The 57169-nt window shown below is 42.1% G+C and overlaps 2 protein-coding genes across 6 annotated transcripts; both read left to right on the forward strand.

Moving 5' to 3' along the window:
- Window positions 1-1016: 1016 nt before the first annotated feature.
- Window positions 1017-11768, forward strand: Cdc16 (cell division cycle 16; the record flags this gene model as incomplete). 2 transcript variants are annotated; one of them, XM_017797111.1, is given in 7 exon segments in its annotated part: window positions 1017-1169; window positions 2694-2757; window positions 5059-5120; window positions 6673-6808; window positions 8243-8333; window positions 11274-11574; window positions 11657-11768. In XM_017797111.1, coding segments are annotated over 6 exon segments (766 nt in total), but the record flags the coding sequence as incomplete, so codon positions are not given.
- A 7425-nt stretch (window positions 11769-19193) lies between these two features.
- Window positions 19194-49170, forward strand: Upf3a (UPF3A regulator of nonsense mediated mRNA decay). Of its 4 annotated transcripts, none has more exons than XM_029561509.1 (9): window positions 19194-19482; window positions 19711-19817; window positions 21670-21776; window positions 26102-26200; window positions 26340-26450; window positions 30601-30656; window positions 30742-30885; window positions 37353-37504; window positions 39064-39621. In XM_029561509.1, the coding sequence occupies exons 1-9, from the start codon at window positions 19285-19287 to the stop codon at window positions 39362-39364; spliced, it is 1275 nt and encodes a 424-aa protein (XP_029417369.1). In that variant the 5' UTR covers window positions 19194-19284; the 3' UTR covers window positions 39365-39621. The 4 variants fall into 4 exon arrangements, with proteins under 4 accessions (XP_029417369.1, XP_008827115.1, XP_008827114.1 ...); XM_008828893.3 differs by lacking the exon at window positions 39064-39621 and adding an exon at window positions 48264-49169 and having other exon boundaries at window positions 19198-19482; window positions 30742-30897; XM_008828892.3 differs by having other exon boundaries at window positions 19198-19482; window positions 30742-30897.
- Window positions 49171-57169: the final 7999 nt, after the last annotated feature.

Here is a 57169-nt window from a genome sequence, read left to right on the forward strand (position 1 = left end):
AGTCATTTTCTTGGTGATTATCTTGTGGTTGATAATTAACATCTTAAAACAATCTAGTTTGGACTAATTCTTCATGTTAATTCTCTCTGCCTACCTCCTTTGTGTTATGTCTCATATACAAGCCCATCACCACAGTTTGTAATTGATGTTTTATTCAGTTGTCTTTTAATCAGATAAGAGAAGTGCTGCAAAAAAAAAAAAAAAAAAAAAAAAAAAAAATTGGGGTATACCAAGCTTGGTGGTGCATGCTGTGAGCTAGCTGGAGCTACAGGGAGACCCTGTCTCCGAAAGAAGAAAAATGTATGATGCCTTCCTTATATTTACCACTGTAGTTATCTTTACAAGACTCATTTATTTTTCTGTGTAGATGTGAGTTACTATGAGTCCTTCAATTTCAACCTAAAAAGCTTGCTTTTGTTTTCCTTGGTAGATCTGCTTGTGACGGACTCTCTTTTGTTATGCTGCTCATTCTTCTGCATATTTAAATGCTTGTAAACTCTTCCAGTGAAGGATTCTTTTATTTCATTTATTGTTCCTTTCAATTTCAATTCCAGAGTTGCTATGGTTCTCCAGTTTGTTTTTGCTTTTGTTTTATTGCTATTCTGTGGTAAGGCATCGTTCTTATACTTTCCAATAACTTTGTAAACATGATTTCCTTTGGTTCTTGAATGTTAAAATAGCTTGTCTAAAGCCAGGCATGGTAGCACACGCCTTTAGTCCCAGCACTTGGGAGGCAGAGGCAAGCAGATCTCTGAGATTGAGGCCAGCGGCTATAGGGAGACCCTGTCTCAAAAAGACAAAAAAAAAAATACCTTATTTAAGGCATTGTCTTTTAAGTCCAACAGCTCATCCTCTACTGGGTTGGTTTCTATTGATGCTTTTTCCCTGTGTTTGGACTGTACTTTGGAGTTAGAAAAAAAAGTAAATGTTGTATATGAGGCATATTTAAATTATCTTACACATAGGATATGAAGCTGGCATATTTCTGTTTAGGTACTTTCAAATGTCTTCTTCAGGTGTCACTTGCCAATGCTGTATATTGGATTGGAATATGGTCTGACCAATAACTCCAAATTGGCTGAACGTTTCTTTGGCCAAGCTCTGAGCATCGCACCAGAAGACCCCTTCGTCATCCATGAGGTTGGAGTCGTTGCATTTCAGAATGGAGAGTAAGTACTGGAGGGTGGGCTTGGCCCTTGCATGGGCTTTTTGTAAGTGGGGCCTTAGTCCCAAGAATTCAGCTGACCTGAGTGGCTCTTCAGTGGATTTTTATTTTCAGATGTCCTATTTTAGGAGACAAGGTGGACAGTTTGAAAGTAGAAACTCTCATCTTGGATTCCCTTAAAACTAAACCATGCATGCTCTGTTCCTCTGTAAATATGGGCAACCACAAATTCCAGCTCCCATGGTGTGGTCTATAGACTCTACAGAGTCCTTAATCTTCTCTGTCAATTAGATAGTGGAGTCACACATTAGAGAAAGTGTTTACATAATTTTTGAAACAAATGTCTTCTGTTTAATTACTGGTAAGATAGAAAATTAAGCTACTTAGAATGACCTGATCTTTAGTTTCCTGATCAGTGAGGCTTTTTTGTAGCCTTGGATATTTGTAGAATAAACAATTTGGAGTCATACTCAAAGAAAAAACTATAGTCCTTTATATTAAAGTAAACATAAATTTAAGCACAGAACTTCAGTGTTCTTTGTATTCTAAAAGGTAGGTTATGTAGATTTGGAGCTTTTGAGTAGATAGTAATAACAATGTAGTTCCTCAGAATTCGCAAGGACTATGCGATGAAGTGGCCTACTGCTGAAATTTACTTGTAACCCCAAACTAATACTCAAAGTGCTTTTAGTCTTAACACATGTAGACTCCCCTGAAGCTTAGTTCCTGGTTGATCTTACACAAGACTGCTTAGTCCTGTTTCTAATGGTCTGTTTAGTGCCAGGGTTTTCACATTTTTTTGTATGTTTTTTGTTGGTGATGTCGCTGTCTAAAATAATTTCCAAACAGTGTTTTTTGAAGCATGAGAAGCCATCATGTGCCTCACAAGGGACTGTGTGCACTAGGTGAGCGTTAGGTGAGTGAAGACGCTGTTGGCTGTTAGTGAACTGACAATATATGTTAAACAGTGTTAGTCTTTAGTTGACAAAATGTGGGCAGAGGTTTACAGGACCCTAAATACCACTAATCATGAGAATTGACTGTCTCTCTCAAATCCTGAATCTGCAGAACGGTAATGTCATAAGATCATTTGTCTGTCTCAAACATTTTTCTTTTAATTTTTTTAAGTTAGCATACAAAGGGATACGTTTCATTATGGCATTTTCATGTATATGCATTATTATACCTTATTGTAATCTAAATCAGTTATTTTCAGCAACTTCCATTTCATTTTAGTACTATTGAAGAGATGAATTTTTAAAAACCTATTTCTTTTTATTTTATGTGTATGAGTGTTTTGTCTGCATGTAAGTGCACCACATGGGTGCAGTGCCTGCAGAGGCCAGAGGAAGGCATTGGATTACCTGGAACTGGAGTTATGGATGGTTGTGAGCTGCCATGAGGGTGCTAGGAACTGAATCCACCCTGGAATTGCTAAGTCATCTCTCTACCCCTTCACATTTTTCTTAAGATGTTTATCCTTGCAAATTTTGAATAACCTCTGACCCTTTTTTCCCCTCTATTTTAGATGGAAAACAGCAGAAAAATGGTTTCTTGATGCTTTGGAAAAAATTAAAGCAATTGGGAATGAGGTATTCTATGTAATATCTATACATGTACACACATGCACATCCCTAAGCATATTTACTGTTGGATGTGGAAAATGCAGGCACAGTCTCTCACCTAAAAGAGAATAATATTTGTCATAACAAATAACTTGATCAGGTTACGATGGTCACACAGTTGACTTTTATCCCATAGAAAATCTGAGTTTATTTCTGATCAAAGAACAGGTATTGGATGTGACATGGGGCAGCAGTGAGAACACATAGGTGGTGGTTTGAAGCAGGGTTTCTGATGATTGAAGATATCTCAGTGTTTAATGCAACATTGCTTCCCTAGAGCTTCAAGAGCCTAGTCTTTGGCTCAAGAGTATGTGTAGCTTGGCAGCAGATACACTTCTGCAAGGCTGGGTGTCATTCAAATTCAGACCTTTTGTTGTTCCTGTGTCTATCTAGGTCATTGGACATTTGAAACATTTTCATGAATTTGTGTTAATGAATTTATCCTCCAACTAGCAAGACTGTATATGCACTGGTATTATGTATAAATAGCAATTTTCTATATAAACAAGTATAAGTAAGGGATCTGCATGCGGCCACTCTTGATTTCCATTTCCTTCAGTTGGTACTTATTTAGTCTTACTCTGTTCTGAGTTTCACACCCTGGTTTTTGTACATTCGTGCTCACAGCTCCCTTTCTTTGTATTTGCTTCTATCTCTGTGACAGACACAGCTCCATAGAGCTCCTACATTAACAGTCACTGTAGATTGACCTTTGCTTGCTTTGGTCTTTTGTTGTTTGTCATCTGAACTTACAAATATGTTTCTGTTGTTGCACTTGTGTATCTGTAAAGCGTGTTTTTTTCCTCAGCTGGGTCTTGGGGAATTTTGGATAATATTAATGTTTTTGTGAAAATAGAGTTGCCACTCACCACTTTCCAGCTTTGAGAGAACTGAATGTCTCACTACTCAGACTGGCCCAATAGCATTAGCTTCACCTGGAGGCTGGTTACAAATGCACATCCTCAGATCTGTTGAGTCAAAATTGTGTCTGTCACAGAGATAGAGGCACTTTGTATCTTACTGAAACTTAAAATAATTATATTAAATATGATAACATAACTATTGAAGTCCCAGAATGCCAACTAAGTTATATGAAGGGAATGTGCTGCATGGCTTTAGTAAGAAACCATAGCAGATGTCAAGATAGTCAAAGAGAAGTGCTCATGCCTAAGAATCTGTGAAGAATTTTTATTTGCATAGGCTGGTCTCTTAAAGTCCAGTCCTCCTAGCATTGGGAAAGGTGGCCAAAATTCCTTTTTGTTTATTTAGCTGACATGTGTTTAATGCGCACTGCCATGACCTAGGCTCTGAGCCAAGCATCAAATACAAGAACTATTTCCATATTTCTTGCCCTCAGATCCACTAGGAAATATGAATCATTTGTTAGCAGTGATGCAGTATGATCAAGGAAATGAAGGTACCACATACAAGAGTTGTTCACCTAGATGTGAGAGTGGCCAGAAAGACTTCTGGGTATATTACACCCCATCCTGAGTACTCAGACATTAACCAGACAGAAATAAGGGAGGAGGGTATTTCAGGTACAGAAGATGGCATGTATGGGAGCCAATTCACTATAGTTTGGATTTTGACATCTCAGAGAATGTCAGGAAAGGTTAAGTGTATGTGATAAAGGCCTTGAAAATGATGTTAGAGAGTGTGCACATTATTCTGAAATAGGAACAATGAGGTGTTTCAGAGAACAGCATAGCCAGGCTTGTAGGATGGGAGTGTGGGCCAGAGTTTTGGTAATGGAAGCTAAGGTTTACAGGGTTGGCCCTTTACCTGCCACATAAAGTGAACAAGCTCTGGAGATTCTTAGGTCATTTTGGTTCTATCCATTAACAACTGGTAGGACATTTGGGATGAGGTTAGAGAGCTAGAATGACTAGAGAGAGATGCCTTGATGTGACATACTGAATTGAAAGTTCTTATGACAAGTCTACATAGAAATATTTAGTAGGCAGATGGATAAAAGATCCAGTGTTTCAAAGAGAACTCTAGGCTAGAAGTACATGATTAAAATTTGGGGGGCATGGATGGACTCTTGGACAAAGTTGTGCTAATTACAGTGGTATGCTCAGGAAGTCTCATCTAGTGGAGAAGAAAATTGGTTAAACCAGTAGATATCTTTCCTCTACTGTGGAGGAACCTATCAGGAGAGAGAGCCCAGCTTGCAACTTATAGGACATGAAATGATTCAGTACAAATAAATCAGGCTGAACAGTGACATGTATAACTCGTGGGCTTGATGTTGCTATGTTTTAGGTAACAGTTGACAAGTGGGAACCTTTGTTGAACAACTTGGGACATGTCTGCAGAAAACTTAAGTAAGTGAAGTAGAGTATTTTCAGAAATATACTTTGTGACTAAAAGTTTACTTAATTTTGAATGGCCTTTTTGTTTATTTCATGATACTCTCCAGTCCACATACGTGGCTACTCAGATACAACAAGCATCAAAATCCGTCTTTATTATCTTAGTTGGTGTAGTTTTATTTTAGAAACATTGAGAAGTGTATCAGCTTTTTTTCTTACGTTAAAAACTTTAGTGTTCAAAGTGAATATAGGAGCACTAGGACAATAAGGTCTGGTTATGACCATGACCATATTCAGGCTTTGTGCACCCAGAAATTTCATGGTATAATAAACTGATGATGGTTCAAAATGAGTTCTTTGTCTAGGGATGTACTTCAATTGGTAGAGTGCTTACGTGGCATGGAGGAAAAGGGTTCACTTCCCAGGACTGCATAAAACCTGGCATGATGGCGTATGTCTATAATCCCAGCACTCGGTAGTAGAGACAGGAGGATCAAAAATTCAAGATCATTATGGCTACTTTGTGAGTTTGAGGCCAATCTAGGTTACATGACCCTTTCTCAAAAAGGAGGGCAGGGCTTCTCTGTTTAAAATAAACCATTGGAACTCTAGGTTAGTTAAAATTTAGTAAGTTTGGTAGGCATGGTAGCACACACCTCTACACCTGTAATCCCAGGACTGGGGAGGCTAAGGCAGGAGGATTGCTGCAAGTTTGAGGTCAGCCTCTGGGCTATAGAGTGAGGCTCTGTCTCACAACAACAACAACAAAATTTAATGTTTTTGGGCAGAGAATGCCCCTAAATACCTTTACACAATATAAGAAAAAGGTAGACTTAAATCTTAAATGTAACTAAAACACGGGATGGGAAAATTCTTTTTTTTTTCTGTTGTAGAATTTCTTTGAGTCTTGACTATTGTGAGCTGTAACATTTCCCAGACTTTGAGTGGGAAATCTTTTTATAAAAGAGCAAATATTGCCGGGCGTGGTGGTGCACACCTTTAATCCCAGCACTTGGGAGGCAGAGGCAGGCAGATCTTTGTGAGTTCAAGGCCAGCCTGGTCTACATAGCAAGTTCCAGGACAACTGGGCTACAGGGAGACCCTGTCTCAAAAAGACAAAAAAAAAAAAAAAAAAAAAAAAGAGCAAATATTCCAGGAACTTTGGGAAACGCTATTCTAAGTTTCATGGATGTTAAAGTAAAACTGATTACTTGCACCTGCCCTGGTGTAGAGTGGTTAGCTATCATAGGAAAAGTTGGTGTGTGATGAGGCTCAGGCTAGGAGTCAGGGACAAGGTTCTGACTGCTGTCCCCTTAGATAGAAGAAAGAACAGCAGATATATACTGGAGACCCCACATCCAGCTAAGAGGCATGCCAGGGAAAAAATAATTTATCAAATCTATAAAAGTAGGTATGGGATAGTTCTCAATCTAGAATGTAGCTCTAAGGAAAGTCTTACGTGTTCACAAAAACAAATATGAATCTTAAACTTAAAAAATTTAGCACTTTTCTTGTAGCCATAATTGTTTTCTCTTTCCCCCTCCCCCTTATTTTCTCTCAACAGAAAATATGCTGAGGCTTTGGATTACCACCGGCAGGCACTGGTGCTGATCCCGCAGAATGCTTCCACCTATTCTGCCATAGGGTATATCCATAGTCTGATGGGCAACTTTGAAAATGCTGTGGACTATTTCCACACAGTATGTCTTTTGCATGTATTCTACTCTAAATCTGGTTAACATATGCTCCTTTTTTGAAAACATCTTTTCTAGGCAGTGTTTACTTATTTGCAGTTTAAACTTCTTTAATAAGTGTTTTATTCTTTTCTTTGCATAGAAAAGTATGCATATTGTATAATAGTTAACAAGACAAACATGAGAGTGGGCCTGCATGGGCACTAAGATGCTAAGTGCCCAGTGGTACTTGTTACTGGGTCCCATTTGAGTTTTGTCAAGGCAGAGAGCAGAAATCCTGGTTCACAGTAAAAACCTTTTGGAACCAACTCCCTGTCGTCCCTCTTAGGGCTCTACCATTAACTTCTTGGTCCCTTTGCAAATGAACAAAAACAACCTACTCATTTACTGCAGCAAAGGATCTTTCCTTAGTTCACATACCTTATTTTATGAAAGCTAAAATCTAGATCTTGGGTAGACCTTTTGAAGAACCATAAAAGAAAAACCATAAAGAGAGGAAAAAGTGATACTGAGTTTTAGTAAATAAGTACAATGACTATGAAGAAAAAAAAAAATGCTGCAACTAAGCTTTATCATAATCATCCCCTATCAGGCTTTTGTACTTACAGAAAATACCTAGACATAGGTTTTTATCATCACTCTGGTACACACAATTTAAAAAATATATAAGTGAAATGAATTGTTCCAGTTTTCAACCCAGGTAGTCCGTGTCACTTTCTTCCCTGTGTAGTATCTTGGCACCAGCACACATGGCTGTTCTGGAATCTGGGATTCCTCCATCTGCAGATACCTGCTTTGCAAATCTTATAAAACTTTTTTAGCCTACTTATTTGTCAGCAAAAGGTTTTAGACAACCTCCACAATTCGTATATTATCTTTTTTTAAATTTTTTATTATTTTTATTTTATGTGTATGTGTGTATTTCCTGCATGCCTGCAAGTGCACCCGTGTTGTGCAGTGCCATGGGGTCAGAAGAGGGCTTCAGAGTCCCCTGGAACTGGAGTTAAGGATGGTTCATAGCTGCCATGTGGGTGCTGGGAATCGAACCTGGGTCCTCTGCAACAGCAGTCAGTGCTCTTAACCGCTGAGCCATCTCTCCAGCCCCAGTGCCTATATTATCTTTATATGGTCCACACATGGTTCTTCCCTGACCACCAGGTGTACAGTACAGGGTACCTATATCACAGCTGTGCCTGGTAACAGCAGCAAGACACTCCAGTTATATCGCAGATTCAGATTTGGAGAACATATGGGCCTAATCAACTAATGGAAGAGAGAAATAATATATGAGCCAAAAGGTAAATTCATTGGTGTGATAGGTTCATAACTGGTCTACAAGGATTAGTTAGCAATTTTGAGGCTACATTATAAGTATTTTTAAAGAAAAGGAAAGGGATTACATTTCAATAATAATGCTTTGTTTTTTGTTTGTTTTGACAGGCCCTTGGTCTTAGGCGAGATGACACATTTTCTGTTACAATGCTTGGTCACTGTATTGAAATGTACATTGGTGATTCTGAAGCTTACATTGGTAAGGTTAAATCGCTCTTCTTAGCAGTGTATTAGCCTTTATCTCTGGGGCTTTTGAAATCTCATCCAGCAGTCTGAATTCAAAAACTTCTATTTTTTGGAATAGTGTAGCAGAAATTAGTGACTCATTCCAAGTTGAGTACTTACTGCACATCAAGCAGTCATGAAGCATGGCAGCACAGAAAAAATGTGTAACAGTTTAGCAGAAAAAAAATCATAGTGTTGTTTCTCTAAGCAAATGAAGGGCTCTGGCCTTTTTATTTTATAATACAGAGTAAAACCTAATAATCTACATCTCAGTGGAGCATTAAGATGCCTTTCATTTACTTAACCATGATAAATAATCCTTTGGATTACTTTCATAATGGTAAGTAGTAGAATAACTTTGAATAGGATTGCTATAATTGGGCACAATTATAGATTGCTATAATAGGGTCAAGTATTGTGAGATACTGATAGTACATTGAGGTTAAATGTTGAGATCTGGACCTTGGAGTAAGCAAAAATTTCTTTAAAAGCACTATCAAGACAGGGAAAGGTGATTAATTGAGCTTTAATAAAACTAAGAACCAAAAATATCATTACAAGAGTAAAAGGCGTGCTACTGACTGGGTGAAATGACTGTACATGTAGTGCCTCAGAGAGTTCATGTCTGAAACCAAAAAATCTTGCAAGAAAGTTAAATAAAAGAATTAATGTATCAAAAATGGGCAAACATGCTGGAAGTGGTAGTGCATATCTATAATCCTACCACGTGGGAGGCTGAGGCAGGAGGACCACAAGCTCTAGACCAGCTTGGGCTATATACACAGTCTCAGATTCCACCCCTGAATGCCCTCACACCCCAGAATGGAGCAAATACTGGAACAGTTACTTCACAAAAGATGGCATAACTACTTAGTTAGGAATCACATGAAGGTGTCCAACAGCATCTCTTACCTGGAAATGGAGTTGGCATCAGCATAAGAGGCCACCACACATCCTCCAGAATTGCTGAAATCTAACATATCGGGAACTAATGTTGGTGATGATGTGGAACAACTGGATCTCTTGTGTGTTACTGATTATGGTGAAGTTAAAAATGAGTAAAACCTGTAAAACTGTTCAATGTGTTACCAAAGTTACCAGTTAATGTGTTGCTGAGTATCAAGCTACACAAACGTGGTGGTTTAAATAACAATGATGTATGATTTTTCAAGTTCTTTTGGTCACTTGAGTGTTGTTCTCCTGGTCTCCCTTGTTCATTCATGTGGCTTTGGTCAACAGATGTATCACTGAGGATGTGCTATGATGAGCTTACTGATGGGTGGAGGACCTTGGCTGGGATAGCCAAGTGTCTGAGGTTTTTTTTATCCCAGGCTTCTTCAGAGAATAGATGAGCTCAGAGATAAGGACAAGAAGCTAAACTTCAAGACCTCAAAAGTTGGAAGTTGCACATCACACTCATCATTAAACAAGTTATAATTTAGCTCAGTCACTGTTGAAATAGGCTCTTAGGTCAAGGACCTGGACTTCGTGGTGCATCAAGTGCTATTAGGGGGACACAAGCAACTAGATCACTCTTAGGATATAGCAGCGCTGCTCCAAGAAGTTAGCTCCAAGAAGTTAGTCCAACAGAAGCAAGTAACTGTCAGCCAAAGTCACATGCAAGTTTCCTCATTTCATAGCTTTATTCAGTCTTTGTACCTGAATGGAAATGTCTCAGACATCCATCAGTGGAAAAACAGAGAAACAAACTAAAGTCTATGTAGTCAGCAGACTACTACATGATTAAAAATTGGTTAATGACAGTCCTATAGCAGTGGGAGGAGCTTCACAGTCCAGCAAAGGAAGTGTGTACTGATTACAATAGTATAGAAGACTAGTAACAAGCATGTCTAAGTGGTGGTGATAGAAAAGTCCGTGGTGATGACCCAGGCGTTGAAACACTGGTAATACTGGCCAGGAAGGATGGAGTGATATATGCATAGTCAGTGCTCTGCTCTTCTGCCCAGTGATGATAAGCATGTGTAAGAATTCATCCAGCTATGTGACTATGACTAAGGAAAAGTATATTTCTGTTTGTCTTATAACTCTAATACCCTAAAGACCCAAGTTTGAAAAGCTTAGCACCAATAGTCAGCAGTCCCTATGACTTTTGGAACAAGGCTGAGCCTCACCTTCTATGTCAGACATTTTGTTAGTAGAACAAAATTATCTGATAGAAACAACTTAAGACAGGAAAGCTTTATTTTGGCTCAGTTTCAGAAGTTCCAGTCTAAGGCATGAGGGAGCAGAGCAGCTTACCTCATAGCAGCAGGAAGCAGAGAGGAAATACCCATGTTTACTGGCTGGCTTCTTTTTCCCCTTTACAGACCCACCCAGAAGTGTGCTTTACCAATTTAATAGGTATTTCTCAATTCATTCAAGTTCTAATTCATTACTTACTGTTTTTATTTTTAGGATGTTTATGTTATTATCACCAAAGTACCTAGTTCTGAAAGCTCTTAGTTTGAAATGTATAATATTTTCAGTTTCATCAGAAATTATTGAACCTAAGCAGATCAGTCCAAATACTTACTATTCTTAAATTTTTTATATATTTTGATATAGGTGAAATATATCTTAAAATGTATTTACTTTGTTCCAGTTTTCCTGAGCAGTAGATGAGTGACTGCACTCCACACTGCTTAAGGCTTTCCAGTATTCAAGGGGCTTTGGGAGTAGGTGGCTATGGAGCCACATAGGAGCCTTAACTGCATGTGTTTTAAAAGTTTTCCCAGATTCTCCCTTGAAAATGGTGGGCAATGAACAAAAGCAAAGAAAAATCTGGAATATTTTTTACCTCCTTCTGATCTGTATTTATATTCTTTAAAGTGCAATTTGACTTAAATAGTAATGGCAGTGTCATAATGATCAATGATGGAATTTCTTACTTTCTAATTATGATGTTTCTTTTTAGGAGCAGACATTAAAGACAAATTAAAATGTTATGACTTTGATGTGCATACAATGAAGACACTAAAAAACATTATTTCACCTCCGTGGGATTTCAGGGACTTTGAAGTAGAAAAACAGAGCACAGAAGAAGCGGGGCTTGCACCATTGGAAAACTCCAGAAAAACTCCAGATTCCAGACCTTCTTTGGAAGAAACTTTTGAAATTGAAATGAATGAAAGTGACATGATGTTAGAGACATCTATGTCAGACCACAGCACATAATTCCACAGACAGTAGTCCAGGACCTGCGCATGCTGGTCTAGGTCAGTATTTCCTTGCATCCTTGTTCCGCCTTAAGAATTTCCCACTTCCTAATGTGAATCCAAACTACATCTCTACATTTAGGACCAGCGGCCTACCCTAAGAGACGGGATAGTACACCTTGGCAGCAGATGTTTTCTGATTCTCTGAACCTACGAAATAGTTATACGTAGTGGAATAAAGAAGGTAAACCATCTATTGTGTCGTCTTTTTTTTTTTCAACGAGTTACTATTCTGGAATAATTGTAGAGAAAAGTTGCCAAGGTAGTAGTTTCTGTATGTCTGTTACTTGGTGTGCCCCATTGTTAGCATCTTACCATTACCATTGGACATTTGTTATGGCTAAGGAAGTTTTGCTGGTGCGTTGCTCTTAACTCTAGTTTTCCCTAAGGTTCACTTCCTGACTCAGAAGCCTGCCCAGCATACACTTACACAGGCGTCATGGCTCTTTGTACTCTCTGCTGTGGGACAAGGTCTCAAACTTTCCTTGTTCAGGACCTTCACAGTTTGGAGTATGCTCAGTCGATGAAGAGTGTTCCTCTTTGATTTTCTTGTTCCTCATGACTGGACTATGATTTTGAGTTTAGGTAAAATACCACAGAAATAAAGCACCTTTCTCAGTGATGCTGACTTTGACCTTGAGCACATTGTTTCTTTTCCCTCTTCCTTCTTCCTTTATCAAACTCTTCAGTTTCCTCCTTTCTGCTAACTTGGCCAGTCACTTATCTGTATGAGCTTGTAAGCACTCATGTTTTGAGTTGTAAGCCTATACAGTGTTACTTTGTGGCTTCAAGAGTATTTGCTTGGCCATTAGGTGCTCTTTCACCTTGTTTCTCTGTCCCTGTGATGTGCTCTGTTTTTTTGTTGACTCTATTGTGATAAAGTGCATGAAACACACAATTGGAGTTTAGTTAATGATAATGTATCTGCACTAGTTCATCAGTTGTGGAAAGTTATATGAATGTTTAAAATGTTACCAGTAGGGGATATGTAGGTAGAGCTAGGGAGAGGAATTGGACAGGAGCTCTATTTTTTATTTAGTTTTTCTAGAAACCTTAAACTCGTAAGTAACAATCTAATGAACACATGTACCTACATATAAAAATATGAAAGATGGTCATTTTGACCATTCAGAAGAGTACAACTCAGTGGTATTATATCCATGATACTATGCAGATCATTGTTTCTATAACTTTTCACTCTCCCTCAACAGGAACTCTGCACTCATTAAGCAGTAACTCCCTAGTCCTCCAACCTGTGACCTTCTGTCTTGTATAAATTTACTTGTTTTAGGTATATAATGTGGCTCTATAGACTGTCTTTTTTGTATAATTTGTTTATTTATTTATTTGGTCTTTTTGAGACAGGGTCTCCCTGTAGCCTAGCTGGCCTGGAATTTATTCTGTAGACCAGGCTGGCCTCGAACTCACAGGAATCTGCCTCCCAAGTGCTGGAATTAAAGGCTTGCACCCCTATGCCCAGGTTATAGCTTATTTTTACTTATTTTCAAGGTTTATACATACATAGCATAGCTAGGTGTGGTGGCGCATGCCTTTAGTCCCAGCCTGGTCTACAGAGTGAGTTCCAGGCTAGCTAGGGCTACAGGGAGACCCTGTCTCAAAAAGACAAATAAAAATACATATGTAGCATAAATCAGAACTTCATTACTCTATAGCTGTTTCATTATAGAGTGATCACAGTTTGCTTATCCATTCATCTGTTAATGTGAAACAACTTGTTTTCACCTTAGACTGGTTTGAGTAATGTTTCTGTGAACATTAGCAAACAAATCTTAATGAGTAGGGTGGGGTTTTTCCTATTATTATTATCATCATTATTATTATTATTACTATTATTTTAGTTATAAGCCCAGCCTGGTCTCAAACTTGGTAATGTAGTTAAGGATGACCTTGAACTCCTGATCCTCTTGCCTCCACCTTTCAAATGCTGGGATTACAAGCAGGTGTCACCATACCCAGCTTTTCATTTTCTTCAGTTACAGAGTTAGGTTTCTGGGTCATATAGTGCTTAACTTTTGAGGAATTGCCAAACATGTAGTTGGTATCACATTTTTCATTCTACCAGCAGTATGCAAGGTTCAAGTTTTTCCGCATCCTCATACTCGTTTCCCATTGTCTCAGTTACTTTTCCTGCTGTTGTGATAAAAATACCCTGACAAAAGCAACTGAGAGAAGGGTTTATTTTGGCTCACCATTCAGGTACAATCCATCATGGCAAGGAGGTCAAGGCAGCAGGAACTTGAAGCAACTGGGCACATTTTGTGGGCAATCAGGAAGAGCAATGAGTAATGGTGCTCAGCTAGCTTTCCCCTTTGTATATAGTTCAGGACCCAAACCCAGGGAATGAGGTCACCTACATTCAGGGTACGTCTTCCCACTGTAATTAACCTAATCTAGACAATCCCTCACAGGCATGCCTAGAGGCCAACCAAATCCCTTACTGGTCTTCTAGATAATTCCAGATCCTGCCAAGTTGGCAGCACTATAATACCACCCATTTTTTTTTTAATTATCATTTTATGTGTTTTGCATACATGTAAGTGCACCACGTGTGCAGTGCCCAAGGAGGCCAGAAGAGGGTGTTGGATCCCCTGGAACTGGAGTTGTGGATTGTTGTTAGCTGCCGTGTGGGTGCTGGGAACTGAACCTGGGCCTTCTGGAAGAGCAACCAGTGCTCTTAACTGCAGAGCCACCTCTCTAGCCATCACATCCATTATTTTTCATTCTAGGTGACACAGTAGATATGAGTTAATATTGCCGTGGTTTAGATTTACATTTCTCTAATAATTATATTGCGCATTCTCTCATGAGATTATATTTTTGGAGAAATGCTGATTCAAGTTCTTTGCCCATTTTCAAATTGAGTGTTTTTGTTACTGAGTTGTAGAGGGTTTTTTGGTTTGTTTGTTTTTTTTCAAATGAATCTTGGCTATCCACCCTTTTCATACAAAAAATTTATTCTTTTTTTTCTTACCCTGTTCATTCTCAGTTATGCCCTTTGATACACAGCACAAGCTGTTCAGTCCCCTCCCCCATTTTTTATGTTTATATGTGTGCTTGCTGTGCATGTGTGTTCCACATGCATGTGAAGCCCCAACGCTGATGTCAGGATTTATCCGAAATTGCTCTTCCACCTTCTTGAGGCAGGGTCTCAGTCAAACCCAGAGCTTGATGGTATAGCTAGTCTTGCTAACCAGCTTGCTCTGGAGAAGTCCTGTCTCCACCTTCCACTTGGCTGAACTTAACACATAGGCCGCCAAGTCCAGTGAGCATTTACATGGGTTTCTGGGGATCCAAATGTGAGATCTCAGCTTGCATAGCAATCACTTTAGTCACTGAAGCATCTTCCTAGCCCTGACAGCTTTGTTTTTCTTAATTTTTTGCTTGTGTGTGCATATGCATGTACCATGTGTGCATACATATGAAGGTCAGAGGAGAACCTTGAGCTTCATCCTCACAAATACCATCTACTAGTCCTTTGCAGGGCTCACTGGCCTGGAGCTCACCAATTACGCTAGACTAGCCAGCCAGTCTCAGGGTTCCTCCTGTCTCTACCTCCCCAATGCAGGGTTACAAGTATGCACCACCACACCTAGCATTTTTATGTGGGTGTTGGATATTAAACTCTGATCCTCACGGTTGAGAACCCCAATATGCTAATACTGTAAGGCTTTATTTAGCCCTCAGAAAGAACCTGAGCAGTTGTATGGTATGCCCAAGGTCTGCTATGCAGCCCCATTCTGTGCTTGTCATGGTGAATGTCAGCCACTATGTGAGTGCTTCAAGCTAGCGCTGTTTAGACTCAGACCAGTGTGTTCCTAACTCCTTCTCTTTTAATGGCTTCACTGCCTCTCCTCGGGCATCATGGATGCTTGTTTTTATGCTTCTTGGTTATGGCTAAAAAAATTAAATGACTTAAAATAATTTTTAAAAATAGCTAAGAAAAGCCGGGCATGGTCGCGCACGCTTTTAATCCCAGGCAGAGGCAGGCGGATCTCTGTGAGTTCAAGACCAGCCTGGTCTACATAGTGAGTTCCAGGCCAGCTGGGGCTACAGGGAGACCCTATCTCAAAAAGACCGAAAAAAAAAAAAAATAGCTAAGATAGAAATATCCTACTAATAAAAGTGCTGAGTGTTTTCACATTTGGCCTGCCAGAGTATTTTTCCTTTGAATTTTCTCACTGGTCTCATTTTTTTGGTTTCTGGGTAAGTCGATATGTAGTAGTGAACCACAACAAAATAGTGCTTTAAAACCTAAAATGCAGGGCTGGAGAGATGGCTCTGCAGTTAAGAGCACTGACTGCTCTTGCAGAGGACCCGGGTTCGATTCCCAGCACCCACGTGGCAGCTGCAAACCGTCCTTAACTCCAGTTCCAGGGGAATCCGAAGCCCTCTTCTGACCTCCGTGGCATTGCACAACATGGGTGCACTCACTTACATGCAGGCAATACACTTATACACATAAAGTAAAAATACTTTTAAAAACCTAAAATGCAAAGCTTGATGCATAACTAATATGTAATTGAGAACAACACTGTTAATACCAATGCTTAAGCTTCAGAAGGTAAAGAAAAGGTGTTATGTCATGGTATCACCAATAATTATTTGTGTTACTACTCAGTTCTCCAATGTCTTATAACAGTGAAGTTTTCTAAGATGATGTCCTTCTTACAGCTGTGAAGAGGCTGTGCCATCATCTTTAAAGGAGAAATTGGGAGTGCTATGGTCACCATCTTCAAGTCACTGTCACCTGCCACTTGGATAGGGCTGCCAATGAAATGTAGCCCCAGGACCACATTTGTGGGTGGAAATGTTTCAGTTAGGGAAAAGTGAAGTTACTCTATCCATGCTGACATTTGGAAATGTTTACTGTTTATTAAGACTAAGTTCTGTTGCTTTAATAAAACAGGTTGGATAAGAAGTAGGAGCTAGATTTTTTGTTAGTGTTTTATGTAAAACTGAACACTATGTGTATTTCATTCTCTGCATTTTGAAATTCTAAGTTTTTAAGGTTTTGGGGGTTTTGTTTTGAGACACAATTCAAGCTAGCCTTGAGCTCATTATGTACCCAAGGATGACCTTGAACTCCTTCCTGATCCCCCTGCTTCTGCTTCCCAACTATTGTGATTACCACTGTATTCTACTATGCATGGGACCTTTAAGGAATAATTCAATTAGCTGATTTTTTAAAATGTTTTATTATTTTTAATTTTTGTGTATGAGTGTATTGCCTGGGTGTGTGTTAAGTGCACTTGTGTTGTGCAATGTCTGTGGAGGTCCGAAGATGGCATCTGGTCCCCTGGAACTGGAGTTACCAACAGTTGTTAGCTGCCATGTGGGTGCTGGGATTGGAACTCAGATCCTCTGCAAGAGCAGCCAGTGCTCTTAACCACTGAGCCATCTCTCAAGCCCCACCTGAATTTTTTAACGATTTCTTTTTATCCCGTGTGTGTATGTGTGTGTGTAGTATGTATGGGTACCCTTGGAGGCCAGAACAGGTTGTTAGATCCCTGGAGCTGGTGTTGCAGACAGCTGTGAGCCACCTGATAGGGTGTTGGGAACTGAACTTAGGCCCTCAGGAAGAGTAGGAAAGGCTCTCAACCACTGAGCACTTTCTCCAGCTTCCAACAGCTGAATTTTAAAATCTTGTAAAAAATTAAAATACTTGGGGTGGGGGGCAGCACATGCATGCTCTGGCACAGTTCTAGAAGTTAGAGGACAATTTGGGGGAGCTAGTTCTTGACAACTGGTTTAAAGCAGGGTCTCTTATTTGTGCCACTGCACTGCTAGTGAGCTTTCAGCTGATGATCATTCTGCCTCCCAGATTCTGTCTTCACTTCCCATCTCACTGCTGGAGGGCTGGGATTACAGATGCAACCCACCACATCTGGTTTAGAATCAAACTCTGGTCATCAGATTTGCCTGCCAAGTGCTTTTACCCACTGAGCTATTTATCTCTGATCCTTGGGTTCTGTAATTTCTGCACCCTGTAATTTTTTCAAAACTTAATTGCATTAACAGGGAGAATTACGGGCATCTTAAGAAACTGAGTGTTAGCTGTTACTTTGAGGAGAAATCTTGAGCATCTTGTTAATTCAGTTTACAAGAACTACTCATCTAGAAAGCACTTGAGTACCTAACAAGTGCAGATACCTCATTCCTGCTTAAATGAAATCTGTGGGGTTGCAAGGGATGCTCTTGAGCACAGGGTGCAGTCCTGATTGTACAGCAGAGGTGTACCCGATGTTCTGAAGGAGCAAAGGATCTCTCTCCTGGCAGAAGGCCAATCCTGCTTCAGAAAAGTGGACAGGAGGCACTGGGCAGAGGACATACCTAATAGTGGTGGGGACACGATGAGAACACAGGAGACAAACTGCACATGGTTAATGAGAGTGGGGACAGGAGTGCTCGACAGCTTTGGTATATTTTGAGTTAAAGGAATCACCTTGTGCCGGACACCTTTAATCCCAGCACTTGGGAGGCAGAGGCAGGTGGATCTCTATGAGTTCAAGGCCAGCCTGGTCTACGTAGAGAGTTCCAGGACAGCTGGGCTACAGGGAGACCCTGTCTCAAAAAGACCACCCCCCCAAAAAAATAAATAAGGAATCGCCTTGGTCCTAGAGTTGTAAGAATCTTTCATAGATAGAAGGTCTATGCTTTAGAATCTGCTTAATTACCCCAGGTTAGAAACTTTACTGAGGTAAAATTAAATACAGATTGTTCAACCTGAGCAGCCTTTAGTGATTGGAGAGGGAAGTTACGGGAACACACTGAAAGTTGTTTATATGTTCTGTGCTTTTAAAGATTGCCGAAACAATTCTAAATGAATTATTTTGTTGATGCTAAACACAGCTCTCACCTCAAAACGAATATTTATTCTGAACCAAAGAGTGACTGTCCAAGAGGATGGGTTATGGCTGCCACATAATCCCAAAAGTCCTAAATCAAAACGTTAACCAAATACACTGTTGGAAATAGCAAGTAGACAAAGAAAAATATCTGTAAGTCTGAGTGCTACCTGATGCCGGTTCTTAGCTTTTTGGTTGAAATTAATGGTCTGCTAAGTAAATACCTTCCAAAGGGTTTACCTGACAGTCGAAAGGATGTTAGGTCAGGCACACAGGTGGGCAGTCAATGGCTATTAAAGGGACTAAAGATAGCCCAAGATAATTTTGGTCCTGGGTTCGTAATATTCCAACTCTCTTCAGTCACATAGTTCTTATCAATCAGCCTTGTACAGTCTAACATAGGTATGTTTTTCTGGGACCTTCAGTTTCCACATTTTCATCAGCCCTTCAACCATACATTTTCTTAATATAGTTAACAGACCTCTAGAGCTTTTGGTCAACATAACTTATTCCAAACAGAGAGGGCTAAAACAGTGGGCTCTGAGTCCTCGGCTTCCTTGCAACCATGAAATCCTGGAAACAACCCCTGGTACAGGAAGTTTTAGAGAACTCTGCTGTTTGAACCTTGTAAACAATCATTGAAGCACCGTGCATAGCACTAGTGTGCAGCAGCACGCTGCCTGCCAGGGTGGCACACCCTCTGGGAGCAGGGCAGCGTTGGCACCGCCCCTTCTCCTTCCAGGGCCTGGGGGAGGGGACGCCGGCCCTCGAACTCCAGGGGAGGGGCGGTAGAGTCCTCGCGAGGTTTCGTGCTGGCGCAGGCGGTGGACGGCGACAGGTGGGGATGCGCTCGGAAGAGGGGGCCGGAGGCCTGGGCGCAGCCGTGTCCGCGCGGGGTCCGAGTTGGAGGGAGTTGTCGGCCGCAGACGTCCAGTTTCGCCGAGAGTCCCCGCGGAGGGTGTATTCGGTGCCTCTAACCTCATCCCTCAGCGAGGGCGGAGCCGGCAAGCCTCGCGAGGAAAAGAAGACGGCCCTGAGCAAGGTGAGGATGGAGCTGCAAAGTCTCGCGAGACGAGGTGGCCCCGCGGCGCTGAGAAGGGGGCGGAGCCTGGCGGTCTTGTGGGGCTTGGGCAGTGTGCTCCGTCCATCCGGAGTTTGCCAAGTGGAGAGAACTGCCTTCTTTCCGGCTCCGGCGGGTGACTCCGGTGGGTGTGGCAGAGGCTGGCGGGGCGGGAGGCGCTGGTGACGAGACGATCCTTGGTCGCCACAGGTGGTGCTCCGCAGACTGCCGCCAGGCCTGACCAAGGAACAGCTGGAGGAGCACCTGCGCCCGCTGCCTGCGCACGATTATTTTGAAGTGGTGGCTGCAGACCTCAGGTGAGGCCTACGCCGGGCTGGAGGTGAGGGATGGGGGCCGGGGCGCTGCGGTGGTGGATGGAGTGACCGAGGCCACCTGTCCCCAGCGCACCTGGGTTCCGAGATGTCCCAGAGATAATGGGTGGAAGGAGTGACCGAGGCCACCTGTCCCCCAGCACACCTGAGTTCCCAGGTGTCCCAAAGGTGGTGGGTGGAGGGAGTGAATGGAGGTTACCTGTCCCCAGCGCACCTATCTTTGCGCAGCTGCGCTCTCAGGTGTCCTAGAGGTGGTGGGTGGAGGGAGTGACCGAGGCCACCTGTCCCCAAAACACCCGTCAGTTTGCACTTGCGTTCTGAATGGGCATATCACCCTCTCTGTCCGTCTAGACAGAACTTTAGTAGGCCTGTGGCACCACGGTTGTATAGAACAGACCAGGCGTTTCTTGGTTTGCCTCTTTAGTGTTGCCATACCTTCCTCCACTTGGCTTTTAATAAAGTGTATGACCAGAGAATGAAAGTGCATCTGTTAATACTGGAGTGTTTGGAGTATTTGCTAGTAATGAAGGACCAGTGACTGACCCTGGAAAAATGGAATTGCAGACCCCTGACGCTCTACTCCCACCCCCACCACTGAATCAGGCTTGCTTTTTGCCATAGATGACCAGAGCCACACAGGAGTGGCCTAGTCAGTAGTAGGTGACAGTGCACTTTAATTCATCGTACTTTTTTTAAAAAAAATTTATTGAGCTTTTGTACATTTCATACCACAGTTCTTAAATAACTTTAGACACCACCACCACCCCCATCAGTGGACTTTATGTATTCCGCTGTACATGTTAAGTCCTATCCCGCCAAGCATTTGTACCCAGGTGTACTTCGGTGCAAATTCATCCACTGGAGTCTAGTCAGCCTATCTAAAATAAAGATTGTAAGTAAGGCCTACTCTCCCTCACCCAGTAGTAATCAGTCTCCAGTAGTTCCCAGACTAGGGCCAGCCCACAACCCATTTCCCTCGCTCCACTCTGGACCCTTCCTTGTCTGATTGAGTTGGACAACATTTATTTTTATATCCCTATGTGACTTTTTATTTATGGCAGTCATATATACTGTTTTGGAATAACTATTTTACTGATAAGTATCTATTCAAATAAAAATATCAGTAATTGTTAAATGGACATAATTTTAAAAATGCAGATGGCTGTCAAATGACTGATGTTCAGAAAAACAACAGTTGAAAGAGAACAGGCATTGGGCAAGGACCCTCAGTGTGAGGTCCTTCTCTGAGCTTTAATATCCCCTATGAAATAGAATTGAGAGTTCCTACCTATGGAGGGAACTGTGGCTGAGACAGGGAGAATGGTTTAGTTTTAACAAGTACTAAAGCAATTGAAACTGGTCTACACATCAGAAAAGAACCTCTCGCAGTGCAGTATTTCATCCATGAAGCAGTCAGGACTAGCCTTGTTCCTGTTCAAATGCATTAGAAATGAGACGAAGCTGAAAATATCCTTGCCTTTGGTCCAATAGTTTAACCTTGATTCTGCATAGTGGAGTAGCTTCTAAGACTTCAGTGAATGGAGTTGGTTGGTTTTCATTTTATTTATTTATTTATTTATTTATTTATTTATTTATTTATTTATTTTGGTCTTTTTTGAGACAGGGTCTCCCTGTACCCCCAGCTGTCCTGGAACTCACTATGTAGACCAGGCTGGGGTTTTCAGGTTTTTGCTAAAGAATATCCAAATTATTAAAATTAGCTGAGAAGTGAATCTTTGATTTAAAAAGTAGTGTGTTATGTCCGTACAAGAAAAGTAAGGCAAAATTGAAGAAGTCTTGGATTTTTACTAACCACTTTTATTATCTCATCTTCCAGTCTCCATCCTCATCTCTACTCAAGAGCATACATTAATTTTAGGAATCCTGATGACATCCTTCTGTTCAGAGATCGTTTTGATGGATATATCTTCATTGGCAATAAAGGTTAGTGAGTTTTAGCTAAATTCTCAAACATCTGAAATAAGGTCATAAATTTTTACTATTACTATTTCATGTGCTGATAAATATAACTGGTAAAACTATAAACCAAAGAATCCCAGAAGTTCTATATAGTAATGACAAGATTGCTTCATTGTTGGAGAGTGGTTTTTTATGTTAGTTTTCTGAATAAGTGAACCTCACCTTTGTCTTCAAAAACTAAATTATTTTACTATGGTTGATAATTATTTTCTGAAGCATATTGTATACTTATATCTAGACCTAGAGCCTTCTGAGTGGTTCAGCTTTTGTTTTTGTGAGTGTACGATTCAATAGTGTTAATTTTGTTCATCTTGTACGATCAATTGTCCTGACTCCCTATATCTTGCAAAACTGAAACTTGACCAGTTAAATCCTAACCCCCATCCTTCTCTCTCCCTCCTGGCAACTCCCATTTTATTTTTTGTTTCTGATATGAATTTGATTAGTCTGCATACTCTGTATTAGTGGAATCACATAGTATTTGTCATTGTGTCTGGCTTATTTCACTTAGCATAATGTTCTCCAGATTCATGTGTGTTGTAGTATATTGTAGAATTTCCTTCCTTTTTGAAGCTGACTAGCATTTCAGTATATATATATGTATGTATGTATGTTTTGCTTATACATTCATGTCAGTGGACACTTGGCTCAATTCCAGATTTTAGCTGTAGTAAACACTGTTTGATATACAAATACATCTCAAAGACTCTGCTTTCAGTTTGAATATATTCCAGAAGCAGAATTAGTAGATCATATGGCAGTTCTATTTTAAGGGACCACCCTTCTGTTTTCCATAGCAGCTGTACTATTTTGCATTCCCAACAGTCATGCACAAGAACTATAATTGTTCCACTTCCTCCCCAACACTTACTATTTTCTGTTTTGTTTTATTTTGAGTGTTTTCTTGTGTCATATTATAGCAGCTACCTAGTGGGCTTGGAAGTAATATTTCGTGGAATAATTCTGCTTTGTTTTGAGGTTTTGTTGTTTTGGTTTGGGTTAGATTGGGTTAATTTAGCTTTTTGAGGATGTCAGTACGCATTCCAAACTGGCCTCAGTTTTGAGTTCTTCCCACCTCAACCTCCCAATACTGGGATTTTAGGGTATATTCATTACCATACCCAGCTTCATCATAATTTAGATTTTGATTTCTCTAATGTATTTGAAGTTGAGCATCTTTTTATATGATTGTTGGCCATTCATAGATCATCTCTAGAGAGATATCTACTGTGGAGTCCTTTGTCATTTATTTATTTATTTAGGTTTTTATTTTTGCTTTGTTTTGTTTCTGACAGGGTCTCACTAGGCCAGGCTAACTCCAAGTTTGCAGCAGTCTTGCCCCTCCTAAGTGCTGGCACTGTGTAGGACCACCCAAATTTTTTTCCTTTTCTTTTTTTGTGTGTGTATGGTGGTAATTGTTGTTGCGTCGTAGTGGTTCTCTGTGCATTCTGGGTATTGGACTCTTACCCCATATATGAATATTTTCTCCCACTCTATAGGTTACTTTTTCACCCTGTTGATTGTGTTTTTTGATGCAGAGAAGTTTTTGATTTTGATGTAGTCCAGTTTATCCATTTTGACTTTAGTTGTCCATGCATTTGCATTTTTTGTCATCTAAGAACTCATTGAGAAACCCAAAACTACAGAGCTTTTTATAGTTTTCAGCCTTATGTTTTGAGTTAGTTTGTATATGTGACGTTGAGTAAAATTCTAACTTCATTCTTTTATATGTGACCGTCCACTTGTCTCAGCACCATTTGTTGAAGTATCTGGGTTTTTTCTGTTGAATGATCTTAACATTCTTGTTGAAAATCATTTTGACTATAAAGCTAGGTGTTTTCTGCCAGGCGTGGTGGTGCACGCCTTTAGTCCCAGCACTCGGGAGGCAGAGGCAGGTGGATCTCTGTGAGTTCAAGGCCAGCCTGGTCTACATAGTGAGTTCCAGGCCAGCTGGGGCTACAGGGAGACCCTGTCAAAAAAAGACAAAAATCAATCCATCAATCAATCAAGGTGTTTTTCTGGGACATCTGTTGTATTCCATTTATGTATTTGACTCATTTTGTGTCAGTACTGTGTTGTCTTGGTTACTGTAGCTTTGTAGTGTTTGGAATCAGGAGCCTGTAAGCTTTTGTTCTAGTTTGCCTTCACTTGCCAAGGTAAGAACTCAGGGCAGGAACCTGGAGGCAGGAGCTGGAGTACAGGCCATGGAGGAATGCTGCTTACTGGCTTGCTCCCCTGGCCTTTGCTCAACCTGCTTTCTTGTACAATATGGAACCACCTGCCTGGGGTGGCATCACCCACAGTGGGCTAGAACCTCCCACATTACTCAACAGTCAAGAAAACGCCCCCACAGATGTGGCTACAGGCCAGTCCAATGGAGGTAATTCCCCAATTGAGGCTCCCTCTACCCAGGTGTGTCAAGTTGACAACAGCTGTCTAATAGGCATCTAATAGACATCCTGGATACTTTTGGTGCAACAGGGACTTAGTATCTCTGCAATGTCCCTTCCAGTCCAATCTAATCCCGCCCCCACTTTTTTTTTTGACAGGGACTCATTATGAGCCCCAGTTGGCCTAGAACTCACTGTGTAGACCAGTTTGGTCTTGGACTCACAGAGATCCATCTACCTCTGCCTCTACCTCCCAAGTGCTGGGATTAAAGGCATGTGCCACCACATCTTGTATTTTTATTTTTGTATTTATTGTTTATTTTGTGTGTGTTTGTGTATATACACTCACATGGCACAGCATACCTGTGGAGATCAAAGGACAGTTTATGAGAGTCAGTTCTTTCCTCCTACTCTGTTGGTCTCGGGGATCTAACACAGGTCATCAGACTGGGTGACAAGTACCCCTACCCCCTGAGCTCTCTCACAGTCTTCCTCCTCCTTGAGTTTATTCTGTATAGCCAAGGCTCGTACAAAGTGTATTCTAGATAAGCTCAAGTTACAACCGGACAGTTACCATATTATTGACAAGATTAAAAATGATATTGCTCAGTGTGTTTAGTGCTGAGGTAAAAGTTTCTGTGTGTTGGTTAAGCCTTGACAGATTCTCCCAGTGACCATTTCTATGTGTGTTCATCTTTCTCTTTATATGACAACAAAGTTGGTTCCTACTGCTTTCATTATTCATTTTCTAGTTTGAAACAAACCTTGCATGGAAAACTACATAAATATATACGTGTGTGTGTGTGTGTATGTGTGTGTGTGTTTGTAATTTATCCTTTAATAATTTTTTTTGTGTGGGACTGGAGAGATGGCTCAGAGGTTAAAAGCACTGACTACTCTTGCAGAGAACTAGGGTTCGATTCCCAGCACCTGATTGGTAGCTACAAACTGTTCTTAACTCCAGTTCCAGGGGAACCTGAAGCCCTCTTCTGACCTCCACAGCATTGCATGACACGGGTGCACTCACATACATGCAGGCAATAATACACTCATACACATAAAATAAAAATTTTTTTTTTTTGTATGAGTGTTTTGCCTACATGTATATAAGTGTGCCTGGGCAAGCAATGCCCACAAGGCCAAAGGAGGGCGTTGGATTCCCCTGGAACTGGAGTTATGCACAGTTGTTGGCCCCCATGTTGGTGCTGGGAGCCAAACCTGGTTTCTCTGGAAGAGCAGTCAGTGTTCCTAACTGTTGAGGCATCTCCAGCCCAACTATATGTCTCTTGTAAGCAAAATTAATTTCCTTGAATGCATATGACAGGTCAATAGTTGAATTAACATCTTAAAATTAACTTTTATTTTATTATACTTTTATGTGTATGTGTGTGTGCCTGAATGTATCTATGTGCATCATGTGTGCATGGGTACCCATAGAGGCCAAAGATGGCATCTGATCCCCTGGAACTAGAATTACAGACTAGAGTTACAGTTGTGAGCCACTTAACATAGGTGTTGGTAACCACACCTGGGTCCTCTGCAAGAGCAGCAAGTGCTCTTAACTGCTGAGCTGTCTTAATAGTTAATTGTAACTAAAAAACTTGACTGAAGATATTCCATTCATGAATTATTTGGGAACGATGTAGAGTGGTTGGATTTATTGACCTGTAAGTTTCTCCCTTGTCAAAAGAGTACTTTCATAGTCTAAATGAGTCTCCTCTTGATGGGTCATTTCATGATGTGTCACTTCTCTGCCACCCACACTTCCTGAAGCATGTTTAGGTCTGGAGCTTACCTTTGTCATCATCATGCTCCATCTCCAAGCCAGTTAGGTCATTGTTTTCCAAAGCGAGTACAGTAGAATTTCACAATGATGTTTGGAATATGTCTCCATAAAAGGCCTGGAGTATCCTGCAGTGGTGGAGTTTGCTCCATTCCAGAAGATTGCCAAAAAGAAGCTGAAGAAAAAAGATGTCCGGACCGGAAGCATTGAAGACGGTAAGTGCTAGATGTCACCAGATTAAATGTGCTGATCAAATGTTATTATTTGCCTTTAGCTGGGGAGAGGGATGGATTGATTGATTGATTGATTGATTGATTGATTGATTGATTGATTGATGCTATTTTAAACTTACAGATCCAGAATATAAGCAGTTTCTAGAAACATACAGTTTGGAGGAAGAAAAAACCAGTGCCAGTCCTGAAATGCTTCTAGGGGAGATAGAAGCAAAAACAAGAGAACTCCTTGGTCTGTTTTGCTCATTTCTTTATTGAGATACTGATCGAATATGTATTTAATTCTCCTTTTTCACAATTGGGGTAGTTTCCTTTGGTTCCAGGCTTGGCAGAATCAAATGTTTTCTACTTTTGACAAAAGGGTGGCAAGAAGGGTAAGTAATTTTGAGCCCTTATTGATGAACACTGTGTTTTTAGGGGTCTTTATTTAATAATGGTGCTTCCAAAGATTGTGTCAGGAAGGAGCTTTTGTCACAAAGGTTGAATCTCTACAAAGCGCAGTCATGGATAAGCCTCAGGAGCCCATCTAGACAAGATATGTTGCCCGTACATGAAACTACTCTGCTGCTTCAGAAGAATAGCCAGCCTCCAGAAAGAGCTAACGAGCCAGTGTATAAACACAACCAGAGCATAGAATTTGGTCTGAATCCCTTTGGTCTTCTTTCAAAAGTGGTGTGTATTAGAAATTTTTGTCTCTGGTAGGAGGCCCCGGAAACTCACATGTAGACTTGAAACTCCTTTCTCACCAGGCACACTTAGTCTCAAACACAGTGGTATTGCCCCGTTTCTACTGGTCTCACTCAGCGTTAAACCTCTCCTCAAGGCCTTGAGCTCCTTCCTAAGGATGCGCCCTGCTCACCTATCAAGACTTGTGTAATGTGATAGTTAAAATTGATTTTTTAGTTTCCACATAAATTCTCTGTTCAGTTCCTTTTCCACTTCCCCAGTAAAACTACATTTTCATCTTTATAGTTGCAGAAAAGTTTAGGAATTGAGCATATGATGAATAGCCAGGCTAGAGGCTGGGCCTTTATAGAGTAGAATGTAAGCTTGTGTGGTTGAAGAGGCATAAGGAACACTAGTGTCAGGGCCTGGATTCCTTTCAGGGAGTGTCATGGGCTCATTCATTTGTTCACATCATTGCTCCATCCACCGGTGTGTAAAGAAGCAAGGCACTGGCTGGTGACTCTTTTTCCCAAGGAACGTTTTCTTGTACAAGGCTCACCATATGCTTTGGAGATCGGATATCTGGGGGTACAGTGGGGTTGATGGGTTAGTATGGAAGCTGAGGGGCAGAAAAACTAAAGACCAGAGGTTTAAGATGAGCAGATTGTTGATTGTGGTACCTGTACATACATAGAGAAGAATGGAGAAAGAGCATTGGGGACAAAAATTGAAATTTGACTTCTTTCAAGTCATGTTAAATTTATGAAGCATTAGAAAAGGGAAATTATATGATATTTTTAGAACTCACCTTCTGACCCCCTCCTTCATCTTTATTGCTCTATTTAAGTATACTACAGGGCCTTTTTGAGACATCCGCTTTGTGGGTTAGATTCCATTGCATTCCTGCATAGGGCCTCTGTCATCATCATCTCAGCCTGCAGCACCTTGCATAGTGCCCATGATACAGTCCGTAGTGCTTACATATGGATCACAGTAGTGCCAGGGACTCGGGCTCCACTATCCCTAATGTGAGAAGTTCGTTCATTCCAGGTCTAGACTGTGGAGTCTTTTTCTGTCTCTTAAGTTTGAATCTTCAGGTAATTCATGACAGTTGACAATTTTTCTTTGCTTTGACCTTCCATAGAGTCTTAAGAACAAGTCTAAGAAGTGAGAGAATAGAATCGTAATAAACTCGTATTGGCAGGAGTTCTGACAGTGTTAAGCTATGTCTTTGGAACAGTCAGACCTGGGGTTAGCTCTCAGGCTCTGTAGCCTCAGCAAGCCTTAGCACCATGCTTAGCCTCATAGATTTTGTAATATAGTAAGTAGGGGATGAGAGGGAGGTATCTCCGTATTACTAAACTTTTTCTTGGGAGTCCACTTGTTTTAATAATCAGATAGTCAAAGTGTCCCTTTAGAATAAATCCATTTCTACCAGGCTAGTTACAGCCACAGCCACAGCCCCTGCCATAAAGTATGGGTGTCTGCCCATACCTATTCTTCTTAAGGCTAGGTACCATTGAATCTGTCAAGTCAGTGTGTCAAGGAGCCTTAGTTTTTTGTTTTGTGGTTTTTTTTTTTTTTTTTTTTGGTTTTTTTGAGACATCTCCCTGTAGCCCTAGCTGGCCTGGATTCACTATGGAGAGCAGGCTGGCCTCAAACCTCTGCCCCCCCAGTGCTGGGACTAAAGGCATGCGCCACCACGCCTGGCACGAGTTTTGTTTAATATGCTTTCAAGTGTTTGCAGACACTTCCTTTGAATGGGTAATTCACTTATATGGCTCAAAACTAAAAATATATACAAAGGTATATATCTCCCCTTTTCCTGGCTTTTGTCTGTCCAGTTTCCCGGTCTTTGTGAGACAGAGTCTCCCTGTAGCCTCAGCTGGCCTGGACTTGCTATGTAGACCAGGCTGACCTTGAGCTCACAGAGATCTACCTGCCTCTGCATCCTGAGTGCTAGGATTAAAGGTATGTGCCACCACACTCAGCAGGATGCTTAGCTTTAATTTAGAGAACCCTGTCCAGGGACTTTCCCCACAAATTTTGACTAGTTGCTGAACCTCAGTCCTTGGTATCTCCAAGGATTCTTCCCAGCTCCATTTTGTGTTAAAGATCTATTGAGCAGACTCAGACTGTCCCCACCTTCTCACCGTGTCCTCAAATTTAGGGACTGTGGAACCCTTCCATTCTTGAGCTGGTGTCTCTGGTGGCACCTGTAGGCCTGTAGCAAGCTTTGGGTACCTGACATTCAGATGACAAATGAGAGGTGAGCAATAGGAAAGGTGAGGTTCAAGGTGGAGTCCATGGACATGTTCTTTAGACAAGTGAAATGGATGCCTTGTTAGCCAGCGGTGCAATGTGGAATCATTTTCTAACTTGTAGTTTAGTTTGTGTCATCATTTTGATTTTATTAAGTGTAAACAGATTGAAAATACCTTATCTATAATTGCTAGGACCAAAAATGTTCAGAACTTAGAATTTTTTTTTTTTTTGGTCTTTGGAATATTTGTATGTACATAATGATATGGAACCAAGCTAAAACTTAAAATTTGTGTTTTGTGCGTACTTTAAACATATAATCTGAAGGCCGTTTATATATTTGTAGCACACCTGTAGTTTAACTTCTTGTATTAAAAGTATTTTTTATTATTTTTATTTTATGTGTATGAATGTATTGCCTGCACGTATCTAAGTTTACACATGTCATGCAATGCCTGTGGAAGTCAGAAGAGGGCATCGGATCCCCTAGAACTGGAGTTACGGACTGTTGTTAGCTGTGATGTGTATGCTGGGATTTGAACCTGGGTCCTCTGAAAGAGCAGCCAATGCACTTAACCACTAAGCCATCTCTCCAGCCTCTAGTTTGACTTCTTGACCCATAAAGTCACATGTAGAATTTTCCGCTTGTGGTGTTATAGCAGTGCTCAAAACTTTGAACCTAGGGGCATTTCAGATTTTGGAATTGTGGGTTAGAGTGGCTTGTATTCCAAGCAATAAAAAGAATAAACATTACTTCAAACCAGTGCCTAAAAAGTAGAAAAAGAAATTCCCCAAATATGTATGGAATCAAAGTGAATATATAAATGTGTTATTTAATGGTTTCTGTGGAAGTTTGAAGAGATGTTAGTAACATTTGGGAAACTTAAGACGTCACACTCTTGTTACTTTTATTGCCAACTATGTGAGCAATATTTTATGGCTCTTTTAAGGATCACGAATGATGAGTCTTTTACTCCTATGGTGTAAGTACGGGTAAGGTGCCCATGCTCCTGTTACTTACCCCTCACCCGTGATCCTATAAGCAACCCTGATAAATTCATTGAGTCACCAAAAAAACAAAATAAAACAAACAGACATGGAAGTAGAAGGGGGACTAGTTGGAAAGGAGAGAGGGGCTCAGCAGGAGTGGGAGGGGCAAGAGGGGTAAGGGGGGGAATATGATGAGAATGCATGATGTACATGTATGAAAATGTCATAATGAAACCCGTTATGTATAATTGATACATGCTATTAAGCTTAACAGAATTATCAGTACCTCCAAATTACTTGTATTTGTAGGAATAGAATAAGAATGCTTCTGGGTACAGTGCATGCTCATATAAATGTTAATAATATTCTCCCCCTAATTTTTTTAATAGTAAATTGAAAACAAGTGTTTAAAACAAACCTCAGTTCAGAAGTTACCTGTAACACATTACAATTTTGTTCTTTAGCCAGAAGAACCACACCTCTTTTGGAATATATTAAAAATAGAAAATTAGAAAAGCAGGTAGGTGACATTTTACCTGGTAAATACCCATCCAGTGTCTGTTTCCATACACAAAATTTATACATGTACTCGGCTATACCCTTAGAGAATTCGAGAAGAAAAGCGAGAAGAACGAAGGAGGAGGGAGTTAGAGAAGAAGCGTTTGCGGGAAGAAGACAAAAGGAAAAGAAGAGAAGAGGAAAGATGCAAAAGGAAAGAAGCGGATAAACAAAAGAAAACTGAGAAAGAAGTAAGGATTAAGGTAATTTTGAGGAAACGTTCCTTTCTAAAAATAGTTCTGTTATGCTAATTATGCCTTTAGGGTAATTTAGCTCCTAGGTCCTTTTATCCATTCTACAGTAGCTTTCAGACTGTGTTCCTCGGAGCCTTGGGTGGAAGGCTTGAGACTGGCCTCCTGATGTGAGATGAGTCACAGCACTCTAAAGAGCCAGCTGAAAAACACACATCTGAGAACCACCTGCTCAGCTTCTCTGTTACCTCAGAACTGGGGCTTGGCATTCTCTGGAGCAGCAGCAGAAACAGGATACACACCAATTGGTGTGGTTCACACATTTGATTACAGCTCCTGGTGCTTCGCTTTATATTGTCAGTTTCATCAAAGGACTTAACAGATTTGTGTGTGTGTGTGTGTGTGTGTGTGTGTGTGCGCCTGTGAATTTGTTGGGTAAGTGTGGGTGTATGTGCCATTGTGCATATGTGGAGGTCAAAACACAAAATTATGGAGTCAGTTCTCTCCTTCCACCTTTACAAGGATCCCACTCAGGTTTCTGGGTTTACACATGGAGTGCTTTAACCCACCAAGCTAGCCTATAAGTGACTTAATTGGATGTATTTTTACTGTGATATAAAATACATCCACTTTTATGAGTGAGGACTAAATTTTGAGAAGTGTGCCTTCTACTATTACACAAAGTGCTTAAATTTCAGAAAACAAGCCACACAGAGACCTGGGGAAAGGACTAAGTATAGATATCAAATTAAATACATCATTGCAATATACTAATTGTTTCAAGAAAAAAAAAAAATGGGGGCTGGAGAAATGGCTCAGTGATTAAGAGCTCTGGCCGCTCTTGCAGAGGACACAGGTTCAGTTCCCAGCACCTACATGGTGGCTAACAACCATCTGAGACTCCAGTTCCAAGGGAGTCTGATGCCCTCTCCTGGCCTCCATGGACATTATACACTTTCATACATACAGTCATGACACACACATAAATAAAAATAAATAAAAAATTTAAAAGACTTTAGGGACTTGGGAAAAAAAAGAAAAAAATATTTGAAAACTGTAACCTGTTTTCAAAGTCAGCAATATAACACAACCGTGAAAAAAGTGATTTTTTTTCTTCTTACAAAAGTAATCCTTGTTTGTTCTGTAAAAACTAGAACCCATAGCTGAAAAACAATCACCTGTTCTACACTGAGAGAGATCTTGTCCACATAGTGTTGCAGAGTCCTTGGATGGTTTCTGTGTGCACCTAGCTATATCCCATATTGGCTACTTTTGTATAGTTGTGACTAAATACTTGAGATAAAAAAAGGAAAGAAGGATTTATTTGGGGTTATAGTCTCAGATTCCAGTACTCCGTGGCTTCACTGATTCTGGGCCCATGGTAAAGCACAGCCTCATGGCAGTAGGAGCATGTGGCTGAGGCAGTTCACCTCATGATGAACAGGAAGTAGATAAGAAATACAAGATACAGCCTCCAAGGACATACCCCTAGTGACCACCTTCATCTAGCTAGGCTCCATCTTGTTTTCACAACTTCCCAAAATGGTACAACCAACTGAGGACCAGTTGTGACATGTGAATCTTGGGAAGCATTTAACATTGTAACATTCTGCTCCTGGCCTTCAGTGACTCAAGGCCATCTCATTAGGCAAAATGCATTTAGTTCATCTCCAAGAATCTCCAAATTTTTAACGGTTCCTGTATTGTCCAAAAATCCAAATTCATAGTTATATCTAAGACTCAAGGCAAATGCTTAGTTTCTGAAAAATAAATTATGTACTTTCAATATACAATAGTTGGGACTGGAGAGATGGCTCAGTGGTTAAGAGCACTGGTTGTTCTTGCAGAAGACCTGGGTTTGAATCCTAGCACCCACATGACAGCTAACAACCATTTGTAACTCCAGTTCCAGGGGATCTGACACCCTCTTCTCTCCTCCATTGACACTGTACAACACATGGGTACGTTTAACACACATGCAGGCATTAAATAAAAATAAATAAATCAAAAATTTTTTAATATATACACCAGTACAGAGGGGCCAGCAAGATGGTTCAGTGGATTGGAGGCACTTTAATGCACAAGCCTGGCAACCTGTGTTTGATTCCCAGGAGCCACATAAAGGTGGTGTTGCAGGCCTAGAACAGAGATGAACAGGACCCCCAAAGGCTAAAACATGGAACAGTTTATTGTCCAGTACAGTGACCTGAGAGATATTTCTCTAAAGCAGGGCCCTGAACAAAGGAAAGCTGAGCCTTTTTACCCCACGGACAGTTCATCTTTTTTCCCCATATATCCTGATTGGGTGTTCTGTGCTATAAGGTCATGACAGGTAGAACTGTGTAAGTGTACACAGGCACAGACCATGCTGCATTTGTTTTTCTTTGTTCTCCTGGGCAAGTTCCTGACGTGTTTCCCCCCTTTGATGTTCTCACTCTCCTTAGGGTCAGAGAGCATCATCTTGGTTTAGGAGTTGTAGATGAGAAAACAAACATATAATGTGAAAAATTACAATTGACATGTTAAGAAACTAATAACATCTGATCTGGGTGCCTTTAGTCCCAGCACTCAGGAGGCAGAGGCAGGCAGATCTCAGTGAGTTCAGGGCCAGCCTGGTCTACATAGTGAGTCCAGGCCAGCTGGGGCTACAGGGAGACCCTGTCTCAAAAAAGAACAAATAATAATAATAATAATAATAATAACATCAAGGTATCATACATTAGTAATATTAGATTGATATTTGTATTATTGACCATTAGAATGCAGTGTTTTTTAAATCTACAGTTACTTGGTTTTTAGTTTTAAATTTATTTGCAGCTCTCTTGGGGACTCTCATAGAGTCACCATGGACATTAAAGGACCCAGATAATGATATCTTCACCCTGGGATTCCCTTCACTACAAGGAGGATACTTTGAAGGCCAGGGTAAAGAATATATTCAGTTAAACCAGTGTACAGGTCTGATACCAGTCAGGTGGTAGATTTGAGTAAAGCTTCCCTACCCACAGTGCCATCGGATATTGGTTTGAGAGACAGAGTACAGATAATTGTTATTTGCCCCTTCATTATTTGAGGCATTCAGGACATGGGCTTAGGCTTTACAGTCCCCCATAGAGCTAGAGAATCCATTTCCCTGTCTTGTGAGACATTAGGAGTGATTTGCCCTCCTTGCTGAGGTTCCCATGGCCTGGGCTGGCCTGTATAGCTGGGAACAGGAGCAACAGACTCTGGCAGGCCTTCTTTTCCCATGAATCCTTATAACAGGGCTAGCATGCAATTTACTCTGAGGTCTGTTCTAGTCAAGAGAAAGGGTACTCTTGAGCCTGGGGATGTCCGCCACACAAGCATAACAGTTACTCTTGTTGAATGTGTATACTATAAATTTAACCCATTTTTCCCCATGTGTTTAATTTGGGAGTGGGGAGGGTAATTTAGACTAGAGAGAGAGTTTCTCCCCAATGATAAAATCTGAGAAATAGAAGAAAAGTTTACATTTCAGAGTTATCACATTACTAAAATGACCTTGAAGTAAAGAAATGCTCCCTGCAAACAAAAAAAGGCAGACAGAGGCACATACTGAGGCAAAGATGTTTACGTGTTAACCTTACAATGACAGTTTTAGATAACAGGAGACATTAAAAGAACTGCTTTGGGGGTATTTTGCCCAGTGTTTGAAAATGTAGCCATGGCAGCTTTCCGATATGCTTGGGGGTGTGGTTTGTTCCCAGGAAGCAAGCCAGTAGGGAACATGATTCTGTCCCCATTTGTAAATAAGAAATTAAAATTCTGAGAGATCTCTGGAGGAACACCTGATCTTCCTAGAGTTTCCCAGTCCAATATCCACAGAGGTGGCTCCAGCTCCTGATGGCAGCAAATGTTGTGACCCAGTTGCTCTGTGGGGATCAGTTTCCAGAGAGGGACTGATTTCGTGCCTACCCACATCTGAGATACAGGTCCCTGACTGTTTCACTTGTACTCCAGATGTTTCTGATGTCTGCATTCCTAAAGATACATTAATTCCCTTTTAACCCTATTTGTAAACTGACAGATCGGCAGGGGAAGTACCTCCTATTCAGAGTGCTCTAAACTAAATAGATCTCTCCTCCCGGGCAGAGAGGGGAACCCCAGTGCATCTCACACAACAGCCTGAACAACTGACTAGCTAGCAGGAAGGTACTGGCCTCTGGGCCAGACAGGATTTTTAAAAGTTCCAGTTAGCCAAAGCAGACAGAGGAGGTGTACAATACCCAAGTTGAAACAGCAAGGGTAGAGGTTCCTTTAATGTTGAGTCCCCCTTGTTCTTGTGTTCATTTCCTAATCTGTTGGTGCGCACTGAACATCTTGAGCTAGATAGGAATAAAGCATGAGAAGCACATATGTGACTTTTTCTTTGAAGGAGGGTTATCAGGCTACCTGAGTTAGAAAAGACACAATTTATCATATGTAATCCTGGATTGACTACTAACTTGTAATCTAGAGAATAAGGAGCGCAGAACATAACAGCATACCTAATAGAACCTGGAAAGAGTTGTCAGAAGGCTTAAAGGAGGCTCGGGTGGAAAGGATTCTGTTTGTCTCTGGATGTTATAGCTGCCTGTTTGGCAGTAGCTGGTCTAGCATTTGGAAGTCTATCTTTTGGGTCAGGGTTGTTTTATTTACTTATTTTTTTACTTTGTAGTCCTAGGAATTGAATCCAGAGCCTTATACATACTAGGCAAGTACTGAGCCACACCCACAGGCTGCATGAACTCCTAACCATCTTCCTGCGTCACCTTCTTGAGTGCTGGGATTGTGGGCATTAACCTCCACACACAGCTTCAGAATAATTATCCATTAACCAAACAGCATTCTAGTGCTTTTTTAGCCTGCATCTCCAAACTTCTCCAAATTCCTCCCACAAATAAATTTCAAACAAGTATAGAGCAGATGGTCGGTTATAGCAGCAATGCAGCAATCCCATGTTCTGGTTCCTTTTTTTTTTTTTTTTTTTTTTTTTTTTTTTTTTTTATTTATGTGGCCAAGGCCAAAATACCTGAGAGGGGAAGAGGATTTATTTTGCCTCATAGCTTCAGAGATTTCATTCCATTGATTCTGGGCCTGTAACCTGGCAGAACATCAGGATGTGGGTGACTGAAGCTGTTCACCTCAATACAGACAGGAAATAGAGGAAAGAGACAGGGCAAGCTATAGTTTCCAAGGACCTGTCCTCCTAAGGTTTGTGTAACCTTCCAAAATAACACCAGGAGCTAGAGACCAAGCATTTAACATACAAACTTTGGGTAACATTTTATACTCAAGCTGTAACAATGACTGTGAAAGATTGTCTTGCATAGTGACTTTTGTAAAAGGCACTTTAATGTTGGCACAAGGACAAAAATCACCTAACATGTTTCTCAGAATTTGGCTCCATTATTAATGCTCTGTGGTGTGTGTGTGTGTGTACATACTCACATGTAAATCAAAATTGGATCATAGTGCACATTCTGTTTTATAGTGTTCTTTTATTTGTTATTTTGGACATCATTATTTTAACAATCCTACATAATTTTTCATTACAAGGATTTCATTGATAATGTATATACTGAACCCAGAACAGTTGGTTTTGGACCTGCAACAATTTTTTTTAATGTTTATTTTATGTATATGAGTGTTTCCTACATGTATGTAAGTGCACCACATGTGTACACTGCCCACAGAGGCCAGAAGAGGGCGTCAGAACCCCTAAAACTGGAGTTACAGCTGTTAGCCACCATGTGGGTGCTGGGAATTGAACCCAGGTCCTCTGGAAGAAAAGCAAGTGTTCTTAACAGCTAAGCCATCTCTTGAGCCCAGTTTGGGTTTTGGGGACAGGGTCTCACAAAGCTCAGACTGGCCTCCAACTGGCTATGTAGCTAAGGATGACTTTGAAATACTGATGTTCCTGCCTCCACCCATCCCCCAAGTACTATTACAGTCATACCTACGGCACTAGTTTTCCTAAAAGATGTTTTCAGCAGGCCTTTCACCAGCCAGCCGCTCTGCCTTGAATGGGCTCTTCACCTCCACCCCATCTTTACTTTAGGCTTCTATTACTTACTGGCTACTTGCCCTCAGATTTTACCTTAAATATGTTTTCAGAGAGGATCTTGAATCAGAGGACTGTAGTGTTTTCACATGTGGTTCTTTATGGAGCCTTCATAACAATCCAAGGAAGGTGTACCGTTTTCATAAATGTACAGAAGAGAATAGACTTAAGTTATCCAAAATCATACAATAAGTAGCCGTTAAAATTTACTCGTCTTTCTATAAATCTAGATCTTCTACAAGAAAAGCAAGTGTTCTTAACCACTGAGCCATCCCTCCAGCCCCCTGGACCTGTAACAATTCTTTTGCTATTCAAACATTTGGGCTCAATTTTGGTACATATTTTTAATTGTCTAGCCACTTCTTTTATAATATGCTCTTCTAATAACATTACATTTTCTCAGCTTCTTAAGAAACTAGAAAAGGGAGAAGAACCAACCACAGAGAAAACAAAAGAAAGAGGTGAGGAGGTTGGTACTGGAGATGAAAAGCAGGAAACCTGTGTGACTTTGAAAGCCAGACCCCTGAAAAGCCTGCTGGAGACAGCCGGAGAGAAGTGAGCATGCTCTTATTCCTATCACCGCCCCACAGAATGGAGTCCTAGCATCAGTACCAGTGTATACACTCACATTGTCCTTGGATTCTGAGCATTTTGCCAGAATATGCTAGCATGTGCTTGTTTTCTGTTGGCCATGCCAGGAGCTTAGTAAACATGAGGTCTGCAGTCTCAAGGCTCTTTTCAATCAGGGAAGTTTCCTCTGTTACCTCCTGAACTGTTGCCTCTCGGTCCTCTCCCTTTTCCTCCCTGAGACTTCCTTCCTGGACTTACCTTCCTGCATGTCTGTCTCCAGGATCTGCCTTCCCACTCTTTCTTCCTGTATAATTTTTATCTGTTTATTGTTTTCCTCCCTGTTTTGAGATTTCCCACCCATTTTTCTTCCTGATCTTAGTATAGTTGATCTGTAATTAAATTTCAGTTATCTACAACTACAGATTTCTACGTCTCATCTTTCAGGGTTGGTCCGTTTTGTTTTGTGGTAGGAGCAATAGACCTCAAGTGTAACACTGTCCTTAGTTCTGTCTTCTGTTGGTTTTTCCCTTTTTTTTAAGGTTGGTTTTTTTAAATATTATTTTTATTCTGTGTGTATGTGTGTGAGTGCACCCATATCATGCAGAAGAGGATGTCAGATTCCCCTGGAACTGGAGCTAAGGACAGTTGTTAGCATGTGTGTGCTGGGAATCAAACCCGGGTCCTCTGCGAGAGCAACCAATGTTCTTAACCACTGAGCCATCTCTCCAGCACCTTTGCCACTTTGTTTTCCTCTGCCTGCTCCTGTCATGGCTCTGTGGAAGGAGCTTAGCCATGAAGCAAGCATACATGGCCCCTCGCTCTCACCACCCTATCTGCCTCATACAGCCAGCCTTGCCCAACACAACTTCTGCCACTTGTCACATTATCAACTCCAATCTTTACCACTGTGGTTTGTATTATGGTAGTCTAGTATCATTATTTATGGCACAGTAGTACCCTGTTACTATCTTTTGGCATGGAGTCCTCACTGTCCCCATGCCACCCATATGAATAAGCCACAGAGAGTATGGGAGCTTGTGCCCGTGGCTCAAGCGGGCAAAGACTTCAAGAACCAAATGAACCAAGCAGCCATTTGATTGTTCGCTATTCATTTAACATTTTGATATGCATAAATTAACCCATCTGGCATTACTAAACTTCAGTTAATTTGGCTGTGCTTAAAACAGAAATAAAACTGTCAGGGCTGCATCATAGTAGATAAGTGTATGGTCACCTAGGAATGCTCTAGTTTAGCTCTAAAATGGAGATTCCATTTACTTTGGAGAATTATTGAGAATTGGGGCAAATATGTATAAAATACCTTACTTAGCATAGCATTATTATGTATTTGTCATTCAAGTCTACTGGGAGATTTTTTTTGTTATTCATCTTTTCAGTGCTTTTTGTTGGGTACTTGCTGTGAACCCATTGCTCTGTACTGAAGCAATGGGTTTAGTTCTTATATTCCTCATTCAGAGTCTAGAAGGAAGATAGGTAATCAACAAACCATTTACATGCAGTTAATCATTTGTATTGACTCACAGGTTACAGGATGGCAGTGATAAAGAGCAAAGGGACAAAAGATTTCAAGAGAATGAATCTGAAACACCAAGATGTCACCCAGATGGTTGCACAAAGCACAGCATTCACTCTGGGTTTGCCAGGTTTTCCAGAAGGAATGAAGGCAAGCCAAAGTGGGGGAAGGGATCTACTCAAGATAGAGGGAAGAAGGGGAGCCAGGATGGGGGAGTCGCTGTGGAGATGGCAGAGAGAAAGAGTGGGGAGCAGAAGGAGGGTGGCAGCATGGGACTCAGAAAGGAGCACCTGGGAAACAAGGTTCTGTAGTCCATCGGGCCTACTCCCTGTCTGCACCAAGAATACATGGCTGATTTTTTCCAAACAGAAACTCTTTTATTAAGCCAGAAGAGAAAAATCTGCCTAGTGTGTATAGGTCCAAGGTTGTGCTCCACCTGTGTTATAGGTCACACACCCATGTGGCCTTACTCTGAAAGTCAGTGTCCCCTAGAGCATTCTTGCTCACCTTGTGTACAGTGAACTTAGAAATAAATACAGAATAAAACCTACCATCACCTCTGAAAGAAGTAAGTTGCTTTTTACCAGGGAAAAAAATTGTCTAGCACAGAACTAAAACCTTTACATCATTTATTTGGGAATAACATTGTGAAGTACATCCTTAAGATGGTAAGGAAAACAGCATCATATGGAACTTTCTTTGATGATGTTTGCTATAGTCACATGGATTATGAATCAGTTCTGGTCAGGCATGAATACAGCGATGGGGTTCCTTTGAGCTCAGTGAAGAACTGGGTTTTTTAAAATGTTTATTTTATTTTATGTATAAGAGTGTATTGACTGCATGTGTATATGTGTACCTGTGTCATGCATTGCCCTCAGGGGTCAGAAGAAGGCATTCGATCCCCTGGAACTGAAGTTACAGACAGTTGTTAGCTGCCATGTGGATGCTGGAAATTGAACTCAAGTCCTCTGAAAGAGTGCTCTTAACAACTGAGCCATCTCTCCAGCCCCCAAGAGCTGTTTTTTCAGAAGTATGAAGTTCACTTTTGTTGGTTACATTTTCCCAGAGGAGCACTAAGGGTGGTACTAGTACTGGATCTAGGTCTAGACTGTTCACCACTTGAAAGCCAATATTTAGGAGCCAAGAGTTGAGAGGGAAAAGAATCAGATTTTTGAGGGCTAGCATGTTGGATGGGGGATCATCCTCAAAACCCTGTCGTAGGGAACTCCGGGAAAAATCTTCTGTCGGGAGGGGAGAGGCAGTGAAGTAGTGGGCAGGAGGCTCCTGCTGAGTGCGGTCTTTGTCATCTAATGCCATCTTTCTCTTGATTTTTTGCCCCCTGGCCAGAACATCTCAGTCAAACTTGATCTCCTGAACTAGTGTATATATATATATTCTCTTTAGACAGGTATATTACTTCACTGCAAATTAAGCTGCATCAAAATTTACATGTTTTGTATTAGTTGTTATATGGAATTGAAGATCTAGGAGGGTCCTTACATGTTCTGTTGTTCTCTGAAGGTAACCAGTTGTTCTGGATTCTGAAAATATATATAAAGAAAGAGTATTTTATCAGTTAACATCTTAATCAATTAATTGTGGCTTTTCTAGAATTTAGGAGGGCAAGCAAAGGGAAGGCACTCTGCCAAAGGACACCTCCCCTGGAGCGGCCAGTGTTCAGTGACACCTCACTCCTAGGGCCAGCCTTAATAGATGTGCTCATCAGGCCTAGCAGTTAATGTCCTGCCTCTGTGATTTGGGCATTTTAAGAATATGAATAAATGGAACATGCTGTATGTACTTTTGAGACTGACTCTCTGCACCTCTCAGTTCCTTCAGACCACTCAAAGTGCTGTGCACTGGTGATAGCCATGATTTTGTATGTATATTTACTTACTGTCTTTGTTTCTTGGTGATACCCATTTTGAATGTTTCCGGGAAAGGCCAGGTGACCTAGAAGAGGTGATTCACAACCTTTTTAGTGCCCCAGAGACTCCTGTGGTCACTGTAACGCAGGGGACACTGAGCATAGCCATGGTCTGTTTGAGAGGTGTGTTTACCTGACATTTCCCCTTTCAGCTGCCTCTGAGTAACAGGGTGTGTTTGGGGCATTCGGGTAACTTAGGCGTGATTCACCAGGACTGCATGCTGACCCTGATGTGTTGTTGAGAGACTGGACATAGTCCCTGCTTTCCCATGAGGCCAGGCAGTTGTGCTTTTTAGAAGGCTCAGACTATTTTCCATATATATATGCAAATGTCACCTTTGGGAGAATGAAGCTGGCCATATTGGCTCCAGTGCCCTCTCCCTACCTCAGGCTTTTTCCATTTTTACTGATTGGCCAGTAGAAACAAACTGAACCTCTGGAAGGACCTGCCCATAAAGCTGTTCTTGTGAGGTGGATACTGGGCAGGAAGCATCCTCTGATGATGTCGACTCTCCAGAAACAGGGTCTATCTCCCTCTGCTACTCCTTCAGAGCTGGCTGGCCTGCCCCAGAGATGTGCACTGTCCCAGGGTTGCTGTGATCTTGCCTTCAGAGACTTTATGCTTCTGACTGGTATGTCTTTGTGCCCTGAAGCAGTTAATTTTCAGGTGTTTTTTTGAGCCACATCTCTATTTATTCTATACCTCCGTTTGGTAACATGATGGGTTAGTACTCTCTGGCAAGGACAATTCGAGTTCCCCACTGCCAGGCACAAGATAGGAATACAGTTATCTCCATTCTATGAGCCCTCCCCCATCAGAATCCACAGGTGTTCAAGTCCCATACATACAACAGCATAGTGTTTGTACAGAACCAACACACATCTTCTCAGCTACTTTCAGTCTCTGAATTAATTATTCAAGGTAAATGCTATGTTAATAGCTATTTAATATGCTGTTATTATGTATTTTTAGGGAACAGTGATGAGAAAAAAAATATTTGTTCACTGCAGACATAATTTTTCCCAGATACTTTTTATCTGCAGTTGATTGAATCTATGGATGTGGAAACCTGCAGGTACAGAGGGAAGATTGTCACTCCCATAGAAATTATTTATTACATACACCAGTAGCTGAGTTCTCTAATATAAAAAAGCATCTCTGGGTGCCTACCTTGTTGGTTGCTAGCCTTAGGTTCACCTTAAGGCCTAAAGAGGCTACCTTGAGTTTTGTACCATGTCCCTTTTTGTGAGTTGCCCCCACAGTGTTCTCAAGTGGTGATATTTTCCCAGACCAACTTTATTTTCAAATTATTTTAAATATAGTATACTACCCATTACCCCAAAACTTTGTCCCAGAAATGAGTAAAATGTTAAGGAGTGGAGTGAGTTATCCTGAATATGATCATTTCACTGGAAATTACAGATGTTTTTAAGGGGATGCTCCAAGTGTTCATTGCAACCATGGGACTATAAAGAGATGGCCTCCTGTTTTGTTTTTTAGTAGTTCCTTAGCAAAGTGTTCTAACATTTTCTGTCATTTCTTGTTTTAGATTCTGGTCTTTTGTTTTGGTTCCTTGATGGTATCAATAATTTTTTTTTCAAATATTTTATTTATTTTTATGTGTATGTGTGTATTGCCTGCATGTAGGTAAGTGCACCCGTGTTGTGTAATGCCCGCAGAGGACAGAAAGAAGAGGCTGTCAGATCCCCTGGAACTGGAGTTATGGACAGTTGTTAGCTGCCATGTGGGTGCTGGGATTATTTATCATCTTTGAAAATAGGTTTTCACTTGCTGACATGATGCATAATAGTTCCCACTGAGCAGCCTGTCCATACTTCATAAGCCCAGCAGCAGTGGGGTGCCTCTGATAGAGGAGGCAGTTCTTGAATTTGTGGACTCTCAGGCTCTTAGTAGCCAGACAGTGTTCCCAGTATCCCAGAGAGGGACTTTTTCCTGAGAATAGAAACTTGGCCCCCAGAAGCCATGCCAGATGTGGGCAGTGGGCTGACCCCAGTTGCTACCTGTATCTCACTGTGTGACCTGACCACACTCCTGAGGTGGGTACATTCTGCAGAAAACCCAAGATGGAAAGACCATGACTTTTTCCATGTCACAATGGTTTGTCTCTGTCACTGAATTCTCATGTTGGCATCTGTTTTAACTGACAGACAGACATGGCATTTACTTTGCCTTCTAAGATAGGGTGTGCTTATTATGCCTAAGTACTTTGCTTCCTGTTCTTCCTATTTTTAAAACTAAGGTCATGTCGGAGATTAAAGTGGGAATTAAGTACTTCATCTATTTGATCTGTGTTAATAGATTAGTTACAAAAAATTGAAAGAAAAGTTTATTTTCACAACAGTATTCCAGAGTCAAAGCTTTTTTTTTTTTTTTTCCTCTTCTCAAACATTATCTTAAATAATTCATCTGTAATTGCTTTAGTTCAGTCTTAGATGTAGGTAAGGTCTAATGGTAGTGACCGTTACAGAAAATTAACATTATGTTTTCATTTAAGCTCAAAAATGCTGTCTGCCTTCTCATGGTCAGTGACTGCCGGACTGCATTTTGGTGGAAAGCTAGCAGCTTCTTATATAGCATTACCCCATCTTCTTAGTATCAGAAAGCGTTTTTCTTGTAAGATTGTGAATTTCTCCCAGAACTCTTCACTGTTACACATCTAAAAAGAAAGATAACCATGTAAGTACATTGCATCACAAAAGGGACATCTTGAGATGTCTTGGTTGATTTAAAATCAGTGCCATCCACCCACTGGAGGAATGGCATTGTCAGTGATGGTAACATTTTAGTCATTTTAAATAACAGTCGTGTGGAAAAAGCTACCATGGCCTATTTGACACCCCTCCCGGCCTCTGCAGGCATTGCACACACGTGGCAGCTTCTTGCCCACCTCCCCCCTCCATGCTGGGTTTTGTCTAACTTGAGCATGTGCAGGCCTATGTGTGCATGCCGTCAGTGCCGTGGGTTCATATGCGTAACTGCCCTTTTGTGTCTGGAAAACAGAGTTTCCTTGGCCTTGTATTATCCACCACCTCTGTCTCTTACAGTCCCTTCCCCTCTCCCTTCTGAAATGATTCCTGAGTCTAGGGAGGAGAGGAGAGGATACAGGTATCCTGGTTAGGTCTGAGAACTCTGTAGTCTCTTATTCTCTGCACTTTGACCAGTTGTGTGTCTATGTTAATCGCCATCTACCTTCCCTTGTGAGAGTTAAGAGATGTACTAATCTGTGAGCATAATAATAAGTCATTAGGAGTCAGTTTAATACTGTGACTATTTAGGAGTGGAGGAAGAGTTGTTGTCTCCCCAGGGCCTGTGACCTGTCTAGCCAGAAGTCCCTGGCCCTGATAACAGTGTCAGGTTAGGAACTTCATCCTGTGAAGCAGGCCTTAAATCCAATCAGAAAGTGGGAATACCGTTCTTGCCACTACTGCACCAGTGGGCATATCTTGCCAGGCCCTAACTGCTGGTATTTGTAGGGCATCTGGGCAGATGGTAGAAGCCATATTATTTGAAGTCAGGCCTTTCTTAGGATGAATTGTTCCCTTTTCCCCAGATTCATATCTGGAAGTCCTTATCCAGTATGGCCACATTGGTGTAAGAAAGTAATTCACATCATATAAGGTTAGGGCAATAGACTTTGGTCTGACTGGTTCATGTCATTAAAAGAGATCAGAGCAGGCCTCTCTGCTTGTAAGGACACAATAAGAAGGCCTTGTGTGGCAGCCAGATTGGCTGACCCCAGGGCTTGGGGGTTCCAGCCCTAGAAGTATGTCCTCCAAACTACTCTATAGGTGGAATGTTTTGGCAGTGTGAGTAGACCAGAGCAGGCCTGTCTCAGGAAGCTGGAGGACTGTGGTGGGTATTGTTGAGAAAGAACTGATGCTGGAGTCAGAAATCCAAAACTGACCTTCCTAGATTTATCCCCTTTATTCCTTTGGACTATTTCTCGCAGTATTCAAACAGATACAGTAGCGTTGTATCATAAAGAAAATAGTTATATCCATCAGAGCATAAAATGGGAATGTTCTTGAGCCAGCATCAGAACTGCCAGCCCTTCATACTATACAGACCTGCATACACAGGGAAACATTGCCTCCCTAGGAAGGAGGACAGGGACTGGTAATTCCACAGTAAGGAATGTGGACATGAAAATGCCACATGCATGATGAAATTCAGAGTGTAGAGTAAGCTTGAGTAAGTCCGTGCCTTGAAAGATGTCTAGACACAGATGAAGGCTTGTGTACATACAGTGTCTGGGAAGATGTGCGGCACTTAGTGATCATTCACCGCAGCTGCTTACAGATCCTGGGCCTGGAGCAGAGCTGCTACTTTTCCTTACAGTTTAAGTTTATTTTCTCAAATCTTGCCATGAACTCCTGCAGCGTGTGCACACTTCTGCTGCCCTCTTCTTCCACTGTTTCTCTTCCCCTTCCTGTCTTCCCTGCTCTGAAGATGGTCTCATCCCTGAGGCTGCTCCCCTGTTCACCTCCCAGCAGCATCCAACAGCAACTTCCTTGTTATAGCACTGTTTTTCCTGGATGGCTCCACACCTTCCTATGGCCTGTGCCCGTATCTCCAATTATGTTCTCAGCACCCATGTACCTTTTGACCTCTGCATCTGAATATCAACTTGTCTACTTGGATGTCTTACAGATGCCTGAAGGTTACATGTGTTCCCTGAAAATTCCCAACTTTCTCATTTTAGAGATTGGTGTGTCACTCCTTCATATGTGTGAGCAAGTCTGGTGACCCCATGGCTGACATTGCCTGAGCCTGCCACCTTCCCTGTGCACTTTTCCTGCTACAGCTGCAGCAGGGCAGGAGTCATAGCCAAGTGGGGGTCTTCGTGTCCCATCCCCCAAATTTTGCCTCCTGTATTATATTTTGCTATGACAAAAGCAGCTTCAGAGAGGAAGGGTTTATTTTGTAAGCTGGATAGCTTTAGTATCAACTTGACACATCTGGGTTGAAGGTGCCTCAATTGGGGAATTGCCTCCATTGGACTGGCCATGTCCATGGGGCATCTTCTTGGTACAGCCCACTGTGGGTGGTACCACCCCTGAGCAGGTGGGCCTGTGTTGCATAAGAAAGCAGGCTGAGCAGGGGCTGGGGAGCAAGCCAGTAAGCAGTGTTCCTCTGTGGCCTGTGCTCCAGCTCCTGCCTCCAGATTCCTGCCCTGAGTTCCTACCTTGGGCTCCCTGATGAATTGTGACCTGGGAGATGTAAGCTGAATAAACCCTTTCCTCCCCAATTTAGTATTGGTCAGCATGTTTTGTCACAGCAATGGAGAAACAAGCTAGAACATTTTGCCTCATAGTTCCAGGGAGGGGAAGTCATGGGGTCAAGCTCTTGAGGTAGCTGCTCACATTGCATCCAGTCAGGAAACATGATGCTGGTGCTCAGCTGCTTTCTCCTTTTTATGTAGTCCTGGACCCCAGTGTGTGGGATGGTGCCACCCACATTCAGGGTGGGGCTTCCCACTTCAGTTAACCTAATCAAGATACTCCCCCACAGGCTTGTCTCAAGTGATTCTAGCTCCTGTCAAGTGGATAATTAATATTTATTAACTATCACCTCGTCTCAACATAGGGCCCAGCATTCAGGCCAGAAGGCCACAGACTCTTCCCATTTAGCCTCAGAAGTCTTCTCTGTCTTAGGTTTAAGTTGATTGTCCCTCCATAACAGCTTTACTTCCTTATGTGGGATGCTGTGTTTGCATAGCCTACCCTGGAGATGAGTAAACTCTATGACGGTAAGGACTGAGTTTGACCTCTGATGTAAGCATTCTGTTATCATATAGTACCTGGTGCCTGGGAAATGGTAATATCTGCTGGGTGGTGCAGGGAATGACCAAAAAGAAACAGTATCTTCCTGAGCATAAATAAGATCTGTAAACTAATACTTATCTTACAAATAATGTGTTTGGTTTTTCACTGGAACTTCTCTCCAGCTGGATGTTTGTAGTTACATAATTTGAAACCACTTAAACTTCATTGAATTTTTGTGTGGGGGGATGGTGGGTGGAGAAAGGGTCTCATGTATCCCTGGCTGGCTTCAAACTTGAATGTAGACAAAGAAGTCATTGAACTAATTAATCCTCCTGCCTCTATCTCCTAACACTGGGATTATAGATGTGCACCACCACATTTGGCACAGTGATTTTTTTTAATTCAAGCTTTTAGGAAAAATATTGGCAAGAAACACACCAAAACTTAACAGCAGTTGGAGTGAATAAGGTGATTTTAGTTCCTTATTTCTCTGTGTATTTTCTTCCAATTATTAAACAAATACAAATAAAAGATAAGGACATTATTTGTTTTTCTAAGTGGATTCACAGCCTAATCATTACCAGCTAAATGCAAATGTCTTGAGATAGCAAACCAAATGAGGAATTTGAGACATAGTCATTCTCCGCAGTTCTCTGCTATTTAACAAACATAGATGTTGAAAGACACTGGAAAATCTACATTTTAAGTTCCTGTGTAATTTATTTCTTCTCTCTCCGTTCCCTCTCTTTCCAGTTCACTAGAAGTGCAGTATAACAGACTTTTTGTTTCTACAATTAGCTTTGCTTCTAATCCTCTTTGACATTATGCTTTACAGATGACCAAGGATTTTTGTTGTTGTTTTAGGGTTTGTTTGGTTTTTTTTTTTTTTTTTTTTTTTTTTCTCTCCCTGTAGTCCGAGTCTCACTATACAGCCCTGGCTGTAACTCAAGAAGATCTGCCTGTCTCTGCCTCCTAAGTGCTGGGACTAATGATGACCACTACCACCCCTGGTACTTTTTTCCCTTTTAAATTTTTAGTAGAACAACACTATGATTCTCTCTACTTAAGCTAATTTTTCTTCTCAAGATAACCATAGGTTATCCTAGGTTAACAACAACAAAACTACTGGCATTATATGAAGTTAAGATTTACTTGTTTGTTCTTTTTTTAGTTTTCGTTTTGTTTTTTGTTTTGGTTTTTTGGTCTTTTTTGAGACAGGGTCCCCTTGCAGCCCCAACTGACCTGGAACTCACTATGTAGACCAGGCAGGCCTTGAACTCACAGAGATCCACCTGCCTCTGCCTCCCAAGTGCTGGGACTACAGGTGTGCGCCACCACACCTGGCTTAGTTATATTTTTGATGCTAGAGTTGAACCCAGATCCATCATACGTGTTAAACACAGGCTTCAACGCTGAGCTACATCCCTGCCCTTTCTCGTAACATTCAACAAGAAAAAATATTTTAAGGACTTACCTTTTGGAATTTCTTGCAGGTTTTTGACAGCTGTCCAACATCATCCAAATCAAGAAGAGAAAATATCCGTGCGATTATGTGGTCAGGCATCCGAACCAACAAGTCAAATTTTCCCTGACACAGATTCAAAGAATAATCCAATACTTCTTTACCAAATACTTTCTCTATTTGCCCTAAATATCAGAGATGGATAGCAAGCAGACACTGGATTATGACAGGCAAGCATGTAGCTCGGCTTGCTCACAAAAGCTATTCCGAATTGTCTTTAAAATAAGGCCATATTCCCACTGAAGACTGGTCACTGAAAACCCTCAGTGATGTAAATGATAATCTGTTCCTTCTTTGAAGCTCTTTACTATGCCTGATAGCAGGTCTTTGAAAACTTGGCTCTCCACCTGAATTTCCTTTCTTCATTCTTAATGGGTACTTTTCTTGGACACCGAGCACATAGGTGAGAGCTTAGGCCTCGTGTCACAAGGCCATACTTTTCACCACAATGGAACTGAAAAGTGGTTCCCGTGGGTAAAGCACTTGTTCTGTGAACATGAGGTTCAGAATTCTGATCCCTAGCGCTCCAGGTGGGCATGACAGCCCAGTCTTTACCAAGGGGTTGGGGAGTAGAACACACGGAATCCATGGATCAAGCTGGTCCAGAGGTGGGTGTAGGACCTCTATCCATCTAGAGAGCTTCTATGTGTGATCAAAGAGACATGAAGGGACTCGCCTAGGTGGAGCCAGCAATGTGGGTAGAGATTCAGGAGTGGACAGAGCTTGGGTCCCCAGTAGGGGTGGCTTTATTTTGTTTTAATGTGCTACAGAACCTTTACTGGAGCAAGACAAGTATCTACTGCCTTGTAATTCTTAAAGTGGGATTTTCTGGCAGCACACACCTTTAATCTCAGCACTTGGGAGGCAGAGGCAGGTGGATCTCTCTGAGTTCAAGGCCAGCCTGGTCTACATAGTAAGTTCCAGGACAGCTGGGGCTACAGGGAGACCCTGTCTCAAAAAGACAAAAAAAAAAAAAAAGAAAAAAAATGGGATTTTCCACCCAGCAGGAGCTCTGCATGCCTCATGTAAACTTTAGATTGTTTAGCCCTGCCTCCAAACTCCTGCATCAGATGTTCTCAACATGGAGTCCCTGCCCTTTTCCTCAAGAGCACAGTGATATCTGTAGAGGCCTTGTACACTGCCCCAAGTTGTTGAAAACCAGTAGGCCAAGCCAGGGTATCAAAACATCCTCACTTAAGCACCAGGAAATATTCCAAAGCTTGCGTGTGCCTTACAGCTCACAGGTTTAATGCTGTCTGTAAAACTGTGGTTCTCTGCAAAGCTTGCTGTCTAAACAAGAAATACTTAGAAAAACTCTTCATGTTTTTCTGGGACCTACTGATTCCACTAGAGACATTTCAGTAAGCCTATTAGACATCTGAGGGATGAGGCCCTGCAGAGCAGCAGTACCACCAAGGTTCCTCACCCAAAGATTCACTCAGACACCCCCCCCCAAACCCAGAACACTATTTAGCATAGTCTTTGTGCCAGGCACAAGTACCAGATGCATGGGACTTGACTGTAAGGTGCTGTTTGCTTGGCAAGGAGATAGAGGATTATCAGCATAGTTCTTGGAAATTGGGCTGATATGGATGGACAGGAAAATGGGAACGCTCCTTATAGTTACCCTCTCCCTAGGAACACATCTGTATGGATGCCCTCTAGACCTTAGGAAGCAGGTTGCCCTTCCAGATAGTGGCATTTCCCATGGTATTAGGACATTGGACTCTCCTTCCTGTTCAAGGCACAAAGCTTGGAAACAGGTTAGGGTGCCTTTGCAGCAGCAATGTGGCCCCACATGGCTGGAAAATGGGCTTCTTAATGCCAAAGTAGAGCTTCCTGACCTTCATTTTCCACACTTCCAGTTGGTTATCTGGGCTACTTGGTGTCCTTCCAACTCATTCCCCTTTAGGTCAGAGATCTGTTTCTATTCCTTAAAACCAAGACTCCAAAGAAAATTGAGAGTCAATTGTAACAAGGAAGCTTTTGGAAATAGATTACACCTGCCTGAGTCCGGTCCCACTAATAACTTGGGAACAAGAATCTGGCAGATCCTATCTTAGAGTGTAGAGGTGTGAGAAGCTGTGGCCCCTGAAGGGAACCGACCTTGGAGTGAGGTCTAGGAGACCACACTACCACAGTATGGAAGGCAAGGGAATGTGCGATTATAGAACAATGATTTCCAACAGTGTTGAGCTTAAACAAAATAAAAAAAAGTCGTTAGTTATACAGGTGCCAAAATAACACGTTACAGGCAAACAGTTGAAATAACTACAAGGTATCTGAAAGTTGATTCAATCATTCAAACAACTGTCCTGGTTTGATTCTCCATTGCTGTGACAAAACACGCTGATCGATACCAACTTGGGGAGGAAAGGGTTTATTCAGCTTAAATCTCCCAAGTCGCAGTTCATCAGGGAGCCCAAGGTAGGAACTCAGGGCAGGAACCTGGAGCTGGAGCACAGGCCATGGAGGAACACTGCTTAAAGACTTGTTCCCCTGGCCCCTGTTCAGCCTGCTTTCTTATGCAACCGAGGTCTACCTGCCCGGGGTGGTGCCACCCACAATGGATTGTGCCCTCTCACATCACTTAACAATCAAGAAGGTGTCCCACAGACATGGCCAGAGGCCAATCCAATAGAGGCAATCTTCCTCCATCCAGGTGTGTCAAGTTGATACTAAAGCTGTCCAGCACAACCAAGACTGAATCTTAGTGGAGTTATTTGGAGACTCCAGCAGGGCTGGGGTGCCCTAGCCCCACAAGTCCTGCTTCACTCACCAGAGCAGCCTCCTCTCTTGGCACTCCTTCCCCCTGATGCCCCATACCTCTGTTTTGACAGAGACAGGTCTGCTAGAGTAGGCATTAGGGACACTAGACTTCCCACATCAAAAGAAAAAAACCTAATGTCAGCAAAAACTAGTCAAACAGCTGTGGAAAGATCCTGAGTGTAAAAGCCCAAGAAAGAGGCTGGGCATGGTGGCGCATGCCTTTAATCCCAGCACTCGGGAGGCAGAGGCAGGCGGATCTCTATTAGATTGAGGCCAGCCGGGTCTACCTAATTGGTTCCAGTACAACTAGAGGTACAGGCAGACCCCGTCTCAAAAAGACCAAAAAAAAAAAAAAAGTCCAAGAATGGAAGACTCCTAAGTTGGGCTGAAAATACGGACAGCTTGTTTAACTATGTGAGAGGTTTTAGTTGCTTTCTCAGCTGCTTAAATTCAGTGGTGGGCCATGCAAGTAAAGGCTGAGATGTTGGAAATTACCATCAGGCTTCTGGGGATAGTAATGAACTATGTGCTACCTTCTTGACTCCTAATCATGACACTGGACAAAAACTCTCTTCTCCAAACACTGACAATATACTAAGTTGACCTAAGTGTCTTTGAAAATAGGAACTGGAGAGATGGTTCAGTGGTTAAGAACACTGGCTGTGGGGCTGGAGAGATGGCTCAGAGGTTAAGAGTCCTGACTGCTCTTGCAGAGGACCTGGGTTCGATTCTCAGCACCCACATTGTAGCTAACAACCGGCTCTAACTCCAGTTCCAGGGGATGTGATGCCCACTTCTCCGTGGGCACTGCAATGCATGGGTGCACTTTATAACACTCATACACATAAAAAATCAATTTTTTTAAAAAAGAAAATAGTACAATTTAAATGAGCTCAATAACAGGCTGGACAACGTTCCTAAAGCGTACCCACGTGACAATCACTGATGCCTTCAAGAAAGGGATCATTGCAGATAAAGATGTGTTCTGAGGTGGGAAGAACACAGGGGAGTCCTACGTTCATTTGCACATGTTCTCACAAGGGGAGATGGGGAAAAAGGTGGAACAGAAAGGCTTTTGATATTGTCATGATCAAAGAAAGGTCCATAGGTCCCAAGTACTTGGAGAATTAGAGAAGGGAAGGTGATCTTTGTGGCCCACACCATAAGCTTGGGCCATGAGACTGACTGCAGGTTTCTGTCCTCCAAAATGACAAGAGAGCTGTATCTCTCTAAATCTGTGATGACTTGTTGCAGTAGCTCCTAATACCAGTGCCCTGGCTTAACTGGAGAAGGAAATCCAGGAACCTATAAAGAGCCATAGCCATGACGACAGAAGGAAATGGCCTTAACAGTCTGAACTCTTGATATCTGAAGGATTGCTGATCTTAGAGTGCCTGGGACAAAATGGATTGACCAACCACCAGACCCTGGTTTATTTGCATAGCTAAAAACCTATTTCAAATTTTTGAACCTGGACTTCAATTCAGCTATTATGAAAGAGAGACAAAGCCCTTCAGTTTCTAGACTAAAAAAACTCAGAGACCCAGAAACCTTTAATAATCAGGAAAGAGGAGCTGGAGATGGCTCAGTGGTTAAGAGCACCGGCTGTTCTTGCAGAAGATGTGAGTTTGATTCCCAGCACCCACATAGCGGCTAATAACCATCCATAGCTCCAATTCCAGGGGATCTGATGCCACCTTCTGTCTTCTGTGGACAACATGGGTACACATGCATACATGCATGCAATACATGCATACACATAAAGAAAAAAATCAGGAAAGAAGCTACTTGTGAAAAGTTCTCCAAGAACCTACAAGTGAACACTGGCTTTTCTTACAGGAGTTTATGTCAAGATGCACAAACGCGGTAGTGTAGTTGCCAACAGGCAAGGCTGCATAGCTACCCCACAGCTGCAGGAGGGAGCATGCAGCCAAGACCTCAGCCCTTGAGACCTGAGCCACTGTGTCTGACTCTTTATAACAGAGACAAACACCTGGGAAAACAACTTAAAGGAGGAAAGATTTATGTTGACTTGTGATTTCAAAAGTTTCAATCCATAACTGACCCCACTGCTGTGTGCCTGTGGTGAGGCAGTACATCGTGGTGACTGGAGAGTACAGCAGGGGAAGCTGCTTGCCACGTGGTGACTGGGAAGAGACAAGGAAGGCCCAGGGGCATGATATATCTTTGCAGGACATGCCCCCAGTGACCCACTTTCCCCAACTAATAATACTGCCAACATATGAATCTGTCCAGGGGATTAATCCATTGATTAAGTCAGAGCATTCAGGATCCAATAACTTCTCATTAGTACCACTACTGGGGAGCAAGCTGTCCTAGTTTGTTCTTCATTGCTGTGACAAAATACTCTGACCACTACCAACTTGGGGAGGAAAGGGTTTATTTAGCTTACATATCCCAGGTCACAGTTCATAACCAGGAGCCCAAGGTAGGAACTCAGGGCAGGAACCTGGAGGAAGGAGCTGGAGCACAGGCCATGGAGGAATGCTCCTTACTGGCTTGCTCTCCTGGCCCCTGCTCAGCCTGCTTTCTTATTCAACACAGGCCCACCTGCCCAGGGGTGGCACTACCCACAATGTGCTGGGTCTTCCCACATCACACGACAATCAAGATGCCTCACAGACACGGCTACAGGCCAGTCCAATGAAGGCAATTCCCCAGTTGAGGCTCCCTCAACCCAGGGATGTCAAGTTGACACTAAAGCTATCCAGCACAATTGACCCCTTGTCAACTTGACACACAAACATCACTTTTAAACCATAACTTTCCAATTTCTGTCCCCAAGATATGTTAATATCACAAGATAAGACAGTACAACCTTAAAAACCCCATAGTCCTTAAAAAATCCAAACACTTTAAAGTTTTATAGTCTCTTTTAAAAGTCCTTTAAAACAGTGGGCTTCTGTAAAATCCAAAACAAGTACTGTCTTATTTCAAAGGGAAGAATAGGGCACACCTAAGCAAAACCAAAGTCCAGCAAAGCAGCTCAAGGCTGGACATCAGGGATTCACTCACGATCTTCTGGCCTCCAAAGGGTTCTGGCAACTCCACTTCTCTGACTCTGCCAGACACAGAACACACAGCTCGTCTCACAGACCCAGGCCAGCTCCATTCCACACCTATTGCAGTCCTTGGTGGTCATCCCACAGTCCTGGCATCTCCAAAAAGCTGGGGTCTCCACTGAAACTGAAGCTACACCTTCACCAATGGCGTCTTCTTGCCTCTCTAGGTGCAAAGCCTCAGATTCTCTCCATGACCCCTTCAATCTTGGGGGTCTTAACTGCAACTGAACTGGCACTTTCACCTGTGGCCTTCCCTGACCTCTCAGAGTGCCAAGCCTCAGCTTCTTTCTGTGACCCCTTCACGCTTTCAACACCAGAACCATGCAGGAGACTCTTACACATTACCAAGTCCTGCTTCTGCCTTCAACACCAGAACCTTGCAGGACACTCTTACACATTACCAAGTCCTGCTTCCAGCTTGAGATAGAGGCTTGGGTCCCCTCTATGTGCTGACCCAGAGAGGAAATATCTCCCAGAAGATTTTACCACCGTGATGCTGGTCTCTTGTCACTTACAGCTGATTTTTCAGCCCCAGCTAACCAGCATCAATTGTCCCAGCAAAGCATAGGTTTTACTTCAGGTTCTGGTCTCTTCTTAATCACAGCTGAATCTTCAGCCCCAGTCGACCAGAACCCACAGATTCTCAATCCAAAATATCACATGAACAGCCCTGATAGTCCCTACTTCCCTTTGAAGCCTCACAAGCCAGGCCTCCATCATCTACAACTCTTTCAGCATAACTCTTCCAAGGTCCATAGCAACAAACTGAGCATGCAATAGCTCTTCCAGCCAAAAGTTCCAATCACTTCCACAGTCCTCCCCCAAACACCAAGGTCAGGTCTGTCACAGCAATATCCCACTCTCTGGTACCAACTTCTATCTTAGTTTGTTTCTTGATTGCTGTGACAAATTATTCTGACCACTACCAACTTGGGGAGGAAAGGGTTTATTTAGCTTACATATCCCGGGTCACAGTTCATCTGGGAGCCCAAGGCAGGAACTCGGGGCAGGAACCTGGATGCAGGAACTGGAGCACAGGCCAAGGAGGAATGCTGCTTACTGGCTTGCTCTCCTGGCCCCTGCTCAGCTTTCTTATTCAACACAGGCCCACCTGCCCAGGGGTGGCACTACCCACAGTGTGCTGGGCCCTCCCACATTGCACAACAATCAAGAAGATGCCTCACAGACATGGCCACAGGCCAGTCCAATGAAGGCAACTCCCCAATTGAGGCTCCTTCAACCCAGGTGTGTCAAGTTGACACTAAAGCTATCCAGCACACAAGCCTTCAATGCTTGAGCCAGTGATGGACATTTCATATTCAAGTCATAATAGCAACCAAGAGGTCGACTACTTCACATTGGCCATAAGGGACCAGATGGGTCTCAGACTAGAGGGCCCTTTAAGTTACTGCTGTGAGTTTGGCCACTGTCCTGCCTCTCTTTCCTGTTTGTAGCACTCTGCCCTCCACCTGCCCTGGCTCTGTTTCCATCCTTGTCCCATAGCCCTTTGGTGCAGAGACCCCAAGTCAAGCTTGCACACTGTGCTGCCAGGCTGCACCTGTACTCAGATAGTCAAAGGGCTGCTCTAGCCCTAGTCTTGTCTCCATGGGATCCCTCGCCTCCCTAGTTGCCCTGTTGGCCCAGCCTTCAGCATGGACTGCTTTGTCTTCCTAGAACACACCAGACAAAGCTGCAACTCTCTTTTGTTCTATAGTACCCTGAATCTGAATCCCTTTAAAATACCTAACCGTGAACAAAATACCCTCACTGGTACCATTCCTGGTGAAGTCCCTAGATGGGCAAGGATACTGATCCTGCAGCCACTGGGGAGGAATTCTTGGCACCACATGGGCTCCATTGCCCTGAGGCTCGTCAGCAGCCCCCTGACCTATCGGTCAGGTCTTTCCTGGGCTATTGCAAACCATATCTGGGCAACCCCTCAGCTTCCTCATGTGCCCCATCCAGACCTGCAGCTCCAAGAACAAGAGGAGGAAGGAGCAGCTATGGCTGCTAGAGACAACTTGTAGGTCCACTACATACACCATCAGAGGGCCTTCTATTGCTAACCCAATATTTAGGAAGTCAATGTGGGGTCTCCTCAGTTCTCTTGGGAGGGTTTTTTCTTGTTCCAAATGGAAAGAAACCATCCATGATTTCCAGATAACCTGCTCAAAGAAACACAGAAATAAATATAGACCTAGGTGTCCAACATGGAGGCCCCAGAACAGTATTTTTAAAATCTGGTTAATAGCCAGGTATAGTGGCACATTCCTTTAATCCCAGCACTTGGGAGGCAGAAGCAGGACGATCTCTGTGAGTTTGAGGCCAGTCTGGTCTATTTAGTGAGTTCCAGGCCAGCTGGAGACCCTGTCTCCAGGGAGACCCTCTCTCAAAAAGACCAAAAAAAAAAATCTAGGTTAAGGGGCTGGAGAGATGACTCAGAGGTTAACAGCACTGTTATTTTTTTTTTAATGTGTATGAATATAGTGCCTGCATGTATGTAAGTGCATCCGTGTTGTGCAATACCACAGAGGTCAGAGAGGGTGTTGGATTCCTCTAGAACTGGAGTTACAGATGGTTGTTAGCCACAACATGGATACTGGAAGCTAAACCTGGATCTAGAGGACCTGGGTTCAATTCCCAGCACCCATATGGCAGCTAACAACTCTATAACTCCAATTCCAGGGAATCTAACACCCTCTTCTGACCTCTGTGGGCACTTCACACATGTGGTGCATTTACATACATATAGACAAAACACACAAATGCTGGGCATGGTGGTACATGCCTTTAATTGCAGCACTTGGGAGGCAGAGGCAGATGAATCTTTGTGAGTTCAAGGCCAGCCTGGTCTACACAGTGAGTTCCAGGCCAGTTGGGGCTACAGGGAGACCCTGTCTCAAAAAGACCAAAATAATAAATAAATAAATAAATAAATAAATGTCGGGTGTGGTGGTGGCATGCCTTTAATCCAAGCACTTGGGAGGCAGAGGCAGGCAGATCTCTGCAAGTTCAAGGCCAGCCT

The sequence above is a fragment of the Nannospalax galili genome, unplaced genomic scaffold (assembly GCF_000622305.1).
Source record: "Nannospalax galili isolate Female #2095 unplaced genomic scaffold, S.galili_v1.0 scaffold1554, whole genome shotgun sequence".
NCBI lineage: Eukaryota > Metazoa > Chordata > Mammalia > Rodentia > Spalacidae > Nannospalax > Nannospalax galili.

What these genes read in the sequence shown, in the direction of transcription:
- Upf3a (XM_008828892.3), top strand. Translation starts at nt 19,285, where the DNA reads ATGCGCTCGGAAGAGGGGGCCGGAGGCCTGGGCGCAGCCGTGTCCGCG. An exon ending in AGAAGACGGCCCTGAGCAAG is followed by an intron (nt 19,483 to 19,710) that starts GTGAGGATGGAG and finishes TGGTCGCCACAG; the next exon opens with GTGGTGCTCCGCAGACTGCC. An exon ending in TATCTTCATTGGCAATAAAG is followed by an intron (nt 21,777 to 26,101) that starts GTTAGTGAGTTT and finishes TCTCCATAAAAG; the next exon opens with GCCTGGAGTATCCTGCAGTG.